General features: G+C 48.9%; 1 protein-coding gene across 1 annotated transcript; it reads right to left on the reverse strand.

Moving 5' to 3' along the window:
- Window positions 1-18,879: 18,879 nt before the first annotated feature.
- On the reverse strand, window positions 18,880-26,018 carry LOC134958588 (uncharacterized). The gene is made up of 2 exons (XM_063941284.1): window positions 25,623-26,018; window positions 18,880-25,574 (listed from the first exon to the last, which is right to left on the reverse strand). The coding sequence occupies exon 2, from the start codon at window positions 24,800-24,802 to the stop codon at window positions 23,762-23,764; it is 1,041 nt and encodes a 346-aa protein (XP_063797354.1). The 5' UTR covers window positions 24,803-25,574; window positions 25,623-26,018; the 3' UTR covers window positions 18,880-23,761.
- Between the last annotated feature and the right edge of the window lie 28,804 nt (window positions 26,019-54,822).

Consider the following 54,822-nt stretch of genomic DNA (forward strand, 5'->3'; position numbering starts at 1 on the left):
GGTGCTGTTAGGAAGTGAAACAGAGTAATTACTTTCCTATAAACGAGCCTCTATTCTCAAATGAGTTCCTGGTAACAGCAATGGCTGACAGTTCCTTTTTTTTCTTTTTTTTAAGATTAACCCTTTAGACACCAGACCACGGCAGGTATAACAGGATTGCCTTGTGGGCTGTGACCCTATATTAAAGCTACTTTGCCGCCTTCAGTTCAGGGTTAGCCGATGATAGACTGTTTTGTCGTACAAGCGCTGAATGTCGCTTTAACCTCAAATGGGGTCATCTGGCGGCAGCTTATAATTCATAATTCATCAAATAAATACAGTTCGTTTGGAGCTGGTTAAACAGGGAGCTGTATAGAGCCCATCGCAGAGACAGGAGGGATGCCAAGGGGGTGTCATCTTCCTTGTCCCCCCAACAACCACCTAGACGTCCTCCCCTAGGGCCGAGGTTCTGTCTCAATACATTATTTAGTGCCTCTCTGGGTATGGACGGAGTAAGAGCTTCTCGTTTCTCTACCGCAACAAAAGTACAAATAACGTGTGAAATATTAATGCAGAACACATTGCGGCGGAGTGCTTGGCAGGATGTGAGCACCCCGAGGTGGATGCATTAGGCAGAGTGACGAGAGGCTTCCTTCTCAGACAACGTAAATGCTTCCGGGTGCAGCGTCAGGACACAGGGAAAGCGACTGGGAGAGCAGGCTGGGGTATGAGGCACTGCAGTGCAAGCACAATGGTGGTCATTCCGAGTTGATCGCTCGCTAGCAGTTTTTAGCAGCCGTGCAAACGCTATGCCGCCGCCCACTGGGAGTGTATTTTAGCTTAGCAGACGTGCAAACGAAAGAATCGCAAAGCGGCGGCAAACTTTTTTGTGCAGTTTTAGAGTAGCTCAAAACCTACTCAGCGCTTTCGATCACTTCAGACTGTTCAGTTCCTATTTTGACGTCACAAACACGCCGTTTGCGTTCGCCCAGCCGTGCCTGCATTGTTACTGGCACGCCTGCATTTTTCCGAACACTCCCTGAAAACGGCCAGTTGACACCCAGAAACGCCTCTTCCTGTCAATCACTCTGCGGCCAGCAGAGCGACTGAAAAGCTTCGCTAGACCCTGTGTGAAACTACATCGTTCTTTGTAATAGTACGTCGCGCGTGCGCATTGTGCTGCATACGCATGCGCAGAAGTGCCATTTTTTTGCCTCATCGCTGCACAGCAAACGAATGCAGCTAGCGATCAACTCGGAATGACCCCCCATATACACTATTCATGTGTGGCTACATATTATGGGATCATGCAGTCCAGCCTTTTATTTTTGGACACAAATAGCAGACTGGACTGCGCCCCGGCCTATGTCAGTGATATTTCCATATGCCTTCCTGCAGGCGGAAGTATTGTCTGACTGGGAACAGCTGCTGGGATGATTGGGACAAAAACTCAGTATGTCTAATCCTCACGTACATGTTACTTGGTTAATGATGTTCAAAAATACCTTACCCTGTCATTTAACTTTAAAATAATGACTGTCTCCTTACCATAATTAGCTAAACACTTCATTAAAAATTGAAGTGACATGAGCCTGCAGTGACTACTAAGGAGCATCCGCCACTCAGACTGTGTTTAACCCTGAAGTGCCAGGCGCGGATTACTGCTAGGTCGCAGGAACAGGCAGCAGAACCGGTCATGGGAGACAGAGAGATGGAGGCAGCTGTTTCTGGCCCTCATTCCGAGTTATTCGCTCGGTAATTTCCTTCGCATCGCTAATTGCGCATGCACAATGTTCGCATTGCGACTGCGCCAAGTAAATTTGCTAAGCAGTTAGGTATTTTACTCTCGGCATTACGAGGGTTTTTCTTCGTTCTGCTGATCGTAATATGATTGACAGGAAGTGGGTGTTTCTGGGCGGAAACAGGCTGTTTTTATGGGAGTTTGTGAAAAAACGCTACCGTTTCTGGGAAAAACGCGGGAGTGGCTGGAGAAACGGGGGAGTGTCTGGGCGAACGCTGGGTGTGTTTGTGACGTCAAACCAGGAACGAAACTGACTGAACTGATCGCACTGGAAGAGTAAGTCTGGAGCTACTCAGAAACTGCAAAGAAATTTCTATTCGCAATTTAGAGAATCTTTCGTTCGCAATTTTGCTATGCTAAGATTCACTCCCAGTAGGCGGCGGCTTAGTGTGTGCAATGCTGCTAAAAGCAGCTTGCGAGCGAACAACTCGGAATGAGGGCCTATGTTACCAAGGGGAACGACAATATTGTATTGGATCTTTTCTTATGCAGTTGTTATGTCATGTACATTATATATCCGTCATAACAGTCTCGAGAGGGGTGTGATACGTGTGCCTGCTGTTCGGGATGCCGGTGGTCAGAAGACCGGGTATGGGGGGGTCATTCTGACCCGATCGCACGCTGCAGTTTATCGCAGCAGTGCCATCGGGTCAATACTGTGCGGGCCGTCGATGCCTAGCGATCACCTCTGCCTGATTGACAGGCAGAGGCGGTTCCTGGGCGGGAGGGGGATGGACGGCGGCGTTAAGCTGCTGTTTAGGGGGCGCGGTCCGGCCAACGCAGCTGCGACCCGGGCAGCAAAGAGGTTCTCCCAGCCAGCTGCAGGAGCTGCGCTGGCCGAGAGTTACTCCTCAAATGTAAAAGAATCGCCGCTGTGCACTGACATGCGGGGCAGACTAGCCCTGTGCTGGGCGTCCCCCCACATGTCTGAGTGCCTGATCGCAGCTGTGCTAAATTTAGCACAGCTACGATCAACTCGGAATGACCCCCCCATGGGTCGTTGGGTCGACTCAACTTAGGTCGACAGTCATTAGGTTGACCACTAAAGGTCGACATGCATTAGGTCGACAGGGTCACTAGGTCGACATGAGTTTTGGACTTTTTTGGTGTCATTTTCTTCATAAAGTGATGGGAAACCCAAATTAGTGCACCGTGTCCCCTCGCTTCGCTCTCCATGCTTCAGGCAAGGTACCACGGCGCTCGGCACAGGTTATCCTTCCCAGTTGTAGTCCACGTGGCTTGTAAAGTATGAAAAAGTCCAAAAATTGAAAACAAATGTGAAAAACTCATGTCAACCTTCAGTACCAGTCATTCAGATAAATGAGAAAGTGTGTCCAAACTTTTGACTGGTACTATAGTGCATGTCGACCTAATGACTGTCGACCTAAGTTGTGTCGACCTAATGACTGTATCCCAGAAGACCAAAAGCGGCATTCCGATGGAGAGAATCCCACAGTGGTTGGATAAGTATACTTACCCCCCTCTCCTAACCCCCACTGCAGCCTAACCCTAACCCTCCCCACTGGTGACTAAACCACCCCCCACCCCCCCGCAGCCTAACCCTAACCCCGACTGTAGCCTAACCCTAACCCTCCCTACTGGTGACTAAACCACCCCCCCCCCTCCCGCAGCCTAACCCTAACACCCACTGCAGCCTTACCCTAACCCTCCCCACTGGTGACTAACCCCCCCCCCCCCCCCCCCGCAGCCTAACCCTAACCCTCCCCACTGGTGACTAAACCACCCCCCCCCCCTTCGCAGCCTAACCCTAACCCCGACTGCAGCCTAACCCTATCCCTCCCCACTGGTGACTAAACCTACCCCCCCCCCTCCCGCAGCCTAACCCTAACCGTACCTTCCGCGCAGCTTAACCCTAAACCTCCCCATTGGTGCCTGAAACCTTACCTCCCCTCTCCTGCAGCCTAATCCTACACCCCCCCCCCCCCCCACATACACACACACACACACATACACACACACAGCTTAACCCTAACCCTGGCTGGTGGTGTCTAAATGTCCACACACTAGACGACATTGGGTCTATGAGCAACGTCGTCTAGTGTTGCCCCTCCTGGGCCAGGCAGTCGGCGGCCGACCGTTCACACTGAGCGATATGACCGCTGTTATTTATCACTCAGTGACGTCACGCAGCCATCAGCCGTGCATGCGGCTCCTGGACGACAGTCCAGATCGAGCTTGCATGCACTGCCGACACTGTTCCAAGCGCAGTGTTTTTTAGTTCATTTGCACTGCCGACAGCAACAATCATTACTGACCCTTGGGGCCGCGCGTCGATCGACGCTGACGGCATACACACTTACCGATAAAATGAGCAACGTCGTTCAGGGAGGGGGAAAATGAGCAACGTCGCTCATTTTATCGGCAAGTGTGTATTGGCCTTACATCTTACCCCACCCCCACCCCCGCCCGCAACCTAATCCTAACCCTTCCTTCCCCACAGCATAACCCTAACCCTCCTCAGCGGTGCCTAAGGCTTGCCTCCCCTCCCCGCAGCCTAACCCTAACCACCCCCCCCCCCACACACACACACACAGCTTAACCCTAACCCTCGGTGGTGGTGCCTAAACCTAACACCCCCCTCCCCACAACCTAACCCTAACCCTCCCCAAGTTCGCTTAACTTTCATGAAAAAGCAATACCTTAATACACAAATGTTTGGGCCGCTGCGACCGCTAGATGTGTGTGATAAACCTCTATGAATGCGTACACGTTGTGTAAGCACGCCGACACGCTATGAGCACAATGTTGCTACACGTGCGGCTGAATACACTTTATAACCACTAACAGGAAAGGAAATGCGACACCAATTGTATATGTTATGTTGTGGTCCAACGCAGCAACAAATATTTACTTAAAAGGGGGTACAACAGAAATACAATAACACAAGAGAAAAGCCACAACCAATGATACATACGTTTGTTCGCCTGCGCCAACCCGGATCCGGTCCTCAGTCAGTCTAGCACGATGACCTTCAGAGAATTAAACTGGGACCGGACAGGAGGCCTGGCTTTTATACATTTGTCCAAAACATAGTACAATGGAAACTGTAAGCTCTTCTTTCATAGGTCAGAGGTCTGGTCATTTACAGTACATGAGGGGTCATAGGTCGGTTTGAACAGGTGGGCGATGCCTGGTCCAGGTGCACTTGCAGGTGTCCTCCACTGGGTTCCCGCCGAATATCAAGAGTACAGTAAATACAGTGTGATATTAATATTGTACTCCTGTGCATATCTATGCGCAGGAGCGTGCCACATTCTGCAAACTGCCATCGGAATATTGCCCTTGAAATACTGTACAGCTGGATACCAAACACCACCTCCTAGCCTAATTCTGTCCCCTCATATCCTGTAAAGTTGAATCCCATTGTTGTTATACCTCTGAAGCAAATGTAACTTGCTGGTGTGGTGCGTGTAGGCTATGTGTACATTGTGCACTATGTGGATAAAATATCAAATATGTCTTTGTGGCTTTTCCATGAGAATATGTATGCTACCGTATTTACTCATACCACGCGCTAATACGCAGGACCTTGTGAGCCAATATACACAACGTGCGGGTATGCGCACGCACGGCAGAACAAGCACCCGCACGGAGGCCACTCTGTGTGGTGTTTGCACGTGATGCATGAAGTCCAGTTGTTGACGGACGAAACGCGTTGGGAATACCTGCTGACATCTCCATCTATGGACAGATAAGCTTTACAAAAACTGAAATTCTGTACGCATGCTTTCCAGCCATTTCTTATGGACAGATAAGCTTTAAATAATTATCTATTATGTACGCATGCCATTACAGCCGCTTTTATGTACTTTTATGTTTTTTTATGTGTGATGATGAGTACTAAATTTTTGTATTTTTAATATATATACTGCCCAGGCTCTATATTGATCTTATTGGGAATAAGTTAGTTCCCTAATTAGGCCTGTTAAATTATGCAGTAACACAATACGAAATGCAAAACAGTACACACTATGTTTGTTTTTTCTGTTTTATTCACATGTTTTAAGCCACAAAAGAGTGCTGCTTGAACTGAGCTTCTGCTTATCAGATAAGTGTTCTTAAACCAATTATTATTACCCATTCTGTACACCTTATTTTCCCTGGATATATTTATTACACTCTTGGGCGCTTGTTCTTACCAATTCTTGCAACAGTTTATATGTGCATACCCAGCACATTTCTATGTATTATAAGCTGCCGCTCATACAAATTTATTGAGAAGTGTTTTAAAGTTTTTTTATATAAAAATCTTTTAATTTTTTTTACTGCCAAAGGGATTTTATATACTAATGGTATAGATCTCACAAAAATTGCACCTGAGCGCCGTAGTCTTCAATTCTATATATATATATCTCCTATATAATAGCCCAGATCTGTGACTTTGTGACTCATTTGCTAACGCTGGGCGGAGTCACAACACTGGGCGGAGTTAGTCAAATGAGTCACAGATCTGGGCAAATCTACAGGAGACTAGGCGCAGAAGCAGATAGTATGGACATGGCACAGGCAGGGGTGCATACCTCCCAGCTTTCTTCGGGCAGGACAGGGGTGCATACCTCCCAGCTTTCTTCAGGCAGGACAGGGGTGCATACCTCCCAGCTTTCTTCGGGCAGGACAGGGGTGCATACCTCCCAGCTTTCTTCAGGCAGGACAGGGGTGCATACCTCCCAGCTTTCTTCAGGCAGGACAGGGGTGCATACCTCCCAGCTTTCTTCGGGCAGGACAGGGGTGCATACCTCCCAGCTTTCTTCGGGCAGGACAGGGGTGCATACCTCCCAGCTTTCTTCGGGCAGACAGGGGTGCATACCTCCCAGCTTTCTTCGGGCAGGACAGGGGTGCATACCCCCCAGCTTTCTTTAGGCAGAATGAGGGACACATGCACGGTGAAAAGGGGCGTGGTCAACTAAAGGGGTGTGGCTTCACTGGAGGACACACTCGCGAGCCACGCCCCCATTTTCATCAGTGAGGGGGCATGCCCAGCGCTCTGTGAGCTGCTGGCATGCCCCCAGGGGCGGATTATGAGTCTGGGGGGCCCAGGACACTTGAGTCATCTCATTGCTGTGCCTGCTGTGGGTTTGGGGGCGTGGCCTAACCGTGGGTCGCGTGGCCATGCCCCCTTATGCAAATTCCGTTTTGTTTTGTTTTACATGGGATTTTGGCCCCTCAGCTTGGGGTAAATCCAGACACACACCCCCTACACACCCGCACAGGCAGAAGAAAGGAGGGAGGCTTCTGCCTCCCTGCAACACCATAGACCTGCCAGCAGCGTGTGCTGACTGTAGCACAATGCTGCTGCTGTTACTGGCAGGACGGGGGAGCTTCATAGCTGGACAGAGCTACTCCAGCCGGGGGGGGGGGGGGGGGCTAAAACTGTGGGGCCCGCGGTACGTACCCCGTGGAACTCCCTCTTAATCCGTACCCCCTGATGCCCCCTCTCCCTCTGTCTCCACTAAATAGACGCTGTGTGCATGCTAAGCAGAACAGCGAGTACAGGAGCTTCCCAACAGCCCCCCCCCACCGCACACCGTGAGGCACTGCGACCCGCGGGTGGGACAGCGGGACAGACCCCAAAAAATTGGACTGTCCTGCGAAAATCGGGACAGTTGGGAGGTATGGGGGTGTGTGAGAGGTATGCCATACAGACAGACGGGTACCGGCTCACTGTGTGCTTGACCCCCCACATCAGCATACTCAGGAGGGGCTCTCTGGCACGGAGGAGCGTCACTTTCTGGCACACTCCACGCTTCTTAGCTGCAGTTTTGTGGGGCACCTGCCGCTGTGTAGGTTCCGTACTGTCTCTGTTATCTCCAGCCCCGGCACCCCCACCGCTAGCTGCTGCGCTGCCACCCACAGTGAGGTGCACTCAGTTCCTCACACTTTAGCCGGCGGACAGCGCTGCAGAAGTCCGTGCTGCTTGCAGGCTCCGACCCCCTCCTCCATCCTGCCGCAGCGTCTCCTGGGGCCTAACCAGTCACTCCCAGTCTCCCCTTATCACAGTGCCCGGCAGCCGCGAGGTCTGCGCCGCGTGCATACTATGACCCCCTCCTCCCTCCAGCCGCAGCGTCTCCTGGGGGCTAACCAGTCACTCCCAGTCTCCCCTTACCACAGTGCCCGGCAGCCGCGAGGTCCGCGCCCCGTGCATGCTGTGACCCCCTCCTCCCTCCAGCTGCAGCGTCTCCTGGGGGCTAACCAGTCACTCCCAGTCTCCCCTTACGACAGTGCCCGGCAGCCGCGAGGTCCGTGGTGTGTGACTGAGGAGTGGGGGAGGGATGCAGACGGGCAGAGGAAGCAGAACTCCAGCCTGAGAGAGTCAGCCATGCCAAGTCTCCACCAGCAGCAGATCCCAACAGGTTGGAGTGGAACAGCAGCAGCCAGCAGCAGTGACTCCGGTAAGACACATCTGTCTGTCACCCCTGTTCTGTCCCTAATACCAATCTCTCCCGTGCCCTGTGTTCTGTCATGTCCCTGTCACCCCTGGCCTTGCCCTGTCACCCCTGGCCTTGCCCTGTCACCCTTATCCTGGTCCTTTCACCCTTATCCTGGCCCTGTCACCCTTATCCTGGCCCTGTCACCCTTATCCTGGCCCTGTTACCCCTATCCTGGCCCTGTCACCCCTGTGCTTGCCCTGTCAACCCTATCCTGGCCCTGTCACCCCTGTCCTGGTCCGGCCGCCCCTACCCTAGCCCTGTCACCCCTATCCTGTCCTTGTCATTTCTGTCCTGGCCCCGTCGCCCCTGTCCTGGCCCTGTCACCCCTGTCCTTGCCCCATCACCCCTGTCCTGGCCCCGTCACCCCTGTTCTGACCCTGTCTCCCCTGTCCTGGCCCCGTCACCCCTGTTCTGACCCTGTCACCCCTGTCCTGGCCCTGTTACTGCATAACCTCCAACTACCTTTTTGCCAGGTATAGTACCTGCAGCGCCTCCAGACCCCTCCCCAATGCACCACACCTCCGCACCTTCCCCACCACCACATGCGGCACTCCACCCCTCCCCCACATGCTGTGTCTGCAGACCCCCTACACCACCGGCGGCTTCCACTCCGCCGCCTCTCCACCACCCACAGCACCTCCAGACCCCCTCCACCATCCACCCCCCATATATGTCTCCCCCCACACCTGCCCCCCCTCCACCCGCAGACACCCTCGTCCATCCGCGGTCCCCCCCTCACCCACCCCTCCCCCACCCACGGCACCCCTGCACCTGCCCCTCCACCATCTGCAGCGCCTCCGGACCCTCTTCCCCACCCGCCGCACCACCTGCACCTGCCCCTCCCCCACCCACGGCGCCTCCGGACCCCGTACCCCACCCCCGGCACCCCCGCCCCTTCCTATCCCACAGCACCTCTGGAACCCTTCACCCATCCGCAACATCCCTGCACCTGCCCCTCCCCACCCGTGGCACCCCTGCCCCTCCCCCACCTGTAGTGCCTCCGGACCCCTCCCCCATCTGCAGCCCCCACTCCTCTGCCCCTCCTCCACCCTCAGCACCTCCCGACTCTTCCCCATCCGGCCTCCCCCCCCCGCGCTTCTGCCCCCCCTCCACCCGCAGCATCTACAGACACCCTCCCCCATCCGCAGTCCCCCCCGCACCCACTACATTCTGTACATCGTGCCCTGCAGGTGCTGTTCACGCCGTCGCAAGGGGCTGCTCCTCCTTCACCATCGCACGCCCTTTCATTGTGCAATATTTAACCACTAACAAAGGAATGCAGGTAATACTCCATATAATACAAATATTGAACCCCAGAAAGGCGGTGGCCCCTTGCGACGGTGTGAAGAGTGCCCGTAGGGCGCGATGAAGCACCTAGTATATATATATATATATATATATACACAATGAATCTACACTCACTGCTGCAGTTTACATCATGGGCGGTGCTCCGTAAAGGACTCTCAAGTAGTCCAAAATATATCTAAGAAGAGTACAGGCACTCACCACCTCCTTGATGATAGTGAACTTATTATATCTCACAGGTGTGTCTCACATAGAGATGGACGACAGCATGTCAGCAAAAATGTCGACGTTTCGGCTCCATCTGAGCCTTTGTCAAGACAGACAAAATCACATCAGGTTAACACCCAGCAGCCCCTAACACACACTAAACCCTGAAACACCTTTATAGCAGAGGCACACCACAAACCCCTCCCATCAATTAACTGACAGGAAATAGCAAAAACACTTATAGTGCAATATCAAACTTGTGATGCAGATGGACCCCATCAACTGCACCAAATGGGTGTTAACCTGATGTGATTTTGCCTGTCTTGACAAAGGCTCAGATGGAGCCGAAACGTCGACATTTTTGCTGACATGCTGTCGTCCATCTCTATGTGAGATACACCTGTGAGATATAATAAATTTACTATCATCAAGGAAGTGGTGAGTGCCTGTACTCTTCTTGGATATATATATATATAGATATATATATATAGATATATAGATATAGATATATAGATATAGATAGATATATAGATATATATATATATATATATATATAATTAGGAATGAGCAGGTTCAATTCCCTGAGAACTGAACCCTACCAAACATCATGTCCCGAGCCCAGCTCGGATTTTCTCACCAGACTCGGAAACCAGAACGAGTAAAAACGTCATCATCCTGCTGTTAGATTCTTGCGGATTTTGGATTCCGTATAAGGAGCCGCGTGTCGCCGCCATTTTCACTCCAGTCCTGGGGACTGTAGCAAGAGGAGCAGTGTCTGTGCGGGAAAGTGGGGTGGCGCGTGTGGTGGCGACCTGCTCTTTTGTGTAATTCCAGTGCTGTCTTGTGCTGCATCAGTCCAGTGGTGGTGTCTTGTGCTGCATCAGTCCAGTGGTGCTGTCTTGTGCTGCATCAGTCCAGTGGTGGTGTCCTGTGCTGCCATAAGTCCAGTGGTGCTGCCGTATAAGTCCAGGGGTACTGCCGTATAAGTCCAGCGGTACTGCCGTATATAAGTCCAGGGGTACTGCCGTATAAGTCATGGGGTACTGCCTTATAAGTCCAGCGGTACTGCCGTATATAAGTCCAGGGGTACTGCCGTATAAGTCCAGTGGTGCTGTATAAGTCCAGTTCAGTGGCACTGTCTTGTGCTGCATTAGTTTAGTGGTGGTGTCCTGTGCTGCCATAACTCCAGTGGTGGTGTCCTGTGTTGCCATAAGTCCAGTTGTGCTGCTGTATATGTCCAGTCCAGTGGTGGTGTCCTGTGCTGCATCAGTCTAGTTGTGGTGTCCTGTGCTGCCATAAGTCCAGTGGTGGTGTCCTGTGCTGCCATAAGTCTAGCAGTGCTGCTGTATAAGTCCAGGGGTACTGCCGTATAAGTCCAGTCCAGTGGTGCAGCCGTATAAGTCCAGGGGTACTGCTGTATAAGTCCAGGGGTACTGCCATATAAGTCCAGTCCAGTGGTGCAGCCATATAAGTCCAGGGGTACTGCCGTATAAGTCCAGGGGTACTGCTATATTAGTCCAGTCCTGTGGTGCAGCCGTATAAGTCCAGGGGTACTGCCGTATAAGTCCAGTTCAGTGGTGCAGCTGCATACGTCCAAGGGTTCTGCCGTATAAGTCCAGGGGTACTGCCATATAAGTCCAGTCCAGTGGTGCAGCTGTATAAGTCCAAGGGTACTGCCGTATAAGTCCAATTGTACTGCCGTATAAGTCCAGGGGTACTGCCCTATAAGTCCAGGGGTACTGCCGTATAAGTCTAGTGGTAGTGCTGTATAAGTCCAGTCCAGTGGTACTGCCATATAAGTCCAGTCCAGTGGTGCTGCCGTATAAGTCCAGGGGTACTACTGTATAAGTCCAGTTCAGTGGTGCAGCTGCATACGTCCAAGGGTTCTGCCGTATAAGTCCAGGGGTACTGCCATATAAGTCCAGTCCAGTGGTGCAGCTGTATAAGTCCAAGGGTACTGCCGTATAAGTCCAATTGTACTGCCGTATAAGTCCAGGGGTACTGCCCTATAAGTCCAGGGGTACTGCCGTATAAGTCTAGTGGTAGTGCTGTATAAGTCCAGTCCAGTGGTGCAGCCATATAAGTCCAAGGGTACTGCTGTATAAGTCCAGGGGTACTGCCGTATAAGTCAAGTCCAGTGGTGCAGCCGTATAAGTCCAGGGGTACTGCCGTATAAGTCAAGTCCAGTGGTGCAGCTGCATAAGTCCAGGGGTACTGCTGCATAAGGTTTGCCCTGTGTGGTGTAGAGGTACGCTCTCCTGTGCCGCATATTACTCCAGAAAAATAATGGAGAACAAAAATTTGGAGGATAAAGTAGGGAAAGATCAAGAACCACTTCCTCGTACTGCTGCTGCTGCCGCTGCTGGGAGTCGATCATCATCTCAGAGGGGAAGTCGGAAGACCACTTGTACTACTTCAACTAAGCAATTGACTGTCCAACAGTCCTTTGCGAGGAAGATGAAATATGACAGCAGTCATCCTGTTGCAAAGCGGATAACTGAGGCCTTGACAGCTATGTTGGTGTTAGACGTGCGTCCAGTATCCGCCATTAGTGCAGTGGGATTTAGACAATTGATGGAGGTAGTGTGCCCCCGGTACCAAATCCCATCTAGATTCCACTTCACTAGGAAAGCGATTCCCGGACTGTACAGGGACATTAAGAAAAGTGTCCTCAGTGTCCTGAAAAGTGCGGTTGTACCCAGTGTCCACTTAACCACGGACATGTGGACAAGTGGAGCAGGGCAGACTCAGGACTATATGACTGTGACAGCCCACTGGGTAGATTTATTGCCTCCCACAGCAATAACAGCAGCGGCGGCACCAGTAGCAGCATCTCGCAAACGCAAACTCGTTCCTAGGCAGGCTACGCTTTGTATCACCGGTTTCCGTAAGAGGCACACCACTGACAACCTGTTACGGAAACTGAGGGACATCATCGCAGAATGGCTTATCCCACTTAGACTCTCCTGGGGATTTGTGACATCGGACAACGCCACCAATATTACGCGTGCATTACATCTGTGCAAATTCCAGCAAGTCCCATGTTTTGCACATACAATTAATTTGGTGGTGCAGCATTTTTTTTGAAAAATGACAGGGGCGTGCAGGAGATGCTGTCGGTGGCCCGAAAAATTGCGGGCCACTTTTGACATTCAGTGCCAATCCTAGACGGGCCAGGTGGTTGTGCCGCACACTTGTGTCGCTTAGCTTAGTCATCCAGCCACCTCAGTGCACATCTTTTTATTCTTTGCATCATGTGCTGTTTTGGGCCTAGTTTTTAAAAGTGCCCTCCTGCCTGCCACTGCAGTGCCACTGCTAGATGGGCCAGGTGTTTGTGCCGCCCACCTGTGTCGCTTACCAAAGTCATCCAGCGACCTCGGTGCAACCTTTTGGCCTAAAAACAATGGCCCTCAGTCCGAGTTGTTCGCTCGCAAGGCGATTTTAGCAGAGCTGCTCACGCTAAGCCGCCGCCTACTGGGAGTGAATCTTAGCATCTTAAAATTGCGAACGATGTATTCGCAATATTGCGATTACACACCTCGTAGCAGTTTCTGAGTAGCTTCAGACTTACTCGGCATCTGCGATCAGTTCAGTGCTTGTCGTTCCTGGTTTGACGTCACAAACACACCCAGCGTTCGCCCAGACACTCCTCCGTTTCTCCGGCCACTCCTGCGTTTTTTCCGGAAACGGTAGCGTTTTTTCCAACACGCCCATAAAACGGCCTGTTTCCGCCCAGAAACACCCACTTCCTGTCAATCACACTACGATCGCCTGAGCGAAGAAAAAGCCGTGAGTAAAAATCCTAACTTCATAGCAAATTTACTTGGCGCAGTCGCAGTGCGGACATTGCGCATGCGCACTAAGCGGAAAATCGCTGCGATGCGAAGATTTTTACCGAGCGAACAACTCGGAATGAGGGCCAATATTGTGAGGTGTGAGGTGTTCAGAATAGATTGGAAATTAATGGAAATTAATTGAGGTTAATAATACCGTAGGATCAAAATTACCCCCAAATTCTGTGATTTTAGCTGTTTTATGTTTTTTTCAAAAATCATCCAGATCCAAAACCAAAACCCGAAAGGATGGTTTTGGCATCCAAAACACGAGCATGGAACCAGAACCAAAACCAAAACATAAAACACGAAAAGTGCCCGCCGCACATCTCTAATATATATATATATATATATATATACTAGGTGATTCATCGCGCCCTGGGGCGCTCTTCACACCGTCGTAAGGGGCTACGCCCCCTTAACCCTTGCACGCCCTTGTGGCGTGCAGTATTTTATTATATGGAGTATTACATCCAATCATAATTGTGTGAGTGATTAAATATTGCACGGACAAAGGGCGTGCAATGGTTAAGGGGTGGAAGCCCCTTGCAACGGCGTGAACAGCGCACGCAGGGCCTGGTGAATCACCTAGTAGGTGCTTTGGTCGGGGGAGTAGGGGGTGCGGGGAAGAGGCGGATGGGATCCTGGGGTGCCACGGGAGGGGCGGTTGCAGTGGTGCCGCAGGTGGGGGAGGGTGCGTGGGTGCTGTGGGTGGTGGTCCAGAGCCGCTGCAGGTGGGGGAGGAGCAGTTGCGGGGTTGCCCCGGGTGGGGGAGGGGCGGATGCGGTAGTGCGGCAAGAGGTACGGGTGCGGGGTAGCTGCAGGTGGGGGAGGGGTCTGGAGCTACCGCGGGTGCTGGAGGGGGTGTGTGGGGGTGCCGCGGATGGGGCCCGGAGGTACTGTGAGTCGGGAAGGGGCGGGTAATGCTTATCCTGCTTCTCCTCCTGGAAGCAGCTAAGCTGCTGTCCTCCCTTTAGCAGTGGCTCTCCCGGAGACTCGCACAGCAGGCAGTCATAATTGTTCGCGCCGGTGTCCCAACGCGCCGCATAACAGGGAAGAAGATGTATGCAATAAACTACAGCTCCCAGCAGCCCTAAGGGGCGGAATGCTTCGGTGCTAAGGGCTGCTGGGAGCTGTAGTTTATGTAATGTAATGCGGCGCGTTGGGACACTGGTGCTAATAATAGTGACTGGCTGGCAGAACTGTGTGACTGGCTGAATCAATGTAAAATGCTGTGCATTGTCAGTGACACTGCACACAGGCCCGGCGCTAGCCGCTCAGCAAAGGGATGCAGTGCAGGGAGGCACCAGGAAGGAGAGGCGTTCTCCCTGCTCTGCATCACTGTGCTGAGCTTCTGCTGCTATCCCTGCTGCTGCCGTCTGCTGTCACACACGCAGCGGCGTCGGAAGCACAAAACCTTTTCACCCCCTCAGCGCCGTCAGCACAAAGCCTCCTCTCCCCTGTGTGACATTCAGTGGCCGGGAGGGAGCCAAAGTGGGTGGAGCTAGATGGGAGTAAGGGGCGGAGCTACACGGGACCATGCTGCAGCAGGAGGATGAGCTGCTACAGCTTCGGCCAGCCAGACGTCATTAGGTAAGTGTCTGGAAAGAGAGTGAGTGTGTGTGTGTATACAGTGTCTGTGTATACTGTATATATGTGTGACTGTGTATGTGTGTAATGTATGTACAGTATGTATGTGTGTGTGTTTGTATATATATGTGTCTGGTGTGTGTGTGTGTGTGTGTGTGTGTGTGTGTGTGTGTGTGTGTGTGTGTGTGTGTGTGTGTGACTGCTGCATAATGTGTGTAAGCGTCACTGGTACAGGGGGCGTTACGTGTGCAAGCGAAGCGGCACTGGTACTGAGGGCATTATGTGGGTAAGCGTCACTGGTACAGCGGGGGCGTGACATGTGTAAGCGTCACTGGTTCAGGGGGCATTACATGTGTAAGCGTCTCTGGTACAGGGGGCATTACATGTGTAAGTGTCTCTACTACAGGGGTCATTATGTGCACTGTGCGTTTGTAAAATATGCGAGGGTGCAAATTTATAGCTTGCAGGGGGGCGCTGAACACCCTAGCAACGGCCCTGACTGCACACCCACTGCACTGCACAGCACTGTCACCTTTTACATTGATTCAGCCTCCAGACATTACCCTCCGCGATATCACCCACTCTATCCGCTACATTAACCATCTCGGGGCTTCCAGGCCGGCAGGCCAGGTGCTGTGTTGCGGAGTCAGGGCCTCTGGGGATCTGGGCGCGGCTGTGGTGGGGAGGCACTTCTGTGACATCACACGCAGAGCAGGCTCCGGGGCTCAAAGAGTATGCGGCGCAGGGAGGCCTATGTAAGTCTTCTGCTGCGCCGCTTTCATACATATCTATGCCGGTGGCCGCAGCAGCTTTTGTTCCACCTGTGGCGCGGCTAGGGAGTGGGGTTTGTTGATGCCGGAGGGGGCAGGTGGACTGGCAGCAGGACATTGGTGGTCATTCCGAGTTGATCGCTCGCTAGCAGTTTTTAGCAGCCGTGCAAACGCTATGCCGACGCCCACTGGGAGTGTATTTTAGCTTAGCAGAAGTGCGAACGAAGGGATCGGAGAGCGGGTACAAAAAAATGTTGTGCAGTTTCAGAGTAGCTTCAGACCTACTCGGCACTTGCGATCACTTCAGACCATTCAGTTCCTGAATTGACGTCATGAACACGCCCTGCGTTTCGCCCAGCCACGCCTGCGTTTTTCCGAACACTCCCTGAAAACGGTCAGTTGACACCCAGGCAGAAACGCCCTCTTCCTGTCGATCACTCTGCGGCTGCCTGTGCGACTGAAAAGCATCGCTAGACCCTGTGTAAAACTACATAGTTTGTTGTAATAGAACGCCGCACGTGCGCATTGCGCTGCATACGCATGCGCAGACGTGCTGAGTTTTTGCCTGATCGCTGCACAGCGAACGAATGCAGCTAGCGATCAACTTGGAATCACCCCCATAGGACGCTGCAGTACAAGGATGTTTTTCCTCTATCTAGCACAGAGACTTGCTGCAGATGCAGTGGCATACCCTCCAGCTGCACCTTTTTGAAAGGTACAGTCCCTTTTTTTTTATGGTCTGTACTGTTTTTTGACTCCAAGCTTCCATTGAAAGTATAGGGAAAGGGGCGTGGCCACGCCGCTGTACCCGTGGCCACGCCCCCTTTTCAAATTTGCATCAATGTTTATGTGTAAAGTGTTGGAGGGTATGATGCTGCAGATGCAGTGGGGCCTATTTTGGGGTGTGGGCCTGGAGCTGCAGCTCCATCAGCCCCATTGCTAATCCTGCTCTGTGAAAACACAGCAGCCAAAGGGCAGAGCCTCCCATTGGATGTAACCTGTGTGGGAGGGCGTTTCTCGCCCAATCAGCTGTGGACTGGGTGTGATAGACCTGCCACTAACCCAATGAGAGTTCCTAGCCACGCCCAGCATTAGAGACCCAGGCACAGCATCACAGGGCTATTATATAGGAGATAGATAGATAGATAGATAGATAGATAGATAGATAGATAGATAGATAGATAGATAGATAGATAGATAGATATAATCAGATCAGTTATCAAGAACAGCTCAAAGACAAAAAAACAATTGGACTATGAGGTGTAAATCGTCTGTCTATGAAATAACGGTTGTTTCTCCGGCGTGTTTTGTCATGTTTTGACATTGGAGAATAACAATCTACTTACACGACAAGTGCTTTTATTTATACCATTTACACCATTTTGCCATTTTAAATTAACACAGGACTCAGGACTCAATTAACCCCATTCCCTATGTTTTTCTTTACATGTGACTGCGTGTCGCTGCGACAGGGCGTCGCGGGTGCATCTCTCCAGTCCCCACATATAATTAAGCGACACGTTCCACAAACATCTGATTAACCCGCTGCTATGTGCTGGCATGGAACCTCATCTGGTGCTTTAGGAAAACCCTTACTAGATAATATTTGGAGACATAATAATTAGAGATAATTGCACCGGGGGCTGTGTAATTATAGAGCTGGGAGCTTGTTGTGCTCCAGAATGTCACAGGCACTTTTTGGGAGAGCAGAGAGGACAATCTGGGCCACCTCTAAACAAGCGGATGAACACTTAATACACTCAGAGCGCAGCTGTTTCTGGAGCATGAGAAAGTAATACGGAATAATGCACTTACTATGTCTAGAACAGTGGCGTAACTAGGGGGCCGCAGCCACTGCGGTCGCTTGGAGGTGCGAAGGGCTGCGGGGCGCCGCCGCCGCCACTGATTGAGGCTGTTTTGGGAAGGAGGACACGGAGGGCACAGCGCGCGCCTCTCCTGTGTGTCCCTCCAGGGTCTCCGCGGCAGTGGCGTGTCTGTTAAATGAAGTGCCCTTTTGTGAGCTGTGATTGGCTCACGTACCGGCACTTCATTTGACAGACTCGCCACTGCCACCGGAGACGCAGGAGGGACACACAGGAGAGGCGCGCGCTGTGCCCTCCGTGTCCTGCTTCCCAAAATGCACAGCAGCGGGGGAGCCCAGGGGGGGGGGAAAGTGGAGTGGGGGATACCTGGCACTGGGGGAGCATATTTGGCACTGTGGGGTGGGGGAGCATATTTGGCCCCTTTTTGCAGCACGCTCAGATTCATCACTTTACTAGTGCCAATTATGGGGGGGGGGCAGAGAATGTTTTGGCTTGGGGGAGAAAAATTTCTAGTTACGCCACTGGTCTATAACAAACTTAGGGGAACATTTACCGAGAAGTGATAAGAACGGAGAAGTGAGCCAGTGGAGAAGTTGCCCATGGCAACCAATCAGCACTGAAGTAACATCTATAATTTGCATACTATAAAACTATACAGAGCTGCTGATTGGTTGATGGGGCAACTTCTCCACTGGCTTACTTCTCTACTCTTATCACTGCTTAGTAAATGTCCCCGAAAGGCTTCAATTGTTCCTTCAGGACGGCAGGGAATGTTGGTCCTTATAGTTTCATTTTACCATCCTAGGCAGGTCCCCCTGGGGTCTATTCCTGCCTGCCATTGCCTGTAGCCTGCAGTCCCCTTTTGGTCTCATTTTTCCGTCCCGGTACATCTAAGTTACAGGGGGGCCTACTGCCTACTCCTGGGTCGGAGTGACCCGCTCTGCCATCTCCCTTTACTTGAGGCACTGTGCGCCTGTGTAACGGGTACCCTGGGTATCTTTACCATCCTGTGACCCACAGCCGTACTCTCTCTAAACATCCTAGTGACATTTGGTGGACCCGTTCATTCCAAGTAAAGCATTCGTTACCTCTAAACCCAATAAATAAAGACACGGAGACTTGAATTTGGCAGAAAAATTGCTAGCTATTTATTTGACCCTAACCATAGCAAACCTGTAAATGAAAACTTTGTTAAGATGCCGATACAGCCGGCATATGGTGGCAGCAAAAAGAACGGCTCTACTAACCTAAATTAACCGTAAAATACTAAAAATTCGAAACCATCCTAATTTTACTACAACTATCAAAAACCGGTAATAGGTGACAACTCCACCCCCACAGTGACTACCCACCGCTCCTGGGTGCCCTGCCGCTGCCTTCCCGGACGGGTGGTCAAGCGGCCAATAAGTCGATGGAGGTGAGTGCACCTAAACCAAATCAAACTGTAAATCACTACAGCTTACCATACAACCACCAACTGCCGTTCTTTTCCGCCAATAAATAGCCAACGATAAAACCAGCCAACAATTTAATGCCAAGGCACTCCGTGCCAGAAACCTTTACCAACAGGGCGGGAGGGCGGGAAGGCAATTTCACCAACAAGAGAGAGACAAAATGTCTATCCTTCCCTATATATACTAACCCTCCCCTTTTCCCAAAGGGCTGTACTTTCCTTCCAGCTAGGTCCACCCCTCACAAGATGTTTAACTCATTCCTTTCCTATGCTGTCAATTCTCTCTCCTAAACATCCTAGTGACATTTGGTGGACCCGTTCATTCCAAGTAAAGCATTCGTTACCTCTAAACCCAATAAATAAAGACACGGAGACTTGAATTTGGCAGAAAAATTGCTAGCTATTTATTTGACCCTAACCATAGCAAACCTGTAAATGAAAACTTTGTTAAGATGCCGATACAGCCGGCATATGGTGGCAGCAAAAAGAACGGCTCTACTAACCTAAATTAACCGTAAAATACTAAAAATTCGAAACCATCCTAATTTTACTACAACTATCAAAAACCGGTAATAGGTGACAACTCCACCCCCACAGTGACTACCCACCGCTCCTGGGTGCCCTGCCGCTGCCTTCCCGGACGGGTGGTCAAGCGGCCAATAAGTCGATGGAGGTGAGTGCACCTAAACCAAATCAAACTGTAAATCACTACAGCTTACCATACAACCACCAACTGCCGTTCTTTTCCGCCAACAGCGAAAGACTCCTTCCCAGAGTCTACGCACCGCCACCATAACCTCACCCTAACTCCAGCAACCCTAGGAACAGATCCTCCAGGAAAAAACATCATCCCCTCATTGGATAGATGCACACCATCAGGCCGAAGAAGGTGACTTTGTCTCTGACTGAATCCTAGGGTGGCGAACCACTTGGCTTCCGTGGGACAACCCACTTCGCCACCGCCCCATTCACCTTCTGCCTGGCCTCCTCAATTTCGCGACCGTCCGTCATACCTTGCCAACTCAACCTTGGCACCATCAAGAAGAACACCAATATACAAGTGGTCCATTCCCCTTCTGCGTGGCCCCCTCAATTTCGCGACCGTCCGCCACACCTTGCCAACCCAACCTTGGCACCATCAAGGAGAACACCAATATACAATTGGTCCACTGCTGCGGCCAAACTTGCCAGATCCTGTATCATGGCCCACCGCATCTCCAAAGAAGTCCTCTTCCCCAGGTCGTTGCCACCTAAATGGACAACCAACACCCTAGGGCTAACATGCTTGCTGGCCTGACTCACTAGTCTACTTCTCCACTCCGTCCACATCATCCCTTACCAACCAAGCCAACGAACTTCTCGAGCCCTAGGAAACATCTGCGCCCCCTGCGCGGCCAAAACTGGGCGGCCCAATACACATAAGAGAGGCCAACCACCAAAATAGGCAAGTCATCTTCCAACAAACCTGAAGAGGAGGAAAAGGGGTAAAAGTGGTTACTAATCATCTATACCATTGTTTAATTTACTGCATTAACCTGAAGGATCTGCCAAAAAGAAACATTTTGCTGTCGTATATTGCAGCAGTCTCGGCCTAGCCGATGTGCACGAGCAATCAGCCAATTTGAAGCCTAACATGAACACACAAATGGGAAAGATGAAAATAACCAAAAATGGGGGGGGGGGGGGGGGGGGGGGGAAGGGGTAACACATGTAATAACTCAGCTGGAGGTGAAAGCATAAAGACCTGCTGAGGGACTCTGATTAAAACAGATTAGCCGAATTGTGGATTAGAATTCAGTCCGTCAAGTCAGGCAAAAAAATTGCAAAATAACTCCAGACCCCCGCTGCCGGCTCATGCCAGCAACGGCGAGTAGCTAATCCCTGAGTAGGATAAAAAGGGGAGACAAACAAACGCACCACACCATAACGTACTGAACTGTAACAACATGATTAAACGACTGGAATTGACACACAAGTACGCGCGAGCTAACATCTCATGCAACGGGGCGCATATACCGTCTGTAACTTGACGACTTCCATCGCCCCACCGCCTGGATCTCAGCCATGTAAAATCCCGTCGCCGCAGCCGACGTCGCAGCCCCTATGCGGAAGGAATGCGTCCCGAACGCAGCGGGTGGAAGGCCCAAGCTCGCAAGACAGCGACCCAGCATCCCATAAAATAGATACTTCGTCACCGGCAGCCCGTCATAGTGCAGCGGCGATGACCCCCGACCGTCGGGCCGTACTGCCTCATATTGCACTGCCAACCTCACTGGGCAAATGCTCTCCTCAAGAGCCGGAACCAAGGTGACCCATTGACCTCTCCCCACTTGGTCCGTCTTAGAGCGCCGCAATCTGCAAGCAAGGACTTCTCACCCACCACCACGTCCCCGACCAGCATGCGCGAATCTGCTCGCTTAGAAGGCGCTACCAGTTCCGAAACCCTAAAAGCCCCGTGGTAAGCCATGGAGCACGCCAAATTGAAGAGCAACCGCAATCAAAACATGGACGACGCGACACCTCTAACCGCCCTGATGACATCCAGCAACAAGGCCGCCTCAATGGGCCTCCTCCTGTCAGGCGGCGTCGGCGCGACTCGCGCCCACCCTTTCATCGCCTTCAACAGAATCCCGCTCTTAGCCACGTCGGGGACGCCCTTTATTCTGCTGAAAACGAAATCCTGGCTAAGTACCGGGAGACCACCGCTCTGGATCTACCCGAAACATAAAGCTGCCAAATAAAAGAAAGCATCCTCCGTTGCCCGCTCTTACCTTGCTGAATTCGTCCTTAAACAAACTCCTCCTACTCGCTCCAAGCTTACGGCTTAAGCGTGGCTGGCGCGACTGACCGCAACTCAAGACCCTCCAATCCGTCCTGATACCTCCCGACATAAACGGGGAAACTGAACACCATGTTCGTCGGCCTCCGGTGCCAACAAACAAACACTTTCCCACTGCCCTCGTGATAGAGCGTCGGCAATTCCGTTCTCCAGCCCCGGCACCTGTTGCGCGCGGAACCACACGTTCCGACGTAGGCATGGCTACAGCAAACGTCCCAGCACCCGCAGAATGACAGCGACTTCGCCCCCTTGTTATTTATCGCATGCGCCAACGCCCAGATTGTCACATCTAAACAAGATGCTGCGAGGAGCCAGCCGTTCGCCCCAAACCTCCAGCGCCCCCATAATGGGGAAAAAACTCCAGAAGCAAAAGGTCCCTGGTTACGTCTTCGCAATGCCGTCCACGAAGCCGCGCACCAAGATCCCTCCCGATAACATCCGTATCCCGAGGCCCCAGCCGCATCGGTGAACAACTGCAATCTAGTGCTGACCACCGTTGGAGCCTGCCATATACACACCCCGTTGAGATCCTCCAGGAATGAGGCCCCTATTGCTCCATCCCCTTTAATCTCGGAGGATCATCGCACGAAATGATGTGGTCTGGCACACCCCGCAGTCGCCCTTTCCAGCTTCCGGCAGTGTGATCTTACGCGACCCTTCGAACCGTCCAATAGCTTCGCGGAGCTGCACCACCTTGTCCCGATGCAGCCGACCCGATCCTGCCGCTGTGTCGAAATCGATCCCCAAAAGGACAAACAGGAGGACGGTCCCTCAGTTTCCTCCTCGTCCACTGAAACGCCGAAGTGGAAAAAACAGGGCTCGGATGCTGACCAGCAAGTTGCCGCACCGTGCTGAATGTGCCGCCCCGCACACAGGAAGTCATTGAGGTAATGGGCGACCCCATGACCCCTTGGCGAAGACTCCACGAACCAGTGTAGAAACGTGCTAAACCGTTCGAAAAACGAGCATGAAACGGAACATCCCCTCGGCAAACCGTTGCCGATGAAATACTCCGCTCCGAAACCCCATAAAACGGAATGAGTCCGGATGTAACGGCAGTGACCTCCGTATCCACTGGGCCCGAACCGACACCTCGCTCGCAACAGGCACGCGAAAACAAAACTAAAACCGGAAAACAGAAATTTTGCATCCGCCCTATTTGGATACCAATTTAACCCCTTGCCCATCGTTTCTAAAGCAATTGGCGTTGGAGCTCTGTGGAGCGCTCCCGCCCGCAGCCTGCCTAGGATAAGTTTGCTTACCCCGGGTACCTTGACGACTGCCTTTGAAGCAGGAGGAGGCTGGATTTGGCCGATCCGCCGTCCGCGCCTTACCCCTGGGCGGACGACCCTGCGCGGTGGTGCCCGCCCGCTCCCGGCTTCCGGGGCTCCGCCGTCTGCTGCGAAGCCCGAGTGACTTTGAGCCAGACCTAGACGCCCTTGAACCCAAAGTCCATGACCCGCTAACCATCCTGCTTCTACCTACGCCACTCCGATCCCGAAGATGTGCGCTGCAAGTCATGTATTAGAAGCATGTACCGAATCACGTTCCTGTGCTCGTCCGGCCTATCTTCCAGTTAGCACGCCGCGAAGACCCAAAAACCGTCCAGCCAGTTGTCGAAGGTACGGAAGGCCTCGGCCCCGATGCCCTTCTTTGCAGCCGCCGACCTATACTCCTTCTTCGCTTCCTTTGTACAGACGAACACAATCTTCCTACGGCAGCTGTCCCTCAGCCCCCGCATTACTGCAGTGTAATCGCAGCGGAACAACCCCGGGCAAATCGCGGCGCTTCTTGGCCCAGCGAGAGTCCTCGCTAAGCCGTTTGCGCCCCTTCCGCCGTTCCTGCTGACCCGCCGCCCTCTTGGCGAATTTAGTCGCCCCCTTCATCGCCCTAGTAGTACTACTGACTTCGGACGCCTGTGGCGACAGAGAAGAGGAAGAGGAGGAAGAGGAAGAGCTGCGAGAACTAGAGCGCGTGGAGGAGCCCGATACCGACTGTACCACCTCACCTGATGCCGTCGACTTCTCCGACACGAAATCCTCCGGCGGGGCAAATCCGACCTCCTCATCCTTGGACTCCGACGTCCCCCCGTCCCCGCGCTCCTGCAGAAGAAAACAGAGCAGAGGACCCAGCCAGCAGTCGCTGTGAATGCCTAGCACCCCGGGGGGGGCAGGTGTCGCCGCCACACGCCCCTGCTCGTCCCGCCCCGAACGATGATCTAGCTGCGCCGCGGCCGCTCCGAGCTCCCTGCAGGCGCGAGCAACCCGCTGCGCTGCCGACACCGCCTGCGTACCGGACCCGCCAACCGCTGCAGGCGCGCCGGAACTGTTTGCTACTCCCGGGGCGCGGCCTTGGCCAGCGGCCCCAACGCTGCCACCACCGTGGCCAGGGCCAACGCCAGTGTTCCAGAAGGGTCTTAACCCCCCCCTACACACGGCGTTGTCCCCTGCGGGCTCCCGAGCCAGCGTCGGCGCGCGCCGGACGGCCCGACGCCCAACAGGCGCCACCCGGGGCCCCGATGCGTCCAGATCGGCCAGGTGGGGAACCGGCAGCGCCTCTGACCTCCAGTGGCCCGGCCCCCACCAATCCTGGCTCTCCTCCTGTGCCCGCCCGTCAGAGCCAGCGCCGCCGTCACTCTCCACCCTCCCGCGGGCACCCACCCCCCGCAGGCCGGAGCTAACTCCGGCCGCTGAGTGGGCCCCGTGGCGAGAGCTAATGATGGCGTGTGCAGCTCTGCTGCCTTCTATGACCATAACTGCGAACCAGTCCACGCCTCTCCTCCCCGCCCGCCCCCCTCCGGACTCCTTTCTTAAATGACACTCAGATGCTTGGATTTGAACCCCGTGCAGCTTCTAAGATGTGCAGTGACTTTACCACTACACCACAATAACTACTAGTAGGCTCCAGGGGAGTGCGCTGGGGAGACCAAGAGACATGCGGCACACGCGCGAGAACGGCGCCGCCTGCAGTGAGCACGGGCTCGCGCGCACCTCGTGCGCGCGCCCCGTCTCTCAGCGCCGCTAAACCCCTCCTGAGCGGCCCTGCTGCCACCCCTACATGTACTGCCTCTTCTCCCCCCCCCCCCCGCAGGACTCCGGCTGCAGGGGAGTAATCTGGGGAGACATGGAGGCTGGCGGCGCCGCTGCGCGCACACGTGCGCGAACGGCGGCGCCGGAGGCGAGCGTGAGCGCGCGCGCACCTCGTGCGCGCGTCCCACTGCTCCCCGCCAGCAAGCTCCCGGCCGCATCTCCTTCATTCAACTGCCGAGCGAGGCCCCGCGACGGGCCTCGCTCGGCTAACCGCCGTCTCCTGCCTGTCCCCCCCCGCCTGGCACCTCCATTCGGCCTCAGCGAGGGGGAATTAAAAGGAACCGAGTGTGGCTCCACCGACAGGCGCCCACCGCGGCGCGCATGCGCGCGCCCGCGGGCGCCTGACACCGCTGCTTCGTCCGCCGCGCTCGGAGGCGAGGGCAGCCGCCCTTCCACCTCCGGGCGGCCTGACCGGACCTCCGGCCTACCCCGCCGCCTGTGTCCGTCCGGCAAAGCCGGCCCAGCCCCCAGCGGCAAGGCTGACCTGGTCTGTTAAAAACAAACTCCGGTGTCAAAGTATTCAAACCCAGGACGACATAGCAGGAATGTAGTGAGGAATGCAGGGGAGAGCTTGCCGTTTTTTCTTTAAAATTGGAATCTCAACAATAAACAATGGGGAGCTCTGCTACGCAGCACTCACCCACTCAAAGGCAATTTCACCAACAAGAGAGAGACAAAATGTCTATCCTTCCCTATATATACTAACCCTCCCTTTTCCCAAAGGGCTGTACTTTCCTTCCAGCTAGGTCCACCCCTCACAAGATGTTTAACTCATTCCTTTCCTATGCTGTCAATTCTCTCTCCTTCACCTGACTCTAGTAAGCTCTCACGGGCAGGGTCTTCATTACTTTATGTCTCATGTTTCACCATTGGCAATCTAGCTCATAAGCCCCTCATTAGGTTTCATTCATTTCATTTTTCCCGTCCGCCAAACGATTTGTTCTGTTAATTGCAGCCACTTATTTATTATTCTACTCATGAGTTCCTATGTACCTGTTACTATGCCTACTGTTCTCATGAATATCATATATGTCATGCGCTACGGAATCTGTAGGCGCCATACTAATAAATGATGATGATATCACTTATGCTCCTTTCACACCTCCGCAAAAACCCCAGGATATTGCCGGGTTAACCAGGGTCGCGGCTCCGTGTGAAAGGGTCCCCGAAAAATAACCCGGGTTAAGTGACCCAGGAGTCCAACCTGGATAGGGAGCAGAGTTGGTCCTGGGAAGAGGCAGTGTGAATGTATAGCCCCTGTCATCTGACCCGGGTCCCGTTAGCACTCTATGGAGAGCCGGCTCACCGGCGCTTGGAGATGACGTCACCGGCAGAGGATAAGCCTCGCTAATAACCCGTATTCAGCGGTGTGAACAGGTTTCAAGCCGCTGTGACACTGTTTGAAACTAGAGATGTGCGACGGGCACCCTTTCGTGTTTTGTGTTTTGGTTTTGGTTCTGGTTCCATGCTCGTGTTTTGATCTGGATTGGTTTTGCCAAAACCACCCTTTCGTGCTTTGGTTTTGGATCTGGATGATTTTTTTTTTTAAACATAAAAACAGCTAAAATCACAGAATTTGGGGGTAATTTTGATCCTAAAGTATTATTAACCTCAATAACATTTATTTCCACTAATTTCCAGTCTATTCTCAACACCTCACACCTCACAATATTGTTTTTAGGCCAAAAGGTTGCACAAAGGTGGCTGTATGACTAAGCTAAGCGACACAAGTGTGCGGCACAAACACCTGGCCCATCTAGGAGTGGCAGAAAGGATGGCACTTAAAAAAAAAATAGTCCCCAAACAGCACATGATGCAAAGAAGTAAAAGAGGTGCAATGAGGTAGCTGTGTGACTAAACTAAGCAACAGAAGTGTATGGCACAGACACCTGGCCCATCTAGGGTTGGCACTGCAGTCCCACTGCACTAATGGCGGATACCGGACGCACGTCTAACACCAACATAGCTGTCAAGGCCTCAGTTATCCGCTTTGCAACAGGATGACTGCTGTCATATTTCACCTTCCTCGCAACGGACTGTTGGACAGTCATTTGCTTAGTGTTACGTTCACTGTACTTGGTACTCCAGAGACAGGGTGGATGAGCCCCAAGTACAGGAACGAGATGCTGCAGTAGGAACTGAGTTCAGCAGCATCCCCTACGGAAACCCTGACTCTGTTGTCTCTCCCACGTGGTCAGTCTACGCCTGCGAGACTATGTTTGCTTGGGCCCACGGCAGCCGCGTTTGAAGGGTGGATTAGGTCTGCCCAATTCCGATTCCCCCCGGTCTTAATTGGAGACAAGGCGTAACCCGAGACGGAGAGAGAACAAGGGGAACCTCTAACTAAGACAGAAACACAGAGATAGGGGAAACTACTGAACACAAAAACTAAAGTATGTGCGGCGCAGCTGCCAAGACAAACTATAACAAAGGAGACACTGTTCGGATGCCAAACACGACACCGTCGTATTTCAGCGAGGAAAATGATGGCGGAAACCTCCGCAGAACACACCAAAGCAAACACAAATAAAGAATATAAAACTTCAGCCAAACAGTGCGGCAAAGCCGCTACTCACAACACCGGTAAAGGTGCACGCTGAAGGAACAGGACCCCAAGGCTGAAGGTTCAGGATCACTGGACCAGAAGGCTGGAACAGATTCCTAGGACCAAGCTCCAGAAACCGTAACACAGAACTCAGGAACGGACTGGCTGCAATCTGGAATACTCCGGACACTGGATACAAACTCCACAGGAAGCTGACAGGTTCAAACCGGAACATACAGGTATCTTAACAGAACGTCTATCACCAGCTCAGAACTGCAGAGCTAGCTGGGTAATAAGGAAACAAGCCCCAATCAGGATGGCTGGAGGCCAGCCACACTGTAATAGCCAAAATACAGGCAGGTGATGTACACAGACAAGAGCTAGACTGCAGTACAGAGACTCACCACATAATGATCAAATATCTAACAGGTGAGACTAAACACATAGAAACAGGCTGCAGTAACACAGACTCACCACCGGCGGCCAACAAGAGTCTTCTAAACCACAGGTTCTCAAACTAGGTCCTCAGGACCCCACACGGTGCATGTTTTGCAGGTCTCCTCACAGAATCACAAGTGACATAATTAGCTCCACCTGTGGACCTTTTAAAATGTGTCAGTGAGTAATTAATATACCTGTGCACTTGTTGGGTTACCTGCAAAACATGCACCGTGTGGGGTCCTGAGGACCGAGTTTGAGAACCACTGTTCTAAACCAATACAATGGAAATCCTGGCCTGCAACAGAACTATAACATAAAATTTATGAACAGAAAGTGAACAGGAATGAACCACTGCTTGTGGTTCATAACACTTAGTTGAAGTAGTACAAGTGGTCTTCCGACTTCCCCTCTGGGATGACGATCGACTCCCAGCAGCAGCAGCAGCACTAGGAGGAAGTGGTTCTTGATCTTTCCCTATTTTATCCTCCAAATTTTTGTTCTCCATTATTTTTCTGGAGTTATATAACAAAATGCAGCATAGGAGAGCGTACCTCTACACCACACAGGGCAAACCCTGTAAAAATGATTTGGATTAAGTATTAATAACCCCTTTATTTGGAGTAAATAATATACAGCACAGGACAACACCACTGAACTTATATGGCAGCACCACTGGACTAGACTTATACGGCAGTACCACTGGACTGGATTTATACGCCAGTACCACTGGATTTATACGGCAGTATCACTGGACTTATACGGCAGTACAACTGGGCTGGATTTATATGCCAGTACCACTGGATTTATACGCCAGTACCACTGGGATTATAAGGCAGTATTACTGGACATATAGGGCAGTACCACTGGACATATACAGCAGTATCACTGGAAGTATACGGCAGTACCACTGGACATATATGCAGTATCACTGGACTTATAAGGCAGTATTACTGGACTGGATTTATACGCCAGTACCACTGGATTTATACGGCAGTACCACTGGACATATACGGCAGTATCACTGGAATTATACGGCAGTACCGCTGGATATATACGGCAGTACCACTGAATTTATACACCAGTACTACTGGACTTGTACAGCAGCACTGGACATATGGCAGCAGAGGACACTACAACTGTGACTGGACTGATGCAGCACAAGACACCACCATTGGACTGATGCAGGACAATACAGCACCACTGGACTTGACTTATACAGCAGCACTGGACATATGGCAGCAGAGGACACCACCACTGTGACTGGCTGGACTGATGTAGCATAAGACACTACACTGGACTGAGCAGCACAAGACAGCACTGGAATCGCCACCCAAGTTTCCCTCCCGCAAAGACACTGAGGGCGGAGACACGACCTCTCACTACACTCTCCAATGCCGGAGTGAAAATGGCGGGGACGCGCTGCTCCTTATATGGAATCCAAACCCTGCGAGAATACGACAGCAGGATGATGACATTTTGCCTCGTTCTGGTTTCCGACTCAGGTGGGAAAACCTGAGTTGGACTGGGATCCGGGCTCGGGTAGTGAAGTCCGGTAGGGTTCGGTTCTCAGGGAACCGAACCTGCTCATCTCTACTTGAAAGTGAAACCCATGTTCAGGCTTAATACAGGATTTGGTATGAAACGGGTATTAATGAAGGCAAATGCAAGAAGAAAGTATAGCTGGGTTTAAAGTCACCTCGACAGACTTTTCATGACGCGCACTTTTCTATTGGTTGCCACGGGCAACAGCTCCAATGGTCCACTTCCACTCTTCACCACTTCATATATACAGTACACCCCCATATTAGAAAACATTGGCTGTAGAGCTTATTAGCAATTATATAATATCATATACTGTACAAACCAGCTGTCAGAGGTTTCCTCATATATGTGCCGGAGATGTAAGGATAGTATGAGAAGCCGCCACGCTTTGGGGGGGAGCATTAGAGAAAAGCATATTATCCACGTGCAGCTCTTGGTGAAATGTCTACAGTAGCAAAGGGCAAGCTGAAGAGTATTGTGTCCTATATCCTCCCGCCATTGTTCAATGAGGACACATCACGACCCGCACTTAACCCTGATGAAGGCATCCCGCAGCTCATTAAAGACACTTCCCTTCCGATCACAGCTCGTCTTTCTTATGTTAATGGGGCATCAGCGTTAATTGTTTCCTCTAACACGCTGAAAACCTGGGCAGGGAAACCGTGTTGTTTTCTTCCAGCGTAAATAATGTATTTAGTATTCAGCAGCATCATATCCGCCAGCCGAGCGTCTGAGCTGTAATTGTGTTATAGCTTTAGGGTCCTGTCTACAGGTAAATGCGTTTGGATATTGCAATGCGTAATAAATGGATTGTTACGTTTATCATTCTGTCTTAGCCTTTAGTATGACCTTAAGGCTTTTTAATGTGACTCAGTACTGGGGCCAATTCAGTTAGTGGTGATTGCCGCTGTAGAGCCTGGGATGTTCGAATGTGCACATATTTGCCTATTGCGGTTGCTCAACATCGGTAATTTCCCATGCACCTCTATGGAGTGCAAGTAAAACGGCAAATCATGGCCAAGCCGAAAAAGATTAATTATCCCCGTCGATGCCAATATTCCTAGCAAATTGAACGGATGCATTCTCAGAATTACAGGGTCAGCTCTCAGTGATGGATTAAAAAAAATATTCACTGGGAATTACATATTTTATACTAGACATTGGGCTTAATTCAGACCTGTTTGCTCGCTAGGGGTTTCTTGCACTCCTGCGTTCGCATAGTCGCCGCCCATAGGAGAGTGTATTTTAGCTTTGCAAGTGTGCGATCACATGTGTAGCAGAGCTGTACAAACAGATCTCGTGCAGTCTCTGCGCAGCCCAGAACTTACTCAGCCGCTGCGATCACATCAGCCTGTCCGGGACCGGAACTGACGTCAGACACCCGCCCTGCAAACGCTTGGACGCGCCGGCGTTTTTCCAACCACAAACAATCTTCTTCCTGTCAATCTCCTTACGAACGCCCGTGCGAATGGATCCTTCGCACAAACCCATCGCTGCGCGGTGATCCGCTTTGTACCCGTGCGACGCACCTGCGCATTGTGGTGCGTACACATGCGCAGTTTAGACCTGATCGCCCGCTGTACGAAAACGCAGCCTAGCGATCAGGTCTGAAATGAATTAGCCCCATTGTCCCTGGCGTTTCCTGGGATTATCCTGGGATTATCCCCCAGGTCTCCCTCTGCAGGCCCAGCCTGTCTGCATCCTGAGACCTCACCATCATCAGTGCTCAACTGGGCAGACGCGCACGGCACAACAGTTGGGTTAGTGTAGATGTGCCTCTGAGGTATTTGATGTCGGCACAACAGTTGGGTGAGTGTAGATGTGCCTCTGAGGTATTTGATGTCGGCACAACAGTTGGGTGAGTGTAGATGTGCCTCTGAGGTATTTGATGTCGGCACAACAGTTGGGTGAGTGTAGATGTGCCTCTGAGGTATTTGATGTCGGCACAGTGTGCACATTTTTTTTCTCTCAATATCTCAGTGGCATGCTTGCGCTAACATGACCTCATTTTTATCAGCAGTTGATTATATTATATAGACTCCAGGGGCTGTAATTTGCACAAGGCATTCCGCTGTGGGAGAGCATGCCCTGGCCACACTTTAAGGGGGCATGCTGCGAGAGAGAGAGAGAGAAGAGCGGGAGAAAAAGCAACAGCAAATTATAATAACATAATATAACATGTAGAGCTGGTGCTATCACCAGGCTACTTACATATGATGGTAAGCAGCAAGGGGCAGGGCTGTGCCTATAGAGGAGGGACCCTGACTGGCAGTGACGTGCGGTGGGGTGAGGCAGAGCCTTTCCTGCAATACTAACGTATACACCATAGTTGTACTGTATAAATTATATAAAAAAAATGCAAAGAATATATTACAATTATCTTCTCTGTATTAGTCCAGTCATTTTTATAGTCAAAACTCTGGAGTAAAAAGTCTTTGACAGGTGATGCAGTCACCCCACCTCCACCTATCATTTCCGCACATCTCTGATCAAACCTCACCAACTCTCCAGCAGTATATACTGCTGCACCTGTGTATACTGCCCACATGTATATACCACTGCACCTGTGTATACTGCCCACATGTATATACCACTGCACCTGTGTATAATGCCAACATGTATATACCGCTGCACCTGTGGGCATTATATACTGCTGCGGCATTATACACAGGTGCAGCAGTATATACATGTAGGCATTATATACTGCTGCACCTGTGTATAATACCCACATGTATATACTGCTGCACCTGTGTATAATGCCCACATGTATATACTGCCCACATGTATATACCGCTGCACCTGTGTATAATGCCCACATGTATATACTGCTGCACCTGTGTATACTGCCCACATGCACCATTTGGCTCATATATTGTGTGTAAATCTGACTCTGGTACTAGCCAGTGCCTCCTCAGCCATTTACCTCCCTGCGAAAACGCACAGCACCGATCAGGTCTGAATTAGGCCCAATATGCTAATGACTACCAAGTGAATTAGTGCATAAAAGGCCATATTTTAATACTGAAATTCATGGCAAGGTTGCGCCAACATTGTATCTGCTTCTTCACTGAATTCATATGCTGAGACTTGCAGTTCCACCACCACTGGGGATATACACTGTTTAGAAATGGCTGTGGTGACATCAGGGATAGTGCATGTGGGCTGTGTGGAATAAAAGAATATTTTCCGAATGCACAAAGACGACTCATTGTAAAACCTCCCAGATATGTTATTACTTTAGCCCTTTTATCATTCTGCATCCGACGTGAGAACACATTACCTGCAGACGTAGCCCTGCTACCGCACTGAGATTTGGCTTATTTTGCAGAACACAAGCCGTCGCCCTTACAAGAATGAGTCATTTGATATATGTCGGAATGTCTCGTGCTGGCGCCTCATCATAATCCCCCTGTGCTCTCCCCTGGTTCTATGGACGGAGCCAAGATCTTTGCTGAGGTGGTTAGAGGGCTGGGAATGGGGGAATAGCAGGAGGATGCTATGGTAACGTAGATTATTTCTTTACACATTCAGAAATGTTATTACCATGCTCAAAGCAACAGTGTGAGAGAACGCTAGAACAAAGCGTCTGGCCCAACCCGGGACGCGTGCTGTAGAGGAAGTCCTGCATTATTAATCGCGTGTAGTGGACCCAGCTCTAATGTCAGAGACAACTGATGAAGTCGCTCTGAAGGTAGAAGATAACCTGTGCTGCAAAATGTGTTATTGGGATTGTAGGCAAACTCCGGGAGGATTTCCAGTTGCCTGAAACTCCAACACCCCCTTCCCCACAGCCTGGTCAGCAGCCACTATATGCTGTAAAAGGCGTATGTCTGAGCTAGTACTGTATTACATACCCTGCACTGTGTTTGGGCCAGACTATAGCTCTTTACATGCTAATTACACATCCTTCATGGGCAATCGCTCTAAAATCAAACATTTGGAGATCCCCCTCCAGTGATCCTGCGTTTGCCCCTGGGTATAGCAGAAGTCATCTCACCCTGATAAATATAAGGGCCACAGATCTAGTGATTATATTGGTGATATAACAAGTGTCCAAATACATTTATTATAATGTTATTAATGCATAATGTAACACTTTGGATGCATGGCTAAGGGAATGACGTTAGTAACGGTGATTGCGGCAAATATATGATTACAATTAGAGATGTGTCCTCATTCACCTCTGGCACAAGACGTATGGCACCACTTTGTAGCGCTTCTCAGACTTACTGTATATCTTAACTTAGCGACTGTGTCCATTGTCCAGCGGGGATGAATTGATATTGTGTGTGAGGATGATATATACACTGATGAGGGTGAGGATGGTAGTGACGATGATATTTTGCCACTGCAGAGCTGTTAGCTTAGCTGCCTTAAGCCCATTGGTAGCCTGTTTTGTGGGGGCCCAAATAAACCAAGCACTACAGCACAAAAGTGGCAGTCCCTGTCGCTGAAGTGCTTGGTTTGTTAAACTGTGCTTATCCAACATAAGGGTTGGTGGCAGGGCCCAGGTACAATTCCATCTTGCACCACTTTTTATTTCTGCCACTACTGTGTGGCAGTGTTTCATAGATGTGCTATAAACTGCCGTGTGTTTGTGCCGCTGCTCTGTCGCTTAGTAACCAGTCAGCTCGCTGCAGCCTTTGACCTAATCTGGATGAAAACAATATTGTGAGTTGTGGGGTGGTCAAACTTGAGTGGACATGACTGGAAATGAATGTTATTGAGGTTAAAAATACTGTAGGAACAAAAAAAGGCCCAAATTCAGTGAATGGCCTGAAATGACCCCAAAATAAATGTTATTGCTAGTTTATGCATGACAATTTTAATGACAGTATTGATTTAAACAAAAAAATAATTGCTTTATGCCATTTTTTTTATTTATTATTTTCTGCTTTCTAGTATCTACTAGATAGTGGCAGTGGTGCATGCAGGGGGGGTTTCTGAGTACCCAAAAATCCTCCCCCTGATGGACTAAATGTTTTTTTAGCAGTCCCGCAGCCCACAGTCAGTCCAGCCCCCTCATGGCAGTATGCTGAGAACCGTGAGTGTGTGGGTGATTCTCATAGAATTGCTTCATATTGCATCCACCCTCCCCCGATAGGCCCACAAATTGCAGCATTATGCCATGGGAGTGGGGCCTAATGATTAAAAGTGACCGGCCCATAGAGATGGCCATTGGCAAGTTAACCTTCGATGGCACCATTGGTGGTTAATCTCGAGCGTATAAAACAATTAACAGGAACAATTGATGGTTTCGCCCACTGACGGTCTCCCTTGCTCGATTGCAAACCGGGCAGCAGGCATCAATGGGATTTCATGGGTCACTTAGTTCGGTGGACTTGACTAGCCTCTGTGTTCTGAGCAAAGTGGACAAACAAAACATAGGGGTGCTCTATGACATCGATGGCAGAGGACCGCTGGATATCTTCCATCAATAGCAAAACCATTTACCCCCTTCAATGACCTCCCGCTCCTGCAGCATTCTCTTCCCTCGGACTCCATACTATCCAGGCCACCGTCACGGCGGCACAAACTTTAAATGGTCATAAAAATGACGTTATAAATCCAGCTCCGGCTCTGCACAAAAAATGTTTTGCTGTTTCCAGTTCACCCTCACTAACAGTGAATGGACGTACATATAAATAAATAAGACATACATGAATACAGGGAAATAAGTTGCTTTCTGTAAAAGAAGCAGAAGGCGCAGCAGGGCCTCGGGGGGAATTGTCTCTGTATGAGTATGTACATTACAGTGTGATTGCTCCCTGCTCGCACACTTATCCATACAATGCAGATCCCACTGTGTGCACACAATGGGATCTCTCTGTAATGTTTTCTCCAATACTGGGCTTAGCGGTTGGCACAAGTGTATAATGAGCTGACTGCGGTGAGGAAGGTATAGGAGTGTACCCCCTGCCTGCATTCAGTGCACAGAGGGGAGGAATCATCCCACGAGCCGGACTTACTGACAGCACCAGGTCTGAGAAATGCGCACGTGGCCCCGGCTAATGTTTGCCGACACTGAACTGATCCGCAATAGAGAGGGAAATGAATTGTAAACAAATATTGATTGTTTTTTTCCAATGCACATGAGCCACAATTAAACATATGGATCTGTCGCTCTCACGGCCCTTCCCTCTTCCCAGCTGTCAGCCACAGATCCTATGAAATTAGCAGCCGGCCCTAACGGCTTTAACTCGTATTGACGGCATTGATCTGCAATGGTTATGAGAGTGCGTTCGAGTCTGCATGTGCCTGTTCCTGTAAGTGGCTCTACAGGGGGTGCACAGGAAAAGAGACAAAATAGATTCAGCGTGCAAAACCGGGCTCGGGGGAAGATCTCTTGCCCACCGCAAAGGAGTGCTTAGACAATGCTGCCCCCGATATACGGTCTTTATGTCAACAGCACTTAGGGTGGGTACAGGCCCAGGCCGGTTCTAGCCCTTGTGGCGCCCCGAGCCAAAATAGGGGCGTGGCTTCATACAGGGGCATGGTCAGTTACGCCCCCTGTAGAGTTGTGCCCCCATTTGTGCCCCCTGTAGAGTAGCGCCGCTTACAAAAAAAAATACAAAAAAATAAATTAATTAATACTAACTATCCCCGCTCCTGATTCCCGACCGCTGCTGACCTCCGCCGGCGCTGCTCCACGGATCTATGGGAGAGACGTCATGACGTCTCTCCCATAGCACAGCAAAGACACTAGAGGTCAATTATGACCCCTAGCATCTATGTGCCAGTCCCACAATGCTGTGCGGTGCGCGATGACATCATCGCGCACCGCACAGCAAAGGTCCTCTCCACGAAGCGAAACTAGACTGGTAGCGTAACCCGTCTAGTTTCTTTCACAGCGCCGCTCAGCACCGGGGGACACTGACAAACAGTAGCGGATCTTGCCATGGCGCGGCGCCCTCCGGAAGGCAGCGCCCCGGGCAAAAATCCTGTGTGCCCGTAGCAAGATCCGCTACTGGGTGGGTACACCCCAGAACGATTGCGATCGTTCAACAATTTCCCTTCGACTTGCCGTTAGCTCCTGGACAGGTTTAGGCTCACGATTGAACAAAAACGGTGCATTTGTGTCAAATGATTACGACCCGACTCCAATCCGACACACGTTGGTACACAGAACACCAGGCGACCGTCTTGTCGATTGGCCTGAAATTTAAATAATGTGCAGGACTAGCTTAGGGGGGTATAAATAGCAGCAGCCATTTTGGCTGGCTGCTAAAACTAAAAAAAACAGTTTGCTTTCAATAAATGTTGTTCTAAACTTTTTTGGTTTTAAATATTTTTATTGGGATACTTTACAGAAAACTTTTAGAAATGTCTTTATTTATAAATGTGTTTTATAGGGGGACATATATATATTAATTAGTGGGCACATAAAAGCATTGGTGGGCAGTGTGGGCATATATAAACCAATCAGTGGGCATACAAAGGCATTGGTGGCCAGCGTGGGGAATAAAGCAATCAGTGGGCACATAAAAGCATTGGTGGGCAGTGTGGGCATATATGAAACAATCAGAGGCATTGATGGACAGTATGGGCATAGGAGAGCATTGCTGGCCAGGAGTACACATACAGATGGGTCCACGGTTATCTTGGCTAGTTTGCTGCGCCTAGGCACAACATGGTGTATTAACATAAACCCTTCATCTATTGTTCTCAGCTGCAATGCAATACAGAGAACAATACAGCGGGGGATTAAGTTTGACTGCCCAGTCTCAGTTAATACTATTAAAGGTCAAGATAAACATGGACCCATCTGTACCACAGGATGAAATCGGATGGGTATCCCAAATCAGAGGACAGAGTGTGTGTCTGCACTACTGGTGCACCTCACAGCACTGGAGAAGATGGTGGCGGGTGGGTGTTTACCAGAAATGGCGTCTATGTGCCAGTCCCACAATGCTGTGCGGTGCGCGATGACGATGATCACCATCTGTGAAGATGGTGGCGGGTGGGTGTTTACCAGAAATGGCACTCAAATGACGCGGGTCGCACGACGGTCGTACGATAAAAAACATACACGATCAGCACGCAATCGGCACCCAATCGGAGGTCGGATTGACGAATCTTGGCTGCAGCAGGTCTAGATCTCCAATCGACATACGAGCGGCGGGTACGCGCATCGGATCGGAAATCGTCTGCAAAACAGGTTCGATGCGGCACTTTTTCCATAAGATCTCGGCGAAATCGCGTAAAAATCGAGGATTTTTACACAAAGTCGTCCTGGTGTACCCATACTTAGGTCGACACTCATTAGGTCGACCACTAGTGGTCGACATGCATTAGGTCGATATGGTCATTAGGTCAACATGGCAAAGGTCGACACATGAAAAGGTCGATATGAGTTTTTCACTTATTTTGTAATTTTTTTAACTTTTTCATACTTTACGATCCACGTGGACTACGATTGGGAATAGTAACATGTGCCGAGCGCAGCGGTAGCAGAGCGAGGCACCTTTTCCTGAAGCATGGCGAGTGCACTCATTGGGGTGCACTAATTGGGGTTCCCGGTCACTTTACGAAGAAAACAACACCCAAAAAATAAAAAATAAACATATGTCGACCTTTTTCCATGTCGACTTATTTTAGGTGTCGACCTAGTCACTGTCGACCAATAGCGGTCAACCTAATGACTGTGGACCCTATTATCCACACCCGCTGCCCCCTTCCAGCTTCCTGTCCTCCTGTCGGGGGTGGAACATGATTTTGCCCTTTGCAAAATTTTGGCAGGAATCCAGAGATGTCAATCCGGCCCCTGAAGACCCACACCATGCTCTTCTGAGCATGCAACAGAGCAGCGAGGGGCTCCTCACCTCATGGTCCCACATCAGCGCCAGCCTCAGAGGCCATTCACCAGAGCCATCAGTGATAGAGCAATGATTCAATCTGTCAAAGTCAGAAAAATATCACGCTACACACTGCCATATATGCACCTCATGCGAGTGCCTGCTGCGTGTGCATGAGCCCTCCCGTGAGTGCGCATACTCTCAGTTGCGTGCACCCGCAGGCGCACGGTATGCGCATTTACGGTAGAGTTTATGTGCGTCTAGCGGGCGACTCAATCGTTACATATTTTAGTCATATAATGTATTTTGTAGATTATGGTCCCTTTGATAGAATCTGAAAGTTTAGTTAATATAGCATGTTCGGGGACAAAGAGATTCCTCTTTGTTTGATACGAAGGGTCAGACAGGGGTTACACAGTGGTGTTTAGTATCCATCGGAAGAGAATATAATTAGCAATATTCCGGTGTTGGTTTGAAGCGGATTAATCGCTCGTGCGTATAGTTATGGACATAAGAAGTTTATGGACATTTACTATTATTTGCACTTTATTACCCATGCGGCGGGAAACCCAGTTTCCCTCCCACCTGAGCAGTTTGAAATAGTCACAGCCCACCTGTATGAACCGACCTATGACCTTTTGTTATAATGCGAAGACGAATTCCTGTGTCCAATGAACAATAAGAATGTAGGGACCATTGTACTGTACTGTGTGTAAGTGTATAAAAGGACAAGCCGATCTGGGCCAGCTCGCTACTCTCTTCAACGGTTCTCATTGCTGATAATCGGGAGCTGGATATCCAGAAAGGCGCATGCGATTGTTTCCCCTGGTGCGTAAGTTCTCTGCAACCATATTGTCTCTTATTTAATGTTATATGCCATTCTCTCTCTCCTTCCCCTCTTTTAAATGTAATTGTATCTTTATTGTATTTTATGTGTAGTTATCCGGTTAGGTATTTTATGTTATCTTGGTAGTGTATAACTTGTATTGTATTATTCTTTTGCAATTGAACGTTCATTCATTTCCTTAAAAGGCGTTAGACCCTTAGACCGGTATTTGAGTGTTTATTATATTGCTAAGGGGTTCTCAGAGCGTAAGAATCGCTCATACAGCTTTTTAACTAACAAGGTTACACTGTGTTGCATTTACACCTTATCACTGCACAAGGGTTTACAGTATAAGTACATTGTTTAAGGTATAGTTATAAAGGTTTAACACTGTGAGCGTCTGCGCCGCTCGTGATCTCCTCGTGGTCTCGAGCGTCCGCTACGCTGATAGCGTAGCATTACGGTAGTCGCTCACCTATAGTGTGCCCGATACCAACAGCGTATTCTCGCGAGCGTTTGTGTCGCTCGAGCGGCTCGCTCCCGATACAGCGTCCGCTACGCTAAGGGCGTACCCTTACGGTACCTGTGCGCCAATTGCGTACTGTGTTCTTTAACCTTTTAGCGTGATTTATACAAGGTATAGAATAGGCATTGTCAAATCTGATCCTAATTGGGAGTTGATAGATGTCCAGTCTGATAAATGTCCAAGCAGTGTGAAAACACTAGAGGCCTAAGTCAATAAAATAAACTCAGTCTTAAGAACAGTGTCCGTCTACTGTCATGAATTAAGAATATGAAAAAACAATGTATAGTCAGTCACTTCTGATGGTCGGATAAAGGTCCCATACGTTCCTAAGTCTCCCATCTGGTTCCTATTTTCAAAGGTTTTCAACACTTTAGACCCCTCAATGTTCTTTGTAGCTCAACATAAATCAAGTGAAGGGGATATCATATTGTAAAACCATTACATTTATTTAATACAGGAAACATAATAAAACGGTACAGTGCGATTGGTTCAAAAATTTTAACAAACATACAATACACACAGTAACAAGGTGTCCCCGTACCTCAAAAGGCCTTTTGGGAAAGGCACATAGGGGTATTTTTTCAATTGCTCCCCCTATTGAGCAATATCACCTTCAACTTGGAGTGGTGTCCTAAGTCCAAATGGGTAGTCAGCGACAGCCTAGCTCCACCAACGCGTTTCAACCACTTGAGTCTTTATCAAGATGGACACATTGATAAAGACCCAAGAAGTTTGAAGGTGATATTGCCCAATAGGGGCACATCCTAGTGGGTGGAATTATTAGTGGGTGGAAGTATGGATTATTCAATACTCTTGAATAATCATGTTACCCTGGCCCTGTCCCCTCTTCGCAGACCCACATTTTGCAGCATTATGTCATGAGGGGGTGGGGCCTAATGACGATAAGAGTCCGGCAAAGCCCCCGCAGGGATCGGCTGCATCACCCCACCGGAAACTCTCTGCGATGGGAAACTTTCTAAGTTGGTAACTATGGTCCATTCTAAGCAGTAAACTGGGAAACAACTACAAACAGGACTTGGCAAAGAAAGAGACCTGGAGGAGCATTTGAATGAAACGCTATAGACAGCAGCACAACTCTGGTCAATGAGCCTGATTTTTGAGTCAGGTTCAGAAGCTCATGCAGCAGCAAATGCCGCTACAATCCCTTCCCTTGCGCAGATACATTCAGCCGAATGTGCAAGGACTGAGATGCACAAGGTGGAAAGCTGCTCAATCAGATTGTAATGTCACTCAGGTGCTAAAAGGGGAGGGGTAATTCTGTGTAGGAAAAAAACTGTGTTCCCTAATGCACACCGAGTGAATAATATTACTATATAATAATAGTCAGATAATACGGAGATCTTAGTTGCGTATATCTGCAGATATAGGGTTAAGCCCCCAGGCCGATCGACAAGGCTTTTCCGTCACTGGGGCCTTGTCGATCGGCCTGGGGGCTTAACCCTATATCTGCAGATATACGCAACTAAGATCTCCGTATTATCTGACTATTATTATATAGTAATATTATTCACTCGGTGTGCATTAGGGAACACAGTTTTTTTCCTACACAAGGACTGAGATGCCCACTCTTTGCGTTTGGGCACGCTGTAATACCGATTGGTGCATCCTTATACGCCACCATCAGTCGTACCATTGAATATTGCACCACCCCTACGCAGGTACAGTTTCTCCGTCTGACTACGGCCTCCTATGGTTGTAGCTATATGCAGGTGTTGCGTAGACACGCCCACGACACTTTCAGAACACTCCCACTGAATGGCCCACTTTCACGTACATTACTAACCACAACTCAGGAACGCCCATCACTTTTCCGCATTTCTGATACCGTCTGACCTGATTGCAACAGCGCCTATGTTTGTACATTCTGTGCAATGGAATTTTTTACCCAATCGCAACCCAGTAATGTCCAGAATGGACTGCCACTCGCAGCTCCAAATAGTCGCTGGGCTACGCAAACTTTGGTGTTGTGTGTGCATTGAGTTATTGAGTTGGACTCTGGCCCAATGAGTGCAATCTACAAGACCCATACAGGGCCTAATTCAGTCTGGATCACTGCAGCGGCAGCGATCGCAGTCTGAATCCCAATGTGGAGTGCTCTTGCGCACCCCGGGAGCCCAGTGAGATGCTAACAGCATCTCTAGGCTGCAATTGCCTCAAACCTGATTGACAGGCAGAGGTGATCGCGGGGTGGGAGGGGGCGTGCCAATGGCATTAGAGTGCCGTTGACACGGCGCGGTCCTGACAACGCAGGCGTATCCGGACAGTTGACATCACACGCAGCCGCTGCGACCCGGGATGTGGCGGGTAGCGGCCTGCCAGCGCTCAGGAGCTGCACTGGTAGGGAGCTACTCGCCAGGTGCAAAAGCATCGCCGCCGTGCAGTACTTTTGCACTTGTGCGGGGGGGGGGGGGGGGCACGTGTCAGTGTAAATGATCGTAGATGTGCTAAATTTAGCACATCTATGATCAGATCTGAATTAGGCCCTCAGTACAATGCACTGCCAGACATCCTTGAAATAAGGCCCTGAAACAGAATCAACACCTGACTTTGTGAAGACCAGGCTTGTAGATGAATGATGTAAAAGGAACTCAGACGGGAACATGGAAAGTGAAACCTCCTTGGTCCTTAAAAGAGCAGACATAAAGCCACATAATAATAATAATAATAATGTTATTTATATAGCGCTCTTTTTCCAATAGGACTCAAAGTGCTTAACAGATACGTAGCATAATATAGTACAGAAATAATGAAGTACAGATCAGCTTTTCATAAAATACAGAAGCATGAAGATACTAAAGGGACATTATTGGGTAATTACAACGTTCCCTTGCAGTTTTGGCCTATTTAGAAAATTCATGCTGCAGTGCAAATAAATTATATTGGGTAATTACACCAATAATATTTACATCAGCAGTTATTATTGTATACTAGGATGTGACTTTATTTCAACTTTCTAAATTGTTAGTAATCTGCTATCAGTGTTTATGCTAGTGGAGTTTTATTGCATCCTCTGTAACTGGGGTTAGGCCTTGATTGGAATTATTGGACACACATGGATAGAATCCATTCTTAAGGAGAAGTCCTAGGCTGATCTGCCGGGATGATCAGGGTTGTATTCGAAGGGTTGTTTAAAAGGGTTATGAAATATTATACAAAGGAACTATTCAGGACTTAAACAGGACGGAAACAGACAAAGAACATTACAGTAAAGGAACAGACATACAACATGCCTTTCAACCATATGCAAACTCATCTGTCCATTTAAACCAGAGGTTCTCAAACTCAGTCCTCGGGGGCACACACAGTGCATGTTTTGCAGGTCTCCTCACAGAATCGCAAGTGAAATAATTAGCTCCACCTGTGGACCTTTTAAAATGTGTCAGTGAGTAATTAATACACCTGTGCACCTGCTGGGTTACCTGCAAAACATGCACTGTGTGTGCCCCCGAGGACCGAGTTTGAAAACCTCTGATTTAAACGAATGTACATATGTTTCTCACATCCTCATGCAGTCTAAGAACATTTGTTATATCATGATTTGCTTGCGACTTGATACTTGGATTTGCAATCTTTGCTTAGCTATGCATAGTCAGTGAAAGCATGCTGGCCTGGTTGCATACTCACAAAGTACTCACTTTCACCTATAACCAACTAAACTTTTGCCACACTGGTGGCCTTTATTCATTTGCCAAGAATTCCTTTAGAGGCAATCTAGGGTCAGCTGTGCTGATCAATTTGCCTTCACATATGTAAATTATACATAATACTACGTGTTTGTAAATGAACAGCTGAACAGCACCAGTAAACAGGTATTTGAACGTTTACATTTAAATACTGCAACATTTTAAACGAACCATGTACCACAAATTAATTTTCTTCATTGTACTCCATAGTTTTTTCTCTAAAACAATAACATCCTTCATTCTCCCTGCTACTCACCCCTCTGTACACATTGCTGCCTCAATTATTCACTCCCCTCTTATTAACACTCATGAGATTTTTACTTCTCTCTCTACTTTGACAATAACATCCACAACCGGACACCATAAAAAACATTCACAAACCTCCAACTTTATTTATCTCTCTCTCCTGTTGCTTTTAGCTGGTGACATTTCCCCAAATCCAGGACCCAATCACTTGGCCCACTCACACCCACCTGATTCACAGCAATATAGAAATCCAGCCAACCTCATAAACATCACATGTCTCCCTGCACCCACCAAATACCTAAAATGTGTCTTATGGAATGCACGCTCCATTTGTAACAAATTAACATCCATACATGACCTCTTCATATCTAACAACTTCAATCTGCTTGCTATAACAGAAACATGGCTCACACAATCAGACACAGTCTCCCCTGCAGCACTGTCACATGGTGGTCTCAATTTCACACACACCTCCATGCCTGGTAACAGTAAAGGAGGTGGGGTTGGATTATAACTTTCCCAGTATTTCACATACACAGTTCTACCACAAGTACCATCACTCACATTCACATCATTTGAAGTACATTTCATCAGTATTTAAACTCCTTTCTCTCTGCATGTTGCAGCTATCTATCGCCCACCTGGGCAACCCAGTCAATTTCTGGAAGATTTTTCTGCCTGGCTCCCTCACTTTCTATCCTCTGACATCTCCACCATCATCATGGGTGATTTCAGTATTGCTATTGATAGTCCAAAATCTGCTGCTCATGCTCCAAACTATTCTCTCTAACCTCCTCTCTTGGCCTCTCCCAATGGACTGACTCCTCTACTCATCAGGAGGGCCACTGCCTTGATCTAGTATTCACCAGACTATGCTCAGTTTCTGAATTTACTAACACCCCTTTCCCTCTCTCAGATCACAACCTTATCACCTGCATGCTCTCTATTTCTTCAAACTCAGAGTCACTGAAGTCCTCTAATCCTCCTCAAACCCACAGAAATATTAACACAATTAATTTTGAAGAACTGTCCACCTCTCTGCAACAACTGCTCTCACCTATTTCTGCATTTACTTCTCCTGAGACTGCTGTATCACACCTGAACCAGACTCTAGAAATAGCCCTTGACCAAGTGGCTCTAGCTACCAATCACACTCCACGTAGGTCAAGATGTCAACCGTGGCACTCTAAATTAACAAGACACCTACAAAAACTCTCACGCAAAGCTGAACGTCAGTGGCGTAAATATCGTATTCCTAGCGACTTTCTCCCATATAAGACTGTCTACCACTCTAATCATAATGCCATGGACTCTGCCAACAAACATATTTCCAAACTCTCATCTCTGCTCAAGCATCTATCCCCAAATGACTTTTTAATACATTTAAATCACTTCGGAACCCTCCCTCACTCAACCCACCAGCCACTATCAAGGCGCAAGATCTTGCTTCCTACTTCAAGAACAAGATTGATGAGATCCAAGATGAAATGGTATGCTCTTCCTCAGCCAGTGACCTGCTCAATTCTCTACCTGAACCCTCTGGCACTCTCTCCTTATTTGATCCCACAAGTGTAGATGAAGTGTCAACACTCTTCTCAGCCTGCTACTCTACTACCTCTCCTCTTGAGCCTATACCCTCACATGTAAGTAAATCTCTGTCTCCTGTGCTCATCCCAACCTTAACTAACATCTGTAATCTCTTTCTTTCTACTGGTATCTTTCCTTACTGTTCAAGCATGTACTGATTACTCCTATTCTGAAAAAATAAAATTCTGACCCTAACACTCTCTCAAACTACCATCCCATCTCTCAGCTGCCATGCCTCTCCTAGCTACTTGAGAGACTTGCCTACACTCGCCTCACACACTTTCTTAAATAACACAATTTATTTGACCCACTTCAGTAAGGCTTTCGTTCCCAGCACTCCACAGAGACAGCACTGACTAAAGTAGTGAATGATCTAGTCACTGCAAAGTCCAAAGGCCATTACTCACTTCTTATTCTTCTAGATCTCTCTGCTGCTTTTGACACTGTTGACCATTTTCTTCTCATACAAACACTACAATCCCTAGGTCTTAAAGACACAGTCCTCTCTTGGTTCCTATCCTACCTATCTAATCACTCCTTCAGTGTTCGCTTCTCTGAATTCACATCTTCTTTGGTTCATCTTTCAGTTGGAGTACTACAAGGCTCGGTCTTAGGTACTCTGCTTTCCTCAATCTATACTTCATTTCTTGGAAAACTAATCAGCTCTTTTGGATTTCAGTATCATCTGTACACAGATGATACTCAAATCTACCTATCCTCCCCAGATTTGTCACCATCTGTACTGGTCAAGGTCACTGAATGCCTTTCTGCTGTTTTATCTTGGATGTTATCTCACGACCTCAAACTTAATATTTCCAAAACAGTGCTACTTATATTTCCACCCCGCCAATAGTTGTTACCAACCTGATATCTCTATCACTGTTGAGAACTCAACAATCAATCCTACCCCACAAGCTCGCTGTCTAGGTGTCATACTTGACTCAGAACTGTCCTTTGCTCCCCACATTTAGTCTGTCTCAAAATCATGTTACACGCATCTAAAAAAACATATCCAAAATACAACCATACCTTACACAAGACACTGCAAAAACTCCAACCCATGCTCTCATTATCTCCCGCATAGATTATTGCAATAGTCTTCTTACTGGTCTTACCAAAAAGAGACTCTCACCACTACAATCCATTCTGAATGCAGCTGCAAGGCTAATCTTCCTCACTAGACGTTCATCGTCTGCAGATCCACTCTGTCAGTCCCTCCATTGGTTACCTGTATTCTACTGTATTCAATATAAAATACTTTTACTCACACATAAGGCCATTAACCATACTACACCAATGTACATCCCTTCGCTCATCTCAAAATATCTCCCAACCCGACCTCTCTGCTCTTCACAAGATCTATGTCTCTCATCCACACTCATTACTTGCTCCCATGCACGCTTGCAGGGCTTTCTTCGGGCTGCACCCACTCTGTGGAATGCCCTACCATGCACAATAAAACTCTCCCCTAGTCTCCAAACCTTCAAGCGTTCCCTGAAAACTCACCCCTTCAGGCTAGGTTATCACATTCCAGAACCGCTCACTCAACCTTCATAACCTTTCCTATCCGATTAAATCCCCACTGTACAGTCCACACATATCCTCCACATATTTTCTCTTTCTTCACTTTCCCTTTTTTCTGACCATGGTTCATCATTGCTGTGATGTGATATCGTACAATCCACCTAGAACCTTTGCAATCCGGTGGACAAATACGCAATAGATAGTGCCTTTCCTTGTGTATCAATGCCTATTTCCCTATAGATTGCAAGCTTGCGAGCAGGGCCCTCCTACCTCTATGACTGTTTGTTTATTACTCAGTTTTGTTTTATTATTATGTCCAATTGTAAAGCGCAACAGAATTTGCTGCGCTATATAAGAAACTGTTAATAAATAAATAATTATGGAAATGCTTGAGTAAACAGGAAAGTCTTGAGTCTGCTTTTGAAGGATTCTATAGTCGGGGCCTCTCGCACTGTGCGGGGAAGTGAGTTTCATAAAGTTGGAGCCGCATGACTAAAAGCTCGACCCCCAGCTGCAGCTGCAGAACCCTTGTGGCGCCATATAAATAAAGGATAATAATAATAATAATGAATTACGGGAGATTCTAGGTACTGCTAAAAGTCCTTCATCTACAGATCGCAGTAATGGAGTGGGGCAGTATGGGGTCAGAAGCTGTTTCAGGTACCTTGGGCCTTGGTCATGTAATGCTTTGAAACTCAGTAAGCCAATCTTGAAGATGATTCGCCATCTTACAGGCAGCCAGTGAAAGGAGTAGGGGGTGGGTGTTATGTGGCTACAACGGGGCTGGTTGGTTAACAGCCTGGCAGCTGTGTTTTGCACCAGTTGTAAGCGGTGCAATTCTTTTGTTGGGAGACCAAGGTAGAGGGCATTGCAGTAGTCTAATCGAGATGATACAAATGCGTGGATGACTTTTGGCAGATCATCTGAGGGAATTAAGTACTTGATTCTGGCTATGTTCCTCAGGTGAAAGGATGAGGATATGATTGTGGCTGATATCTGATGTTTAAGCGTCAAGCCACCATCCAGGACAACAGCAAGATTCCGCACACGATCAGTGGTTTGTAGTTCTGAATCCCCAAGTGTAAGTCCAGTTGGTTGGTTATACTGCAGTCTTGTCCTTTGATGTTGCGGTCCTATCATAAAGAGTCGGACCTCTGTTTTATCTGGGTTCAGTCGCAGCCAACTGGCGCTCATCCACTCCTGGAGCTCAGCTAGCCAGCCATTTAGGGTTGCTATTGGGTTATCAGTGCCCGGAGCAATGGACAAGTACAGTTGTGTATTATCTACATAGCAGTGGTAGACCAGGCCATGGCGCCTGATTATTTCACCCAGCGGGAGCATGTATACTGCAAAAAGCATGGGGAATAGTATAGAAGCTTGTGGGACACCACATGGCAATGGCACTGATGGTGATGAGTATACTCCAGACGATACTCTCTGTGACCTGCCTGTGAGAAATGATTTGAACCGGCTTAGGACTGTGCCATCCAGTCCAAAAAAATGTATCAGTCGCTCAATCAGAAGCCCATGGTCCACGGTATCAAATGCTGCAGAGAGATCCAAAAGGATTAATATTGATCAGTCACCTCTGTCTCTTGCCATCAGAAGATCATTTCACACACGCACCAGGGCTGTTTCAGTGCTATATCTTCTCCTGAAGCCTGATTGGAATGGATCATAAATATCATGGATTGTCAGGTGGGTTTCCAGTTGATTTGCAACCACTTTCTCTATAACCTTTCCTAGGAAAGGAAGGTTTGATACCGGTCTGTAGTTGGTCATGCAGTCGGGATCTAAATTAGGTTTTTAAGACGAGGTCTAACAATTGCTTCCTTTAAGGGTCCAGGAAAAATGCCTGTCTGCAAAGAGCATTGAACAATTTTTGCATAGACAGGACCAATTAATCCATACAACCTATTAGAAGCTTGGTTGAGGCTGGCTCCAGATCACAGGTGGTGGGACGCAAAATCCGAGCAATTTCAGCAGTGTCCTTTACATCCACTGGGTCAAAGCTGGTCCATGAAGGCAGGTGGCTTATATTGGCAGGCTTTGTAGTTTGGCACTCCTTTTATGGCACTGTGGAGATTTTATGTTGGGTATTTTATCTGCAAAGAAGTTTGCAAACTCGTTGCATCTTGCCTGGGAGAGGGTTTAATAAATAGACTGCGCTGCAGCCGAACTATAACAACAGCTACAGGCTTAAGTACTATTTGAGAAACCATCCTGGAGGGACAGTAGATGGCGCTGTAGCTTAAGTTGTCACTGTGCAGTTTCCTTTTGTGTAGTATACTCTGTTACATCATCTTGTCTATCCGCTGTTTGTCTCAGTCAGAGATGGAGGCAGGTCAAACAGCAGTTGCTTCTTTGGACGCATCTGCTGTACGAAAATATGATGATGACACAGGAGGTGTCTTGTGTAAATAGATGCCTCCTGCTGATTTCTCTGATCTGCTGCTGCCCCTTCCCTGCCCCCTAACGGCGCTGTGGCTTAGGGGGCACTGCGCAGATCTACACCCATCGGAAATGTACGCATATAACAATAGTCCCTAAAATAATGTGAAAAAGGGTGTTTTCTGTTTTCACACCCTTTTCACATTATTTTAGTATCACCTGAATGTATTAAAGGGCATTTGGAGCAGTTTTCATGAAAAACTGCTCCAAACCCTTTAATTTACTGTTTTTTTTTTAGTAATCCACATCGTATTCCCCATACTTATAATGGGAAATGCAATGTAGGCAAATTTACTAAAAAAAAATGTGAAAAAACACAGCAGTGTGCCCTGTGATAATGGCGAGATCACAGGGCAGCACTGCGATAGGCAGGCATTTGCCCAGCTTTCTCTGGCCCTGGCAGAGAAAGCTGTGCGGGACCCGACTCCAGTGATCAGCTCTGTGTGTCCGATGGACACACAAGCTGATCAAAGTGTAAAAAGAAAAAAAAAAAGATACTTACCAGTCCAGGGAGTCGGTGTCCGCTGCTCCGGTGAGCGCTGCTGGGCGCCGGGTCCCCCATATGCTGTGCTGTGAACCCGGTGCAGTAAAGTGTTGCTGCAAAGGGGTCACCCTTCGCTGGAATACGAGGAAAGGCTTGCAAGGCTAGGCATGTTTACACTGGAAAAGAGGAGACTAAGAGGGGACATAATCAACATCTACAAATATATAAGGGGGCCATACACAGAGCTTGCGCGGGACCTGTTTTTGGTAAGATCAGCACAGAGGACTCGTGGACACTCGCTCAGGTTAGAGGAGAGGAGATTCCGCACAATACGGCGTAAAGGCTTTTTCAAGGTAAGGATAATACGTGCTTGGAATTCCCTGCCTGAGAGAGTTGTAATGGCGGAATCTGTCAACACCTTTAAGAATGGGTTAGATAAATTCCTAATGGATAAGGATATACAGGGTGATGGTGCGTAGTCGCGTTCTATAGTTACTATAAAAAGAGGGATAAAACGCAACAGCTGACATCAGCATCAGACAAAATTTTAGACCAAAATAATCCTGCATTTGAGACAACAAATAGGTTGAACTCGATGGACAAAATATTTTTTTTCAACCTTAGATACTATATCCGGCACCCTGCAGGAGCAGCGTGGACCGGCCCCCTGGACTGGTAAGTATATTATGCTGCGGGGGGGGGTCCGTGGCATGGGGGGTAGTCACGACGGGGGGGGGGGGGGAACAGTTGATAGCGGCGATATCGGCAGGGGCAGCGTATGCGCAGCAGGACAACAGGGTATTTTTTTATGAAAAAATACCCCGATGATGCTGTGGAGTGTCATCGCAGGGACAGAACTTGCTCCCTGCATGCGATAATTGATACATCCCTGCGATGTAATCAATAATCGCAGTGCGAGTTTGGGCGATTTTATCACATGACACCCGCATCCAAGGATGCGGATGATGATAAATAGGCCCCTTAATCATAAAGCTCTCTACCCGGCACCTGACGCTAGCTCCGCCCCCTGAACTCCCAGCAGCCTCCCCTGACCTCACACAACGGCTGACGTAATGTATCGGATTGCACCGCTGGAAGGGTAAGTACACAAATTGCTACTTATCAAAGCTTTATATCGCATCCAACTGATGCAATGTATAGTGATAAATAACAATTCACTTTTCATTTTCTACATGAATAGACCCCATTATTACAGTCTATCCAGGGTTAAACTAATGATGGTTCTGGTCCGCTCTTGCGCAAAACAATGGGGATTAGAGCCCCGCCTGCGCTGCATTTAAAAGCAAGAGGGTTTCAGAACTCCAACATCGATGGCAAAATAATTTGACAATGGGAAGAAACCATTGATGGTTAAAAAGCATTTGCATATTTTCGCATCTCTTCCGCAACCATTTCTGCATTACCCCCACCCCCATCCAAGTCTTTCCCTGCGGGTGGAGACTTGTATACAGAAGCAAATGCTATGCGATAGGGAACATAAGGCGGCATATTCACAGGTGTGTCTGAGCAATTGGAATTGGAGTTCGGAATGCAGGTATTTTTCTTGTAGCTTTGAAAAAAGACAAATAATTAGAGGCTGCAAAGACAGTGTACAATAAGGGAAGGGAATGAAAGAAGGTTTCCCGGAACACATCAAAGTATTTATTTCTTCTGATAAAAATCCTCAGAATTATAATATTTGCCAATCCCTGTCTATCAGATTGTCATGTATCCTCGAGATCTAACACAGCCTTTTCCATAACAACACGTTCTGTCTGAGGAGCGGGGTCCAGTCTTCCTCCCGGAATGGTTTCCTCAATTATGGCAGCCCTTCCCTCCTTGGCTATTAGTGTATTATTGCTTTTGCTGAGAAGTGGAGAAATCATTACTGCTGGTGGAAAAACATTTAGTTATCCTATAATGCAATTCTGACTTATTGCATCCAAGAGTTTCCGCTACTCGTAATAGAACATTGTCTTTTTCTTTTTTTGTTTAATTCTTCTTGCCATCAGAATCTATTGTGGGATTTCACCATGGATTTAGCTGTAGTGGGTGCAGTTGCTATGGCGCCCATAGGCATAGGGTGCCCCAAACCCAGGCCATATAGTTGTCTACCAAGTTCCCGGAATTGGCTGCTAATCACCTGGGGCTGGCTTGTTGACCGGCCTGAGATCGAGGACCCTCTCAGTAAAGCCCCACACCGATATGATCCATGCCTTGCAGTTCTGTTTCCCTCCCACAGGCACAGCTGTGCTAATCAGAGAGTGCAGCACTATCGGAGAGTAGGATTCACCTTGATTAACTATGTGAAGTGAGCTGCGGGGATGGAGCTCTGAGATTAAAACTAGAGATGAGCGGGTTCGGTTTCTTTGAATCCGAACCCGCACGAACTTCACTTTTTTTTTCACGGGTCCGAGCGACTCGGATCTTCCCGCCTTGCTCGGTTAACCCGAGCGCGCCCGAACGTCATCATGACGCTGTCGGATTCTCGCGAGACTCGGATTCTATATAAGGAGCCGCGCGTCGCCGCCATTTTCACACGTGCATTGAGATTGATAGGGAGAGGACGTGGCTGGCGTCCTCTCCATTAGAATAGATTAGAAGAGAGAGAGAGAGAGAGAGATTGTGCAGACAGAGTTTACCACAGTGACCAGTGCAGTTGTTGTTAAGTTAACTTTTATTTAATATATCCGTTCTCTGCTATATCCGTTCTCTGCCTGAAAAAAACGATACACAGCAGTCACACAGTGTGACTCAGTCTGTGTGCACTCAGCTCAGCCCAGTGTGCTGCACATCAATGTATAAAAGCTTATAATAATTGTGGGGGAGACTGGGGAGCACTGCAGGTTGTTATAGCAGGAGCCAGGAGTACATAATATTATATTAATTTAAAATTAAACAGTGCACACTTTTGCTGCAGGAGTGCCACTGCCAGTGTGACTAGTGGTGACCAGTGCCTGACCACCAGTATAGTAGTATATTGTTGTATACTATCTCTTTATCAACCAGTCTATATTAGCAGCAGACACAGTACAGTGCGGTAGTTCACGGCTGTGGCTACCTCTGTGTCGGCAGTCGGCACTCGGCAGGCAGTCCGTCCATCCATAATTGTATAATTATATACCACCTAACCGTGGTATTTTTTTTTCTTTCTTTATACCGTCGTCATAGTCATACTAGTTGTTACGAGTATACTACTATCTCTTTATCAACCAGTGTACAGTGCGGTAGTTCACGGCTGTGGCTACCTCTGTGTCGGCAGTCGGCAGGCAGTCCGTCCATCCATAATTGTATTATTATAATATATACCACCTAACCGTGGTTTTTTTTTCATTCTTTATACCGTCATAGTGTCATACTAGTTGTTACGAGTATACTACTATCTCTTTATCAACCAGTGTACAGTGCGGTAGTTCACGGCTGTGGCTACCTCTGTGTCGGCAGTCGGCAGGCAGTCCGTCCATCCATAATTGTATTATAATATATACCACCTAACCGTGGTTTTTTTTTTCATTCTTTATACCGTCATAGTGTCATACTAGTTGTTACGAGTATACTACTATCTCTTTATCAACCAGTGTACAGTGCGGTAGTTCACGGCTGTGGCTACCTCTGTGTCGGCAGTCGGCAGGCAGTCCGTCCATCCATAATTGTATTATAATATATACCACCTAACCGTGGTTTTTTTTTCATTCTTTATACCGTCATAGTCAGTCATACTAGTTGTTACGAGTATACTACTATCTCTTTATCAACCAGTGTACAGTGCGGTAGTTCACGGCTGTGGCTACCTCTGTGTCGGCACTCGGCAGGCAGTCCGTCCATCCATAATTGTATTATAATATATACCACCTAACCGTGGTTTTTTTTTCATTCTTTATACCGTCTAAGTGTCATACTAGTTGTTACGAGTATACTACTATCTCTTTATCAACCAGTGTACAGTGCGGTAGTTCACGGCTGTGGCTACCTCTGTGTCGGCAGTCGGCAGGCAGTCCGTCCATCCATAATTGTATTATAATATATACCACCTAACCGTGGTTTTTTTTTCATTCTTTATACCGTCATAGTGTCATACTAGTTGTTACGAGTATACTACTATCTCTTTATCAACCAGTGTACAGTGCGGTAGTTCACGGCTGTGGCTACCTCTGTGTCGGCAGTCGGCAGGTAGTCCGTCCATCCATAATTGTATTATAATATATACCACCTAACCGTGTTTTTTTTTTCATTCTTTATACCGTCATAGTCAGTCATACTAGTTGTTACGAGTATACTACTATCTCTTTATCAACCAGTGTACAGTGCGGTAGTTCACGGCTGTGGCTACCTCTGTGTCGGAACTCGGCAGGCAGTCCGTCCATCCATAATTGTATTACAATATATACCACCTAACCGTGGTTTTTTTTTCATTCTTTATACCGTCATAGTCAGTCATACTAGTTGTTACGAGTATACTACTATCTCTTTATCAACCAGTGTACAGTGCGGTAGTTCACGGCTGTGGCTACCTCTGTGTCGGAACTCGGCAGGCAGTCCGTCCATCCATAATTGTATTACAATATATACCACCTAACCGTGGTTTTTTTTTCATTCTTTATACCGTCATAGTCAGTCATACTAGTTGTTACGAGTATACTACTATCTCTTTATCAACCAGTGTACAGTGCGGTAGTTCACGGCTGTGGCTACCTCTGTGTCGGAACTCGGCAGGCAGTCCGTCCATCCATAATTGTATTATTATAATATATACCACCTAACCGTGGTTTTTTTTTTCATTCTTTATACCGTCATAGTGTCATACTAGTTGTTACGAGTATACTACTATCTCTTTATCAACCAGTGTACAGTGCGGTAGTTCACGGCTGTGGCTACCTCTGTGTCGGCACTCGGCAGGCAGTCCGTCCATCCATAATTGTATTATAATATATACCACCTAACCGTGGTTTTTTTTTCATTCTTTATACCGTCATAGTCAGTCATACTAGTTGTTACGAGTATACTACTATCTCT

The sequence above is a fragment of the Pseudophryne corroboree genome, chromosome 9 (genome assembly GCF_028390025.1).
Source record: "Pseudophryne corroboree isolate aPseCor3 chromosome 9, aPseCor3.hap2, whole genome shotgun sequence".
Lineage (NCBI taxonomy): Eukaryota > Metazoa > Chordata > Amphibia > Anura > Myobatrachidae > Pseudophryne > Pseudophryne corroboree.

Excerpts from the sequence above, each read along its gene's own strand:
- LOC134958588 (XM_063941284.1), bottom strand. The coding sequence starts at position 24,802 with ATGGTCATAGAAGGCAGCAGAGCTGCACACGCCATCATTAGCTCTCGC.